The sequence below is a fragment of the Lactuca sativa genome, chromosome 5 (genome assembly GCF_002870075.4).
Source record: "Lactuca sativa cultivar Salinas chromosome 5, Lsat_Salinas_v11, whole genome shotgun sequence".
In the NCBI taxonomy this organism is placed as follows: domain Eukaryota; kingdom Viridiplantae; phylum Streptophyta; class Magnoliopsida; order Asterales; family Asteraceae; genus Lactuca; species Lactuca sativa.
Window position 1 is genome coordinate 316,575,077 of NC_056627.2, and position 72,089 is coordinate 316,647,165.

Below are 72,089 nucleotides of genomic sequence, written 5' to 3' on the forward strand. Positions count from 1 at the left end.
TTGGAAAATTGGGCCATAGATGGGCCTAGATGGTTGTATGATATTGGGCCCTTAGAATGAGACATGTTGGACTGGACTGAACAATTGGGCCTTAAGGGAAGTCCATGTAAAGGTTTGGACCCAATTTGGAAAATTGGGTCATATGTTGGGCTTTGATCCTTAGTTGACTTTGGGCCTATGGATTGGGCCTTGGGTTTGGGTAAGCCAAGTTAGGGGTAATGTAGTAACTATCCAAAGTATGTATTTATAGTTATGAGTTAGAACCCAATTATTAATTGGGTGTTATTTTGGTGTTGACAGTTCGAGAATCTGTCATCCAACAACTAGGGTTGAGTCAGCGGGACTTCAACAGTGTGGGATTTTGTCTACGGGACTTCAGCAGTGTGAGGTGAGTTTCCTTCCAGTAGGAACGGGTCTACGACCATAATGCCGGCCCGTTTAGTTAGCAGTAGTTCCGGACTGACCATATTCTTATACATATATAATATTTAACTTTTAATTATAATGCATATATAAGGTGTGTTTTAAACTTTTTAAAAATTTAAGGTTTATATAAATTTCGAAAAATTAAACTATTAATTTAAATTTAAAATAAACCAAATAACTAGATTTAATAATTATCTATTAATTAACTTTTAATTGATTTATTAAATCTTATAAGGATTATCTAATCAAATTAATCAATTAATTTAATCCTAATCCATATCCCTCTAGATTTCGAAAATTAGGGTAACGGATAATTTCCGTATTTTTCTCAATTATCCAATTAGGCAATAATTATCCAATAAGGCAATAATTATCCAAAATAAGATAAAACCCTAAAGTAATAAGCAAATTTCGAAATTCAAGGGAGGAGGCTAGGGTTTTCCAAAACCCTAACCCTAATTTCGATTAGGGTTCATGGAGGCTAGGGTTTCTCGAAAACCCTTTGAACCAAAAACCCTAAAAACGAAACCATGGCCTTTTAGGGTTTAATAACTATAAACCCTAATTTGCAATTCAACTATTATAGCTATTCAATTTAAAACAAAACCAATCGCTCTGATACCACTGATGGATTTTAGGTAAAACTAATAAACTAGAAAAACAATTCCTAAGTTCACATGCAACCTACTTTGGATCTATGTTTTAACTATTGAACATATAACTTTGAATTGCAGAACAAGAACCCTAAGGAGAGAAGCTATGTTGAAAGTAACAAATTATGGTTTAGAGATACATACCTTTCAATTGTTATAGCAAACAATTGGTAATCATTTGATCTTCTTGGAAGCCTATCACCACAATTGTAATACCTCTAATGGAATCACACTCAAGAAGGAAACTTGTGAGGAGAGAGAGAGAGAGTAGGGTATGCAATTTTCGGCCCTAGGGTTTCACCAAAGTAAGAGTGGCCAATTTTGAGAGTCAGGAGGCTCCTTATATATAGCTGAGGGATCTAGGGTTTAGGGAAAACCCTAATGTTCCTTTGCTTGGGACCTAAGCTTATCCGAAGGCCTTATCCAAGCCCCTTGGACGAAATCATTAGGGTTTCCACTATAGATTTCGTCCACCCCCTTCCAAGGAGGTTCTGGAACCTTTTACTCAACTATTGGATAATTGCAAACTAGTCTCTGCACTTTATAATTAACACCGTTAACCCCAAAATCAATTCTAATTAATCTCTAGCTAACTATTAATTAAATATTATGATTTCTAATTAATATATTAATCTTTTAACATATTAATAAATCATTTATATTAATTTATTAATCTTATAATAAATCAATATCTCTCCTTTCATAATTTCCTTGTCCAGTTGTTGGGTTTGAGGGCAACCCAAAAGGACTGTGCTGTTATCAATTCAAGTATATACCGTGACATCCCCATTTTCACGGCCAGAAAAGACCGATGTTGTTTATGCTTTATAAAAATCAGAGTACTTCATTTTATAAAAATGTTGCGGAATTTGTTCCCAGAAAAACATGGTTAATACGTTATTAAAACATTTTCGAAGAAACGTATTTATTTCATTTTAAAACGTTTGGGATGTCATCGTTAATACAGAAACATAAGCATAAACAGAACTTACAATTATTTACACTAGTGATCTACATCTCTTTAAATCTCTCAGTGTAATGTCACTTCATATCAACACCTGTGATATAAATAAACTGAGTGGGTCAGGTTGGGAAACCTAGTGAGTACATAGGGTTTTCAACCCACAATAATATAATTATTATGTTTAAACAATCAAACAATCAACCCAATTACCCATCCCTATTATCTTCTTTATTCTTAAGGATCTACCCTAAGAATCAGCTATTTCTCATTCATTCATTCCTAAGGATCATCCTAAGGAAACAACATGAAGTCCATTGTTGCCAATGACACATTGGTCAAGTGCGGCTGCTAATATTGTCACTTAGGCTCAGCTGCCAGAATTAGGACATTTTCTATGAGGCGCTTCTGCCGGTATTGACCTTTAAACACTACTGTCATGGTCATAAGGCTCCCTATTAGGCGCAGCTGCCGATACTATCCTTAGAGCGCAGCTGCTAGGACGTTTACCGTAGATCTAAATCATCTACGGGTTGTGGCGCAGCTGCCAGTGCTCATCTATAGGGTACTAGGTCCACTGCTGCCAATGTATACCTATAGGGCACTAGGTCCGTACTACTAATGTTCCTCTATTTCAGCTTTTATCCATCATCATTCATCTACCCATGTTTTACCCAACATATTTTGTAGATATAAAATACTTTATACAGTTTACATCATTTAAAACATGTATAAAAATCTTTCACCAGCATAGACAACAAGTATTCAGACAATATGCACACATAACACGTAATTTATATTAAAATACTTCATATCTATGTGTAAGATGAAAGAGACCATGCACTCACCTGATTAGGTGGTGATTCCGAACTCAGACAACACTTCGTTATCTCAAAACAATTTTCCTCGACAAAACCTAGTATCAATACCACTAGGGTTTAGTTTTTAACGTTAACCACGACTAATTAATAGTCTAGCTATTATTACTATTATATAAGCGTTAAATAACACTCAATATAACTCATAATAATAGCCCAAATAATTATTTTAAGGTCCTAATAATGTTACTATAATTAAATAAAATCTATATTAAATATAGTATAGGCGTAGCTCACTTACAACGAGTTTTTATTAAAAACCGGGCTTCGCTGGAGCAGCGTTTCCAAGCCGAAAGTTTTTCTTCTCGGAGCCGTCGGGCGCTCCGGGGCTTTCTTCTCGTGCTAGGGAGGTTTCGTAGACTTGGGAGGGGTTTAGGGAGGCTATAGAGAAGTTAGAGAGAGAAATAGAGGCTTATGGTGTGAAGAAAGTATGAGGAGTTTACCCTTGTATTTATAGGAGTTTTATAGTAAAGTAGTCTCTAAGCTTCGTCCGTAACTTTTGCATACGAGCTCCGTTTTTGTCTGTATTTTTACCGTTGAGTTCCTATTAATGAGATCTTCAACTCTCATTTAGACCTCGTTGGCTAATTCTCATTCTATCTCGTATTTACAAAACTGTATCGAATTCGCCGCGCTCGAAAAGTAGGGACTAAGCTTCATCCATAACTTTCGCATACGAGCTCTATTTGTAACAGCCCGGAATTTCAGGTATTTCTTTAAATTATTTTTGGGGCACATTTAGGAGGGGACTCGGCGAGTTGGTGCACGACTCGCCGAGTAGGGCCATGGTCTTGGTCGCAGACGCGCGATTGGACTCGACGAGTCCAATAAGGGACTCGGCGAGTCGACGCCGTTCAGCTGAACCCTAGCCGTTTCATTTCTGATCGTATATAACGATCTTATGGCCGTCATGTCGCGTCTTTTGGCCGGTTGAAGATCCCCTGGGAGTGTGTGAGCATCTGAAGCAAGAGAGAGGACTTGAGAAGGCTTGAAGAGATTGTTAGACAAGGAGGAGCAAGGTGGTGATCAAAGGAATCGAGTACTGGAGGTTTGGAGACACAGGGAACACGTTTCCAGGTAATCTTCGGGTTGAAATCTGTAACTTTTACGTTGTATGCGAGTTTAGGGTTTAGGAAACCCAATTAAGGGTTAGTTAGATTATATTGTTGTTACAAGTGTTAAAAACCCCTGTAATAGTATATGTGAAAGTCCAGGAAGCCCTATAACTATATACTTCGAAATCATGCGAAATACAAGAGGCAGCGGATTGACTGCATGGCGAGGACTCGCCGAGTTCAATGATCAGACTCGGCGAGTAGCTTGAAGATTCACTAGAACTCGCCGAGTTGTTCTTCAGACTCGGCGAGTAGCTTGAAGGTTCACTAGGACTCGTCGAGTTGTTCTTCAGACTCGGCGAGTAGCTTGAAGATCTACTGGAACTCGTCGAGTCGTTCTTCAGACTCGGCGAGTGGTGTCAGGATGTCTATACTCGTCGAGTTACCCTTTGCACTCGACGAGTCCGGTCAAGATTGACCGTTGACCTGTATATATCTTAGAGGGGTCAGTTGTCTTGTTTGATAAGATCATTAACTAGGGCTGTGGTGTTATAGGGAACCTGCGGACTAGCGGATTGTGTGCGAGTAGCTCGAAGAGGTTATAGCCTGCGTACTACGAGGTGAGTCTTCTCACTATACTTCACCCGGAATGGTTGACTGTTAGACCGGAAGGTCGTGTGTGTTATATTCATGCTATGTCTAGAGAGGTAGATGCTTTATATGTGATGTGTGCTTATATGCGATATATATTATGTGGACCGAAAGATCCGGGCCGGAAGGCAATGTTATGTGGATCGAAAGATCCGGGCCGGAAGGCAATGTTATGTGGACCGAAAGGTCCGGGCCGGAAGGCAATGTTATGTGGATCGAAAGGTCCGGGCCGGAAGGCGTATGTGGGTAAGTCGTATACTGGGGAACTCACTAAGCATTTATGCTTACTAGTTGTGTTTATGTTTTTCAGGTACTAGTGATGACCGTGGAAAGGCGCCGGCGTGACACGTACACACTGCCACTGTTGAAGATCCTGGAGATTTATTATTTATATTTTGAAACAAACTTGGAATAAACCCTTTTGTCGAATATTGATGTTTTGTTTTTAACGAAAATTTTATTTGAAAATTTGAGTTGTTACAATTGGTATCAGAGCCTTGGTTTGAGGGATTCGGGGGTACTTTTGGGTGCAACTGAACTCAGACCGGGGATTTGAGGAAAAAACTTTTTCTTAAAAATGATAAGGACGTAAAAACAAGGGTGGAACAGTGTGTACGAGCAGCCAGCGTCCGAACGGTAAAGATCCCCAGAATACCTTACAATGTTATGTTATGCACTGAATTATGAATTGTTATGCATGCTAGAAGACTAGGTATACATGATAGGAATAGAATTGCCTGTTTTGTGATGCCTTAGTCTAGGGAGATTGCTTATATGAGATATTTGGTAGCGTGCAAGTAAATAGTGCATACTAGAAGTAGAGTACTCGTTATTCGGGATTTGGGGGAGAAAGATTTGGGACGAATACTGATACGGTGTGGTCGGTAGTATTGGGCCCGTACTATCGAAGGCACCGGATCAGTGGAAGACTCAAATAAGAATCCCTGGAAATCGGAGACGGGGTAGGGCGCGTATCGAGTACAATTGTACTTGGTGGAGTCTCTGATGATTTTATGTTGTATTTCAGAGACATCATGGTTATCACACGCAATGGGGCGAGTTCGAGCGGTACGAGTGACGAGGAGATTCGTCAGATTATTCAGGAAGAGGTAGCTGCGGCGGTCCGGGCTGAGATCCCGGAGATGTTTGGGTCTATTAAGACCACGTTGATGGAGGAGTTTGAGGAGCGGTGCGCCGCACTTACTGAAGCTGCAGTTGCTGCCGCTACCGCAGCGGTGGCTGCTGCCAGGCCGCAAGGGGGTGATTCATTACTATTCAGGGAATTCAGCAACACGAAACCCCCTGAATTTGATGGGACGCAGGATCCGATTGCAGCTATGAGGTGGATCGCCGACATCGAGGGGTGTTTCTATACTTGCTCATGCCCGGAGCACTTGAGGGTACGGTTCGCCTTGAACCAGCTCCGTCTGGGAGCGAAGGATTGGTGGAAGTTCGTGACAGCGAACTTCACTCAGGCAGAGATTTCGGCGGTGACATGGGAGAGGTTTACAGAGATGTTCAGGGATGAGTACGTTCCCCCGGTAGAGAGGGAGCGATTGATTCAGGAGTTCTTGACCCTTAAGCAGGGTACTGATTCCGTGGCAGTGATCACACGGAAGTTTCATGAGAGGGCAATGTTCTGCCCCGAGCTGGTATCTACGGAGCAGTCGCGAATGAGCCGCTATTTGGGTGTTTTGAAGAGGGAGATTCGGGAGTTTGTGTCAAACTCCACCTATCGTACTTTCACTGAGCTTCAGGCGAACGCCAGGAAGCGCGAGATTGAGTTGGAGACTCAAGCGAGGGAGGAGGCTGAGTCTCGGCAGGTGGATCGACGGCCGGCCCAGTCTCAGCCGGCAGCCAAGCGGACTAAGTTCGCTGATTCGAGGATGGGAGGTTCGAAGGGTCGCACTTGCGCGAAGTGCGGCAAGAGTCACGAGGGGGCGTGTCGAGCTAGTGGTTGCTACAAGTGTGGCAAGGACGGACATATTGCCAGGGATTGCCCTAAGGGGTTTATGGTTTGCTTTCACTGCAACCAGACAGGCCATCGAAAGGCCGAGTGCCCGCAACTTCGTCAGGGAGCTACACCTACTACCCGGACTACTGAGACCCGACCGGCGAAGGTCGAGGCCCCGAGGGCTCGCGGGAGAGCCTTTCAGCTGACTGCGGAGGAGGTCCGCGCTGCGCCCGATGTTGTGGCAGGTATGTTATCTTTCATGTATTTAATTAAAGGTCGAAATGTTATGCTTATGTTAATATATGTGTAGGTACTTTCCTTGTGAACTCTATGCCTGCTCTAGTATTATTTGATTCGGGTGCGAGTAGATCGTTTGTATCGTTAGCTTTTAGTCAGCACATCGGCATTAGTCGTGAGCCGTTAAGTCGGCCTTTGAGCGTTTCCATTGCGGCTGAGAGGGTGATTTGTGCTACGGAGGTTTTTCGGGGATGTGTGCTAGAGATCTTCGGGGTCGCATTTCCGATTGACCTAATTCCTATTGCGATGGGTGATGTCTGTGTCATTGTAGGCATGGACTGGTTGAGCCGATTCAGCGCTGTCATCGACTGCGAGCGTCAGTTGGTGACTATACGAGACCCTAGTGGGGGAGTTCTTACGGTGTACGGCGAGGGTACCCGTTCGAGATCAGCTTTTTGTTCGGCTGCTAGGGCGAGGCAATGCCTACAGCGGGGATGTAACGGTTTTGTGGCGTATGTAATGGATACGCGGGAGAGTTCCGAGAAACCGAAGACATTGAAGGAGGTTCCAGTGGTGCGCGAGTTTCCAGATGTTTTCCTCGAGGATTTGCCGGGAATACCTCCTGCGAGGCAAGTGGAGTTTGGTATCGACCTAGTTCCAGGGGCGGCGCCTATTGCGAAGGTGCCTTATCGTCTTGCACCTCCAGAGATGCAAGAATTGTCCTCGCAACTTCAAGAGTTGTTGGGGAAGGGATTTATTCGGCCAAGTAGCTCGCCGTGGGGAGCACCGATTCTGTTCGTCAAGAAGAAGGATGGTTCACACCGGATGTGTATCGATTACCGGGAACTGAACAAGGTGACAGTTAAGAACCGCTATCCGTTACCAAGAATCGATGATCTATTCGATCAGTTGCAAGGGGCATCTTGGTTTTCCAAGATTGATTTGAGATCAGGGTACCATCAGGTAAGGGTGCGGGATGAGGACGTCCAGAAGACAGCCTTTAGGACGCGGTATGGGCATTACGAGTTCGTGGTGATGCCTTTTGGGCTCACCAATGCCCCAGCAGTGTTCATGGATCTCATGAACTGGGTATGCAGGCCGATGCTGGATCGGTCTGTGATTGTATTCATCGACGACATTCTGGTGTATTCGCGGTCTAGGGAGCAGCATGAGGGACATTTGAGGGAGGTCCTTGAGGTACTGAGGTCGGAGAAGCTATATGCAAAATTCTCCAAATGTGACTTCTGGTTACGGGAGGTTCAATTTCTGGGGCACGTTGTAAATCAGGCAGGGATATTGGTCGATCCGGCCAAGGTGGAAGCGGTGATGAGATGGGAGGCACCAACGTCACCTTCGGAGATCAGGAGTTTCCTTGGGTTGGCAGGGTACTATCGAAGGTTCATTAGGGACTTCTCCAAGATCGCAGTGCCACTTACCAAATTGACCCGAAAGGGTGTTACATTCTCATGGGGACCCGAGCAGCAGACTTCCTTCGAGACACTTCGTCAGAGACTGTGCGAAGCACCAGTATTAGCCCTTCCTGAAGGGATGGAGGACTTCGTCGTATATTGCGACGCATCGATTTCAGGACTGGGTGCAGTGTTGATGCAGAGGGGCCATGTGATAGCCTATGCATCGAGGCAGCTGAAGCCTCACGAAGCGAGATATCCCACGCATGACTTAGAGTTGGGGGCAGTAGTGTTCGCCCTCAAAATTTGGCGTCACTACCTGTACGGGGTTCGTTGTACCATATACACGGACCATAAGAGTTTGAAGTATTTGATGGATCAACCCAACCTAAACATGCGCCAGAGGAGATGGTTAGACGTGGTTAAGGATTATGACTGTGAGATCCTATACCACCCAGGCAAGGCTAATGTGGTAGCCGATGCATTGAGTCGTAGGGCGGAGGGTACTCCATTGCGGGACGTATGTTTGAGATTGACGGTGGTGACTCCGGTATTAGATACTATTCGTGGGGCACAGGCCGAGGTTGTGAAGTCTGGGATGCAGAAACAGGAGCGGGTCGTCGGGTTAATTTCAGAGTTCGTTACGGATGGGCGGGGACTTCTGACATTTCAGGGTCGGATCTGGGTGCCATTCGTGGGCGGTACGCGTGTCATTTTGATGGGGGAGGCACATAGATCGAAATTCTCGATCCATCCCGGTGCTACGAAAATGTATCTGGATTTGAAAAAGGAGTACTGGTGGCCTTGCATGAAGAGAGACGTTGCTTGGTTCGTGGAGAGGTGTTTGACCTGCCGTAAAGTTAAGGCCGAGCACCAGAGACCGCACGGTAAGTTGCAACCCTTGGAGATCCCTGAGTGGAAGTGGGATCAGATCACGATGGATTTCATCACCAAATTGCCGAAAACTGCCAGGGGAGTCGATGCGATTTGGGTGATTGTGGATAGACTAACAAAGAGTGCACATTTCCTTGCCATTAGTGAAAGTTCATCAGCAGAGAAGTTGGCAGAGTTGTACGTGAGAGAGATAGTATCTCGGCATGGAGTGCCGACCTCGATTGTTTCGGACCGCGATGTACGTTTCACTTCCAGGTTCTGGAAGAAATTCCATGAGGAGTTGGGTACTAAACTGCATTTTAGTACCGCATACCATCCCCAGACCGACGGTCAAAGCGAGCGGACGATCCAGACATTGGAAGATATGCTTAGAGCGTGTGTGTTAGACTTCGGGGGTAGCTGGGATGCGCATCTGCCGCTGGCTGAGTTTTCCTACAACAACAGCCATCATTCGAGCATTGGTATGCCACCTTTTGAGTTGTTGTATGGTAGGAGATGTCGGACTCCCATTTGCTGGGGAGAAGTGGGACAGAGAGTGATGGGCAGTACAGAGATCGTACTTCAAACGACTGAACAGATCCAACGGGTGAGGCAGAGGTTATTGACCGCCCAGAGCCGACAGAAGAGTTATGCGGACAGACGCCGGTCCGAGCTCGAATTCCAGGTCGGCGACTTCGTTCTCCTAAAGGTTTCTCCTTGGAAAGGGGTGATTCGGTTCAGGAAGAGGGGCAAATTGGGGCCCCGGTTCATAGGTCCATTTCGGGTAATTGCAAGGGTAGGTCGGGTAGCTTATCGGTTGGAGTTGCCAGCGGAGCTGAATCAGATTCACAATACCTTCCACGTATCACAGCTGAGGAAGTGTATAGCCGATGAGGCAGCAGTGGTTCCGCTAGAAGATATCCAGGTAGATGCGAGTCTGAATTACGCCGAGAGACCAGTAGCTATCAGGGATCGGAAGATCAAGGTTCTACGGAACAAGGAAATACCTCTGGTGTTGGTTCAGTGGCAACATCGGAAGGGATCGGAGATGACTTGGGAGCCGGAAAGAGAAATGCGGGAGCAACATCCGGAGTTATTCGCAGAATGAGAGACTTCGAGGGCGAAGTCTAGTTCTAGTGGGGGAGAGTTGTAACAGCCCGGAATTTCAGGTATTTCTTTAAATTATTTTTGGGGCACATTTAGGAGGGGACTCGGCGAGTTGGTGCACGACTCGCCGAGTAGGGCCATGGTCTTGGTCGCAGACGCGCGATTGGACTCGACGAGTCCAATAAGGGACTCGGCGAGTCGACGCCGTTCAGCTGAACCCTAGCCGTTTCATTTCTGATCGTATATAACGATCTTATGGCCGTCATGTCGCGTCTTTTGGCCGGTTGAAGATCCCCTGGGAGTGTGTGAGCATCTGAAGCAAGAGAGAGGACTTGAGAAGGCTTGAAGAGATTGTTAGACAAGGAGGAGCAAGGTGGTGATCAAAGGAATCGAGTACTGGAGGTTTGGAGACACAGGGAACACGTTTCCAGGTAATCTTCGGGTTGAAATCTGTAACTTTTACGTTGTATGCGAGTTTAGGGTTTAGGAAACCCAATTAAGGGTTAGTTAGATTATATTGTTGTTACAAGTGTTAAAAACCCCTGTAATAGTATATGTGAAAGTCCAGGAAGCCCTATAACTATATACTTCGAAATCATGCGAAATACAGGAGGCAGCGGATTGACTGCATGGCGAGGACTCGCCGAGTTCAATGATCAGACTCGGCGAGTAGCTTGAAGATTCACTAGAACTCGCCGAGTTGTTCTTCAGACTCGGCGAGTAGCTTGAAGGTTCACTAGGACTCGTCGAGTTGTTCTTCAGACTCGGCGAGTAGCTTGAAGATCTACTGGAACTCGTCGAGTCGTTCTTCAGACTCGGCGAGTGGTGTCAGGATGTCTATACTCGTCGAGTTACCCTTTGCACTCGACAAGTCCGGTCAAGATTGACCGTTGACCTGTATATATCTTAGAGGGGTCAGTTGTCTTGTTTGATAAGATCATTAACTAGGGCTGTGGTGTTATAGGGAACCTGCGGACTAGCGGATTGTGTGCGAGTAGCTCGAAGAGGTTATAGCCTGCGTACTACGAGGTGAGTCTTCTCACTATACTTCACCCGGAATGGTTGACTGTTAGACCGGAAGGTCGTGTGTGTTATATTCATGCTATGTCTAGAGAGGTAGATGCTTTATATGTGATGTGTGCTTATATGTGATATATATTATGTGGACCGAAAGGTCCGGGCCGGAAGGCAATGTTATGTGGATCGAAAGATCCGGGCCGGAAGGCAATGTTATGTGGATCGAAAGATCCGGGCCGGAAGGCAATGTTATGTGGATCGAAAGATCCGGGCCGGAAGGCAATGTTATGTGGACCGAAAGGTCCGGGCCGGAAGGCAATGTTATGTGGATCGAAAGGTCCGGGCCGGAAGGCGTATGTGGGTAAGTCGTATACTGGGGAACTCACTAAGCATTTATGCTTACTAGTTGTGTTTATGTTTTTCAGGTACTAGTGATGACCGTGGAAAGGCGCCGGCGTGACACGTACACACTGCCACTGTTGAAGATCCTGGAGATTTATTATTTATATTTTGAAACAAACTTGGAATAAACCCTTTTGTCGAATATCGATGTTTTGTTTTTAACGAAAAATTTATTTGAAAATTTGAGTTGTTACACTATTATCGACGTTCTTTATATCCACGCGTTGGTATTTACGAGTACTACAACTTTCATTTAGATCCCGTCGGCTAAAAATCGACCGATCTAAAATTCAGATTTCGGGCTGTGCACTGCTATGCTAAATCTTAGAAAAATCATAACTTCCTCATACGAAGTTAGATTTGGGCGTTCTTTTTATCGATGTTCTTAGTTTAACATATTCTACGACTTTCGTTTAGATCGCTAAGGCTAAATCTCGCTCTATCGTAAATTCACTATTTACGCTTCCCGGTATCGTGCCGGTTCCGTCGCGAAACTTCAACGGGTCATAACTTCTTCGTTATAACTCGGTTTTCGGCGTTCTTTATATGTACGAAAACCTTGTAACATACTCTACAACTTGATTAATATTATTTATTCTAAATAATCTTTTGTCGAAAAGTCGTTTTTGACCCCTATTGCCTCTAATTTGACTAGCCCAGATTTGCGGGCGTTACATATACCAATTATAGTTATGGGCTTAGACACCTAATCCAACATACTTGTAGGTCGAAGGCACCAATGCCGACCCACTAGGTTATGTATCTTGGTTTATAGGATGTTGTTATGCTAGTTATATGATTGATTAGTAGATCTGTATGATTATTTGTATTTGTTGGATATGTGTTTCTTTTTGTCTGTTACATATGTCGACATATTGTGGTTGGGCTCAGTCGGTCATGCTTTGTGCTGAAGGCCAAGATACTTGGGGCAGTCTGGATAGGCTGTAGGCCCTGCGAGGCGGTCCAGTCATGTCGAAGTCCCAAAGAATCATCCAAATAGGCTGTAGGCCCTACGAGGCGGTCCAGTCAGGCTGAAGGCTCATATTTGCATGTTCTTGTTTGTTATGTTTTATGATGGTATGGATTACATTTTTAGTTTATTGTTCAAGTACTTCGGAGGATCATGGGAAAACGAAGACGTGATTTTGCACAACTTCCTGTTTTTTTTATGATATTGGATGTTGAGATACTCTGATTATGATTATACTTATGAAATAATGGTTTTGTAAACATTTTATGGTTAATGGGTTGTTTTGAAAGATTTAAATTTCTATGATTTTCGGAATGTTACATTTGAGCTTAATGAATGTTTAATTTTTAATTCATATTAGTCTGATCACCTAACTAGGGTTTTATCATTCCAGTTAATTAGTTAATAGAATCCATAATTGTTCTTGTCAACTAATAATAAGTAACAAGTATCAGATTGGTTCAGTATTTGAAATTTAACTCTGATATAAACTGTAAAAATCATATCTTTACGTTTTCGATCTTGTGAGAAGTATTGGGTATTGTTGGGAATTTTACACAGATTATAAAACTGTTTTTTTGATTTAATTAAGAGCTTGTTTAATTGAAAAATAAAAAGTTAGGGTTAATTCAAAGAGCTTGTTTTGGTTAACTAATTAGGTAAAATAGATTATACTAGAGTTTGTTAGTTTTTCTCGGTACCAGCTTAGATAGAACACATTCTGAATAACCTGATCTGAACTGATTGCATAATTAGGAAAGTCGCAACATAGCTGAAACCGTTTTTATTATTGATTTTCTTTTAGTTTATTTTCACTGCAATTTTTAGTTTTTAGTTTAATTCAAAAAACCATTTTTTATATTTTCTGTTTCTTGACTAGGATATGCCTGATGCAAAAAGGCATTGACAGTTAGGTTGTATCCCTGAGGATCTGACCTTGCTTTACTGTGCTATATTATTAGTATAACCAACAATGAAATTTTATTTGCTTAATATGTTTATGACGGCGCGTTAACAGGGGTACCAATTTTTAGGGACATTTCTAGGACCCAATACCGAACCACTATAGGGTTGGTGCCGGTTCGACTTGAAAAAGTAAGTTTAGTTTGAACTTAGGGATGACATTGGTTCCAAATCGGCACCGAATAGAAAGGTCTGGTTTTGTAGGAGTATTTGTAAAACTGAACCAGTGTATATAATATGATACCGATTCGATTCAAGAAATTAGGTCAAGATGCTCAAACCTACCAAAAAGAATATTCAATCAAGATGTCAAATACTAATATACTATTTTGTGGGGTTTTACATTTGGCAATAACCAAAACGAATGATTTTTCAAAAGAAACCCAGATTTTTGTTGTTTGGCATCGATACACATTGATATAGATTTTTTTTTATAGAAAATAAAAAAATTATAATTTTGATATATTAATTTTTTCGATAAAAATAAGTTCAAAAAACATAAAAGCATAATGGACATAATAATTTTAAAAAATATATATATATAATTGATTTTTAGAATAAAGATGGGACATTATGTGCAATTTAGATGGTTAAACAGATAAAATAAAAACATCTAATGTTTTCTTAAAAAAAAATCTTACTAACCTTTTAAAATCTAAAAGGAGTGACGTATTATTATTTTTCTTATGTTTTTTTGTTCTAATTAAAAAAAAAAAACAACAATATCTATATAAAATCTTTTTACTCGGGAAAGGAAAAGGAAAGGGGGGTGTAGATGTAATTTGACGATGATAACGAAGGAAAGAGGTGGAAGCGAGTGAGTTTGGAGTCAGAGAGGCGACTGAGACTGACCGACAGCGTGTTGCATTTCGGGAATCACACCAGCAAATTAACATCTGCTGAAACCCAAGCACAAGGACGGAGGTTGGGCGGCGGCGGTGGCGGCGAGGAGGAGGAGGAGGAGGAGGGGGAGGTCCGGGCGAAGAATGAGATACTGCACGATACGATCAGCCATATATTCATCCACGTCTACTGCTGTTGCTACATTCGCACAATATGGGTAATTGCGGTACTCGCGAAGAAGCTGCTGTCGTTTCAGATGCTCATCATCAAGGTTTCTTTTACTTTTTGACGACTTGTGTTACTTTTCAGTATTACTTCCAGATCTAGGTCGCCTTTTCATTGTTGGCGTAAAATTGAAATTATTGTGCATTTTGTTGCTTCGTTTTCAAGTCAATGTGCATTTTTCTATAATTACAACTAACATATGTTGGAATTAAAAATGGAACAGTTAAGCAGCTACAGGTGATATCTGGTAAACATCAGGGTTTGGATAAGAAGCATAGTCGGTCAATTTCGGATCTGAGCGATCCTTCCACACCTCGTAACAATCTGAACGTTATTGAGGATTTAAGAAATAACTCGCTCTTATATACTCATGTCATTGCCTTCACGCTGTTTGAGCTTGAAACCATCACCAAGAGCTTTAGGTCCGATTACATTCTTGGCGAAGGAGGTTTTGGGACTGTTTACAAGGGCTATATTGACGAGAATGTTAGGGTTGGTCTCAAATCTCTTCCTGTTGCTGTTAAGGTTCTCAACAAGGAAGGTCTTCAAGGCCACAGAGAATGGCTTGTAAGCTCCTCTAGTTCTCTGTCCTTGCAACAATAAGCTCTTTGTTTTGCTTTATCTTCCTTATGCCATTCTAATCAATATGTGTAATGGTGTTTTCGTGTTGCAGACTGAAGTTAATTTCCTTGGTCAGCTCAGACATCCCAATTTGGTGAAATTGATTGGGTATTGCTGTGAAGATGACCACAGATTGCTTGTTTATGAGTTCATGTTTCGAGGAAGCCTTGAGAATCACCTCTTTCGAAGTATGTAACTCCCTTCATTATATATATCTTTTTTTTATGTCAAAACCCCCTTTTTCTTAACTTCATTACTGCATAACAAATACATGGCATCTGCATCCCTGCTAGCTGTAATACCAACAATGATCATAACATGTCTTTCTTGGTTACTGTATTAGAACTCTTAAGAGTGATAGGGAGGGGGATGTATGGGTTGCATCCCTTCATTATGTTTTAGCACCTAGGGCAAAATTGTTGATTACATCTGATTTGTTCCGTCTTTCTTGCCCTTTTAACAGTTTAATTGTGCTTTATCATTTTGTCATGTCTGTACTCCGATCACAAACATGTAAAGCTAATACTGATCTATCTAGTTGCATTATTGTAAATATCTTTAAGGAAATAGGGTTCTTGATAGCTCTTAGTGAGTGGGCTAAAGAACAAACGACTATACATAAACTAAATTATAAATGACTATTTTACCCTTCCCGATTGAAATCCTCAGAAACAAGTGCGCCATTATCATGGCCAACAAGAATGATGATTGCTCTTGGGGCAGCAAAAGGTTTAGCCTTCCTTCACAATGCTGAACGACCTGTAATCTATCGAGACTTCAAGACTTCCAACATTTTATTAGATTCAGTAACTCCTCTTCTCTTCTCTTCTCTTCTCTTTCTTAAATATTTTTATCAATATGTGTAAATGTAAATTAATAAACAAATAAACAGGATTACACAGCTAAACTATCCGATTTTGGGCTTGCAAAAGCGGGTCCACAAGGAGACGAAACCCATGTATCAACCAGAGTCATGGGTACCTATGGCTACGCTGCTCCTGAATATGTCATGACTGGTATTTTAACTTATAATTTCATTATTATTATTATATATTTTTGAAATCTTAAAAATTTGTGATGATTATATGATAGGACATCTGACAGCTAGGAGTGATGTGTACAGCTTTGGAGTTGTGCTTCTAGAACTTTTAACAGGAAAAAAGTCGGTTGACAAAACAAGACCAAGTAAAGAACAAAGCTTGGTTGACTGGGCAAGACCAAAGCTAAACGACAAAAGAAAACTCCTTCAAATCATTGACCCAAGGCTGGAAAGTCAATATTCAGTCAGAGGAGCACAAAAAGCATGCAGTTTAGCCTACTACTGTTTAAGCCAAAACCCAAAAGCAAGACCATTAATGAGCGATGTGGTGGAAACCTTAGAGCCTTTACAAACCAGTAGTAGTAGCAGCTGTTCAAATGAAGTAGTCTCTTCTTCCATATCTCCTATAATTGGGCGTCATCATCTTGTTACTGGAAACTACCAGATGCATCATAAGTTTGTTCAAACTGTTGGAGCGGGTGCTGGGTGTCGATCCGCTAACCCGAATTGTTCCCCGGGTCAACCCCCTGCTTGTCGGGTCAGATGAATATGAAAGACGTATTATTTATATTATTATAAATATGTGTTGTGTTGTGTTGTGTTGTTACTGGAAGAGTAGTTTGTAAATTTTATTTGCTGTGGTGTTTGTTTGTTTTCAAGTCGTTGGTACTTGAGACGATGATGGTTGTACATGGTGTCATGGTGATGGTATGATGTAGGTTTTGTTTTTGAGATTTTTGTTATGTTTGTGTGTGTGTGTGTGTGAAAATGATTGTGTGAAAAATGGTGAAATCGTGTACTTGCGGTTTTATTTATTTTTTAAAAATTTTCTTGTTAAGACATGTTGTTATGTGCTTGGTTCACAGAAAAGAGTCTTTGGAAAGTATTGATGTTTGACATGTCGATGAGGATGAATACAAAATGAATAGAGATGAAAGTTGGAGTAATTGTTTCTAGTGACAACGTGATCGACAATGGAGGACTTAGTGGGGGGTTATTTATCCGGTGAAATGGTTTTTAACTTCTAACGAAGAGGGTAGTTTATTTGGTCAATTTTATACTAAACAGTTTTTGTTTGGGTATTATGTTTTGTACAATTAAAGCATTTGTTAAGTGATATTTCATTTATTCATCTAATTATATTTAACTTTTTTTGTTTGGGATACTTACAAAGTGACTAATATTATTATTATGGAAGAGATAGGGAAATGAGGATCAAATCCGAAACGGGCATTTTCGATTTGGCCGGATAATATTCAATTTTCTCATTTGCATGAAACAATTTTAAAAAATTTCATTACCTTGGAACCTAAAATGTTTAGTTTCACAAAATGACATTTCCCTGTGCATTTGTATGGTAAGATACTTTGTTTTAGTTGTTTCTTTAACTTTTGGTTAAAATTTCGGACATGGCCTTGAAATTTCTGAAAAAGTTTTTTTTTTTAATATTCTTTTTGAAATTCCCAAAATGCGTAGTCTGAAATCTAAAACATGAATATGAAAAATGAAAAATACAGTTTTTTTCCCAAAATGCGTAGTCTAAAATCTAAAACATGAATGTGAAAAATACAGTTTTTTTTTTGTTATAAAGAATAATTTTAATGTAACATAAAGTTAGTTTAAAATGAAATTTCGGATACGATGGTCATTATTGCAAATGACTCCAAAGTTGGTTATAAAAAAATAAATTCACAAGTTTAATGGTCATTTTTGTATGAACATTAATACTTTTGCCCTTTTTATATTTTGATAATTATATACATAATAATTTCAATATTTTCTAAACTTTTGAAATTTCGACATGGTTATCTTTTTAATACCCGTATCACAACATTTTTTTTCATTAAATTTTATTATCAACTAACATTTCTATTTATGATTATGTCAGGCGTTTAAATGAGAAAATTTTATAATTAAAACATTTCACAATGATGAAAGACATTCAAAAATAAAAAGGTAAATGAGAGCTTTATAAAATATTTCAAAAAGATGAAAAGTTTAAAAATAAAAAATTAAATGAGAAAATTTTATAAAATATTTCTCAAAAATGAAGATAAATTAGTTACTTAAAAAACTTTTGAAAATGATGACCGATTGTTGATGGTTTATAATAATAGGTTTAATTATTTAAAGTTGGTGAGAATTTGATGGGGGTAAAACAATTAAACTTTAGAAGAGGCCAATAACCATGGGCGATCTAATAAAATATTTCAAATAAACGAATTCAAATGTTTAATAAGTATTAAAAAAAACATATAAAAAGGTTTTTAAGTACCAGTAGAGTTATGTAAGTTAATTTTTGTTGCAAAAAAGTTTTCGGAAAATGTGAAAGTAAAATAAAAAAGGTTATGCATTATGAATTATGATGCTCTAATTAACATGCATGATGCGATACAAAACAAACATTGCATCATCTAGGCCAGGCAAACTACATCTTGGGTTACAGTGAGACTGCTATTGCCATCAAGATTCCCTCATCACCCTCTTTCCTCGACCTTTCTAAACCACATATAATTATTTATTTATTTTTTTTAAAAACTCATTCATACTCTATTTCTCTCTTTCTCACTCTCTCTAAGTTTCAAGTGTGAATTAACGGAAATCGGAGCCATGGCCAGATACAGCATCCTCTTCTTGCTGCTTCTTCCGATCATCTGCAAAACCCATGGCCATTCATCGGAGATTGAACATCATGTAGTAGTGCCAGTGCCAGTGCCAGTGCCGGTGGATGACTACAGTTACAGGGTGTTGGAGGGTGGCCGGAGGATGCTTGGGCCGTTTCAGGTATGTTTGATGTGCAGGTGTTGTGTGATGGCCTCCGATCCAACCACCTGCACAAACATGCCGTGCTGTTTTGGCATAGACTGTCAGCTTCCTAACAAGCCCTTCGGTGTGTGTGCTTTCGTCCCCAAAACCTGCAACTGCACCACTTGCGCTTCTCCCTGACATTCAGATTCAAAACTTGTACATGTGACACAGAACATTTGCTCATGTTTTCTAGATTAATTCTCATATATTTATTCAAAGTATAAGTATAGATAATAATGAGACTGTACTTGTTTTTGCAGAGAATGAGCATTTTTTATTGGGAAACTCCCTATCTAGCTTATATTTTATTGTTATTTTTGCAACTGTGTTACTACTTCTTAAATACTTCAATGGTATTGATTTGTGTTCTTGAATGAAGTATTAAGTTCATCATTATTTGATATATGTTTGATGTTTGGTAAGTATGTTATCGTTAAATCATGCCACAATCACTTAGAACTCAGTCAATTCAAACAATTTTGATAAAACTAGCTGAAAATAATTAGAATATTTATAAAAATAATTGGAAACTTTTCAAATATAACCGTAAAACATAATAAATAAAAAAAATGGTTGTCTAAACTATAATTTTCAATAGTCATATTGCAACGTAAAAATTATTGATAAAAGTATCAACATCGAGCATTCCATGTTAAAGTAGCAATATATGTCATTATTGCAAACATCATGGGGTTCATCATGTGGTATGCAATCTAGATATAGTTCAATGAAATAAAAAACTGTTGCTTGCTGAGAGTTACGATGAGTGTAGTTATGCAGGACACACATATCTATAATAACGTCAATTTGAGTTTGCACACTAAATTTAGGCATTCGATGGAGTATTTTCCATCGACTCTCAGGATTCCAAATGACCATTCAATAATAAGAACAATTGAAAGCTTCTGGCATATTATTTGGAGGGTCGTTTTTAAATTAATATTGATGGTATCTTGTCTTGAAATATGGAACAATATATCCATTTCTATGTGGATAACCTTTATCTACCAAATAATATTTACTTGTTAAATTGGTGAACAAAAAAATAATAATAAAGTTATTTATATCATATTAGGCAAATAATAAAGATAATAATGATAATTTACCTTCAGGTGGTTTTAGGAAATTCATTGATGGTGTGTTAATCGCATGAAGGAAAACACGTGTGTTATGTGTAGACCCCTCCCATCTAATAGATGCAAAGGTAAAACACACGTCAAAATCACAAGTTGCAATTACATTAAATGTTGGTATCTCTTTTCTATCGATATACCGTAACTGTTGAGTTTCAGAGATGCATACGGCTATGTGTGTACCATTGATACATCCATTGCAATCCTAAAATTCAATTTAAAAAATATAATAATAACAAGTAATAAGAATGACTTATGCTATTAAACAAATTAAAAGAAACATAGAAATATAATACCTTAAAATATGACATATATCTTTTATCATTTTTGATTTGCAATGCTATAAATTAAAAGGTTGGATTTTTAGTCATATAATATCACGTGCTATATCGTTGAAAATTTTGTCTCGATAAGTTATTGCCTCTAAAACATCGTTGAAATTGCTCCCCAACATCTCTATTAGACAAACCTATTGCAAGTGTGTATATGAATTAATATCCCTAACTTTTCAACAGTTAACATCTTATCACTTGACTTTAATCCATTTAATTCAGGTTCTTGAGTGAGCTTCATGAACACACTTGGATGCATTCTAAATGCATTAACACTTTCAATTGGATTTTCATTTAAAATTTCCTTCATCCGAACCACTCCTATTTGAGTTGATGTCTTACAAGGTACCTTGTATATATACTTATAAAAGTATTCAAAAGCAATGCCAATTGTAGAGCATGAATTCAATATTAACTGTAAAAAATAAAGTTTTATTTTCCTCTTCTTTCTTTCAATATACATTTAAGTGTTTGTACCTATTAAAGTTGGTTGTTATAAGCATAAAATATGTAGGAATATTATTAAATTTATAATTCATTAAAACACAAGGCATAATAAATCATAGATGTAGCATTAAAAATTGAAATAAATCAACTAAACAAGTATCCAGATGAAAATAAACAAACAAAACTAATTTAATCTGATCGTAATGAAATGTTAAACAAGTAAATTTATTTGCCAACGTCTTTCTTATACTTCAGCCATGCCAATCTGCCATCATCATCTGGAAGACTTATAAATAATTCCCTCTTCACTGCATCTTCAAATAAACACATTGCAAAGCACCACAACTCGCTCCCTTGTGTCATTATTTCATCATCCACCATTCGGTTAATCAGATTTACAGCTGCATTTATACCAAAATCATGGCTTTGGCTGATAGAAGAGAAATCTGACTCTAATATTTCTAAAACACGTTTTTGAGTAGCAATTTATTGAGTTAGAAACTCCAGAAGCTTTATAATAGCTCCAGACGACTCTCTTTTCTTACGTTTCATTTGTACAGGTTTAAGTTGAGAGCTTTCTTTGGAACTCTTTTCTGCTTGATTAAGACCCACTGGTATTGTTCGGTGAGATCAGGTACATTGATGTTGGCTGATAATAATTAAACAAAGGAATAATAATAAGAGACAAACTAATACAAATTGAATAATAGTTATTCATAAGAATCATATATTACAACTCCTAAAGTGCGCTTATATATCAAACCTACAGTGGGACAAAAGAAACTCCAATGTCAAAATGGTCATTATGTGGCCTGTGTTTATCAATTTATATTGAGATGGGGAGAGCCCGGTTACAGTTGTGTAGAAACCCAGGGGCAAAATGGTCCAGACCGGAATGCTTAATGGGTAATTAAATAAAGCAATAATGCTTAATGGGTCATCGTATGGATGATCACAATAGAGGACGAGAACCAAAATCACACATACAGAGTCAAGAGCAAAATCAAACATACGATTCATGGATATATGAAAAATTGTCGAAGAGAAAACATACGTAAGTTACCGGTGGGAATAGAAGCAGGAGGGGAAGATTGATCAGGAATGGCGGCAAGAGGCTTCTCTTTTCGTTAGTCGTTAGGTTACTTGAGACTTGAGAGCTGTAGAAAGTCTGAAAATTGAATATAAAAGCCCAATATAAACGCTTTTATCACTTATTGAATTTGAATTTGAAAGTTTTGTTTTAATATTCTATACGGGATATATGCCCTTCTTAAACATCAAAATATCATATTTACCAAATTTAATTTCTAAATATCATATTTATCCTTCATAAATTTTCTAAATATCATATTTACCATTCATAAAATTTCAAAATATCATATATGTCCTTTTTAAACATCAAAATATCATATATGCTCTTCTTAAATATCAAAATATCGTATATGCACTTTTTAAACATCAAAATATCAATGGTAGTATCTAAAATATCCTTCATCTACAACATAATCAAAAAAAAAAAAAAAAAACTAAACAATCAAAATATACATTCCATAGAGAGGGTTGAAGATGAATATTTTTGTTTGTCAAGAGGACGACATTCCAACAATTTAGAAGTTCACATTCCATTATCATAGACGTAAGGATAATATCGTTAAATTTTTTAATTATTATAGTAATTTTAAATTATAAAAATGATTATAAAATATTAAAAACATTATAAAAAAGGATTTGGATAAATATGATATTTTGAAGATTTATGAAGAGTAAATATAATATTAAAAAATTAAGTTGGACAAATATGATATTTTGAACTTTAAAAGAGACATATATAAAATATAATTGGATTGCTTCAATTATCTATTCGATTTTCAAGCCTATCCAATAACCAATCTAATCAAGTTGATTTTGAAATTTTGAAAACGATCCAATCCAATTGTAATTAGATATCCAATCCAATTGATCATTTTGAATTGAATCGATTAATGTAAGTTTCACTATGATATGTGTAAATATTAACTGTTGGATATACTTTTTTATTTAAACTTATTTTAAAATTGTGCTCAATTTAATTCACTAATTATAGATATAACTTATACAACGCCCATATAAAAACGAATTGAAAAAACTTTACTATAACAAGTTTTTCTTTTACATTGATTTAATGAAAAAACTTCAACAAACCCCTACTAGGCGATGCTTCAAATCATATACCTTACAAATTTTCTTGTTTTTAAAAAATACATAAGTCATTATTATCCAGTTTATTTATTGATTTTGTATTTTTTTTTCTTTTTTTTTTCCGCTTCAAATGCCATGTAATAATCCCAACAATATTAAATTTACCATAAGATGATTTCAATTTATCATGAGGATAGTGTTTTAAAAAAAAATAAAAACAAATAGTTGCTTTCGTACGCTTACACTTTTTCTCTACATACAATGGTTTATGTTTTAGAAAATTAAATTATAGAAAAAATATTACTAGAAATATAATGCTTGTATGATTGATCGTTAACAAACAATAAATTTTGAAGGAACATTATTTTGTATTTTGGACGTTTAGTTTGTAGTTTGTACTAATAATATTTAATAAAACGGAAAAAGTGAAATTTTGAAAATAAATGGTGATTGAGTTAACCAACTTCGAAAGAAACATAAATGAATGGAAACACCGAATCGTAACGGTAAAGTTGGTGGTTCCTTTTCTTCCTTCGTCACCCACCGCCACCAAGCAAGGATCTTCTTCTAAACTCAGGATATTCTCTTTTCTCTATCCTCAAATTTCATTACTTTATAGTCCCCAACAAATAATTATACCTTTCCGGATGAAGAAGAAGATCGATGAATTTTGCATACTACAAAGTGAATCAATGCAGCAGCACTAGTTAGTTATATACAGAGCAGAGCCTGATCTGAGTGATCAATCGATTATCAATTAGAATGCCTTCCAAAGGTGGTATGCTTCCCATAACCAGAGCTTTTCTTTCTTCTTACTATGATAAACACCAATTTCCTCCCATTTCCGACGACGTTTCCCGCCTTTCCCAACAGCTTCACACCTGTTCCGATCATCTGCGGAAGATTTCCCTTCCGCTTCCAGAAGGTTCGATTATTTATTTCCCTCGCTTTTTTTCGTTTTCTGTCATGTAATTTCACAATTCCTTACTCGTAATACTGTAAAATGGCTTTTGATAGAAGATCAACAAGGGTATGTCTCTTGTTAGAAGATCAATTAGGATTTTTTTTTTCTTGAGATGCTATAAGTACTATTTAGGCTTTGTGCCCCTTTTGCTTGTGCATAAAACCCTAATGTCCATTGACTTCAGGAGAAAGATTGTTGCTAAAAGAAGTGGAGATGCAGCCACCACATAAAATTGATGAGAATATGTGGAAAAATCGAGAGCAGATTGAAGAAATCATTTTCTTGCTAGAACGCTCTCATTGGCCAAAATCTGTGAGAATCAAAGTTTTTTAAATTCTTGTTAACTACATCTTAAATTTAGTTCCATTTAGCAAAAGAGTTTTCCTGTTTGTTTAAAAATCAGCTTCAAGATCAGTCCACACCCGAAGATGTTGAGCTTGGTCATCTTCTTAAAAAGCTTAAAGATAAATGTGAAGGTATATTGAAGGTTTTGGAATCCTTTCAATCCAAGAGTTCTGAAAATGTGTTCAACACAGGTTAGTATTCTCAGAGCCTTTTTTGTTTTCCAATTATGGGGTGATATTCAAATCTTGATGTGTCTCTCTTTTTTTTTTTTATAAAAATAAATGGCAACAGTTATGACATATATGCCCCAAGACTTTCGAGGTGCACTAATTAGACAACAAAGAGAGCGCTCTGAGAGGAATAAAAAAGCTCAAGTAGATGCAATTGTAACATCTGGTGGATCCATACGCGATAAATATGCTCTCCTATGGCATCAACAAATGGAAAGGTAATTATTATTATTATTATTATTATTATTATTATTATTATTATTATTATTATTATTATATAATAAAAATATTTGTGTCCAGGAGAAGACAATTAGCTCAACTGGGTTCAGCTGCAGGTGTGTATAAGACGGTTGTGAAATACTTAGTAGGTGTGCCACAGGTTCTACTGGATTTTGTAAAGCAGATAAATGATGATCAAGGGTATATATGTATTTCTTAATCTTTTCTATAAAAATATTTTTTTTAAAAAAAAAATTATAAAAATCTGGTCTTGAGTTGCTAAATTGTTACATATTTAGGCCAATGGAGGAACAGAGGTATCGGTATGGGCCCCCTATGTATGCCCTTACAAATTTGGTGCTTAATATTCGCCTTTTCATTTCTTTGTCATGGTTACGCTTTCAAGATATTAAATTGTGAGCTTCATCATTCTTTTTATTTATTAGTTTTTAAGTTATACAACAAGTGATTTGATTTTCATTTACAAATTATAATAATAACCAGGGAGAAGCATCAAATATCTATGTTAGAAGAAGCGATTAATGTCTATACGTCTGAGTTGGAAAGATTCTTGAGTTTCATTGGGTAATGAATAATAATTCTCTATTCTTACTTATTTGTTTGTGTTGATTGAAGGACACATGGCATATTGGTATTGGTTTGTACATGATGAAAAGTGTCTTGTATATGTTTTTATAGGGAAGTTTTTGCAAATTCTCCTTTCTTTGTTACGGCTGAGGAAGCTGGTGCAATAGAAGCAACGTAAGTGTTAAAACTTAAATCGTCCTTTATATACCTTGTATTTTGAATTATTGAAATGATTTATTATCTTTATATTATGATTTTTTTTTTGTAGTAAAAATGATGACTATAGAGAAACAAGTGTCCTCGCAGGGACAACTTTTGAGGTATTTCTTTACCCAATATCAAATGTTTCCTTTTTTTTTCTATTTGACATTATATTATCATTGTATTTAAAACTTTATCGCTTAAATTACATTCTTTTTCCGTTTAGGTTTCATTGGATGTGGAATCAGTAAATTCATACATTGCTTGGGATTTCTCCATAGCACAAGGGAGAATTAGCATGGTACATATCTACTATATATTTTCAACTTTTTTTTAGTTGAAAATAACTAAATAATTTTTATAAGTCCTTTTTCCATTGTAAGTAAGCAATGAAATTACTCAGATGTTGATATGTGAAATGTTGCACAGAATATTGGATTCAGCATAGAATACACAAATTCTTCGGGACAAAAAACAGTAAGTTAAGCCATGCACATATTAACACTTATAAATTTGTTTTTTTATTATATGTTCTCACGTGTATTTTTTTTATTAATTGGTTTTTTAATGTGTTTCATTTTATATAGCTAATCTTGCCTTATAGGCGGTATGAGTCTGACCAAGTAAGTAACTTTTTTTTTTTTTTGAAAAGATAAATAGCATTTTAATAAATAGCATTGGAAATGAAATGGAAGGGTTTGATGAATTATGTTGCAGGGTAACTTTTGTACAATCATGGGTGGCAAGTATACACTGATTTGGGATAATTCTTTTTCAACGTTCTTCAAAAAGGTTGGTGTTTCATAATTTACGATTGATTGAAATTTTACTTAAATAAATAGTAAGAATAAAATAGGTGACTTTAATTCTTTAAACAAACAGGCCCTTCGATACAAGGTGGACTGTATAGCACCAGTTGTGGAATCAACAGATGAAATGTGCAATTAATGCAAGGTGTATATATGTAATTATGTATCTTGCAATTTAACAAGTTGTATCTGTAAAAACCATAAAGGGATTGTGCACATGTTTTAAACAACATATTTGGTACTAATTCACCTTAATACTTCTTAAAGTACTTTTAACTAATTTTATTTTCATAAATATATCCAAATAGACGTGAATATGGTTAGATAAGGTCTTATATAACATTTTAGACAGGTTAAAAAGAATTAGTTTGTTTAAAAAAATTATATTAAAAAGTTTAACCGTGGGAAATTTTTTTGATAACTGGACACAAATGTACTTTAAAGGTTTTAGATAATACATAAATAGGCCTTAATAATTTTTAAATAAATATAAGTAGGCCTATAATAAATCTAAGTACACCTAAAATGACTTAAATAGTATATTTAAATACACTTAGTAGGACCTAAGTAGATCTTCGTAGGTCCTAACTTGTCTTAATTGAGTCCTAAATTGTGCCAATTTGGGCTGTATATCTTAGTAGGCCATGTGTTGTAGATTAAGACTTTAATTGATTCTGTCCCCTAAATATTCTTAAATAATTTTATATAAAACTTAATTTCCCAAATTGACCTTATTATGTTCTGAAATAACATAAAATACTTAAAACAAATCTTAACAGAGCTAAAAACACTTTTGGTTTCAATAGAGTACCTAAATAGATATAGGTAGACGTCAAAAAAATATCTTCGATTGACCTAAAGTTATTTCAGTTGGTCCTAAATAGATATAAAGTAAAGGCAAGATATAAGTAAGTGGTCCTAAATAGATATAAGTGGCATCAAAAGGTAATACATATTAGAGAGACCAAAAAATTGCCTTGATTGATGGAAAATGTAAGACTTTTTGACTTGTATGCGTTTTAAATAAGCATATATAAAAACTTTACAGGTCTTGAACTGAATAGACATCAAAAAGTCCAAAACAAATTCTAATCTTCCCTAATTTAAACCAAAACCATTATGGAATATACATTTTGCAATGATTAAACAACATACATAAAACTTTGTTATCTTATGCCCCCTAAAATGTGAACCCAAACACCAACTGGTCAAACAAAGTTGTATTTACGTGCAGCTGACTGAAGGGTATTGCAAAGCAACATGGCAACAGTCATGGGGCCCACTCCACCTGGCACAGGAGTAATTGACGAAGCTACCCTTGATGCTTCCTCAAAGCACACATCTCCCATCAACCGATAACCTCCTTCCTCACAACCCCCCTCCTCCTACACATCCAATTTAACCATTATAAGGTTGTCCGGAGTGGAAAGGTCTCCACGCGTGAACACCGCCCCCAGCCTTGGTGGGTTGGGCGTGACATGGCTACGAAGACAGAAGAAGATGCAGCATTTGATTGGTGGGTCAATTTTTTGACTGTTGATAGCATTTAATAAAAAAATTTATTTTTAATTTAATTTCTCTCTATATATACATTCATTTTACATATATTTTTCAAAACAACACAAACAAACTCTTTCAAATCAAACACACATATTCAACAAAAAAATGGATAATTTTTGCCCTTGATAGTTCACATAGCGAGAAGAAACATAGAAAATGGATCAACCAGAATCGAGAGGCGGCAAATGAACTTTTGGTACGTAATTATTTTGCCCCTGATAGTTTATATAATCTATCGAAATTTGAAGAACGTTTTCGTATTAGTAGAAATTTATTCTTACGTATAGCTAAAGATTTGGAACGTAATTATGACTTTTTCCAATTAAAATGGGATGCTAGGGGTAAACGTGGTTTTACTACGATACAAAAATATACGGTCGTTCTTAGACGGTTGGGATATAACATAGCCGCAGACGCATCAAATGAGTATTTGAAAATGTCTAAGAGGACGTGTCGAAAATGTACATATCTATTCTGTGAGTATGTTATAGAGTTTTACCATAGCATATACTTGCGACATCCGACTAAAAGTGATGTCGAACAGTTGTATGTCGTGCATCAAGCTAAACATGGATTTCCAGTACACATTGGGAGTGGGCAAATTGTCCCAAGGCGTGGCGTGGTCAATTCACGCGAGGTGATCATGGGGTCCCGACTATTATATTAGAGGCGGTTATTTCACATGACTTATAGTTTTGGCATGCATTCTTTGGTATGGCGGGGTCCAACAATAATCTGCATGTGCTTCAAGCGTCTCCGTTATTTAACAATATTTTGCAAGGTAAAACATCAGACATGTCATACATTGTGAATAGAAATGAATATAAGTATGGGTATTACCTAGATGATGAGATATATCCGGAGTATGCTACAATTGTCAAGTCATATTCATTTTCGGCCAATGAAAAACGAAAATTGTTCAAGTTAGCATAAGAATCTGTACGGAAAGATGTGGAACAAGTGTTTGGAGTCCTAAAACAAAAGTGACACATAATCAAACATCCGACACCAACATGGAATAGGACAAAACTAACAACGCTGTTGACTGCTTGTGTTATTTTACATAACATGACAATAAAATAAGAGGGTAAAGCTATTTGTACATATACCGGGAACGACATAATCCACCTACAGTAATACAAGTTGGCAGTTTAGCATACTTCTCTAAGGTTTTAGAAAATACAAAACCATGAAACACATCACAATCTACGTCACAATTTAGCTGAGCACATATGGGAAAATAACACAAACAGTCAACATCGTCGCTAGTTTTGCCTTATCCTATGTTCATGCCAGATGTTTGATTATGTGTCACTTTTGTTTTATGACTCCAAACGCTCGTTCCACATCATTCCTTGCGGATTCCTATGCTAACTTGAACAATTTTCGTTTTTCATCGGCTAAAAATGAATATGACTTGATATTTGTAGCATACTCTGGATATATCCTATCACCTAGGTAATACACATACTTATATTTTCAAATACTCATTTGATACGTCTACGGCTATGCCATATCCCAATTGTCTACGAGCGGCCATACATTTTTGTATTGTAATAAAACCATGTTTACCTCTAGCATCCCATCTTAATTGTAAAATTTCATAATTACGTTCCAAATCTCTATCTATACGTAAGAATAAATTTCTACTAACACGAAAACGTTTTTTAAATTTCGATAGATCATAAACTATCAGGGGCAAAATAATCAAGTACCAAAAGTTCATTTGTCGCCTCTCGATCCCGGTTGATCCATTTTCTACGATTCTTCTCGTCGTGTGAACTTTTGCCTCTCTCACAAACCATGTCTTGTGTGGCAGACAATAGTGTGTGCAATACCAACTCGTCATCAGATGAAGAAGAAACTGAACCTTAAAAATTATCCATTTTTTTTGTTGAATGTGTGTTTGTTTTGAAAGAGTTTGTGTGTTTTGTTTTGAAAAATATATGTAAAATGAATGTATATATAAAGAGAAATTAAATTAAAAATAAAAAACATAAATTTTTTATTAAATGCTATCAACAGTCGAAAAATTGACCCACCAATCAAATACTACGTCTTCTTCCGTCTTTGTAGCCATGTCACGCGCAACCCACCAAGGTTGGGAGTTGTGTTCATGCATGGAGATGGCCTCCATGTAAGCAGCTCCACTCCGAACAACCTTAAGGCTTTGTTTTGCACACTATTCTTTTCAAACTAAGTTTTTAAATTTTTTTTACAAATATACCCTTTATTATAATAATAATAATAATAATAATAATAAATAAATAAATAAATAAAACTCATTCTTCTACATGCCATTTTATGTCAATTTACGTTTCCCAACTAGTTTTTAACTAGCGTCATTTTTTATGAGTTAGCAGCTAGTTTTTCAATTGTTTTCAGCTAGTCTGTCAAATATAGCCTAAATGTTTTCAATCGGTATTTATATAATTAAGGAATTATAATTTATAAGTACCTCAACAGGATGAGTTCCAACATCAACAACAACAGCACCAGGTTTGATCCAGTCTCCACGCACCAAATTAGGTATTCCAACCGCACTCACCACAATGTCAGCTTCTCGTGTTATTTCTTCAGGGTTTGATGTTGATTCATTAACAACACTAACAGTTGCATTATGCCTCTGACCCCACAAATAATTAAAATTTCCAAATTAATAATATCTGTATATACCATGAGAGAGAGAAAGAGAGAGAATCACCTGTAACAGCAAGGACACGGGTAAACCTACAATGTTGCTTCTACCAATGACAACAGCATTCTTTCCCATTATCTCCACACCTGATCTGATCAATAGCTCAACACAGCCCTTCGGAGTGCATGGGATAAATAACGGTTCCCTTCCCCTCATCGCCAGGTGTCCCATGTTCATTGGATGAAAACCATCCACATCCTTTTCCAGTCTCAACACACCCAAAATCTTCTCTTCGTTTAGATGCTGTTTCAAGTTTCAAGTTTCAAGTCTCAACAAAATCAAATCAAAGTAAATTTGCTATTTCTTTCCGAATTACCTGAGGAAGAGGAAGCTGCACGAGGATACCATGAAAAGATGGATCTGTGTTAAACCTCATTATAGCATCAATAACTTCATCTTCATTACACTTATCTGAAAATTGAGTCAAGTCAAACTTGAATCCAGCCTCCTCACATGCTTTCATCTTGTTACGAACATATGTTAGGGAATCCCTCCTCTCCCCTACCAAAATCACACCCAATCCAGGAACCTCACCAATTGTCTTCTTCATTCTTCTCACCTCAACACCCACTGCTGATATAATTTCCTCTGCAATTTGTTTTCCATCGATCACTCTAGCAATCTCCTTCTCATCACTGCCTGTTTTCAAATATCAGTCACACGAAGCTTGTAAGATGTAATAAACACAAAAAATATGAATGAAATTTGAATTTGACAAGTGGATAAGTTAATCAAATAATCTGTTTACCGAGTTTGTGGGTCGATGGAGGATTATAATTGGTAGAACTAGAAGTCCATACATCGGGGAAATCTAGGGAAACAAGAGGAGGAGACTTGAGGATTTGGTTATCATAACCAGTTGCAGAGGTATTTAGAGTCCTTGAGGTGGATAACAATAGGGGATTCTTTCTCCACCAGGAAACTACAATACTTTGCACTTTATTTTTCAATGCCATTGTTTTGTTTCTTTTTTGATACTACTGTAGATGACTAGCCATCATCATCATCATCATCTTCTTCTTCTATGAAGTCTTGAGTTATCTCCACGAGGCTAATCAAGAGCAGCATAACAATGAATCAATGTTGCAGCTTATGCATTCAAGAGAAAAGCTTGCGAGGAAACAAAACCACATGGAAACCGATATAAACACCCAACGTTGCCTATTTCATATCAATTGCGCAGAAAGCAGTTTATAAGGATCTACACGAATTACAAAATCTCATTTTCGGGTAATAATAGAATTTGGCAATTTGCATAAGCATAAGCATGTTTCCAAGGGATGACTCCATGGTGGCATTTCCACACAAGATATTCTCGAATTCATACAGCGTAAGATGGGCATAAAGTGAGACTCAGAGTCCATTATAGAGTAAATAAACTCCTTCGAAGAAGGTCACTCTGGTTCGATATCAATCTTGGAGTTGACAAAAGGTTCAAGGTTTTGATAAAAATCATCGGTAACTAGAAATTCAAACTCGAGCCTGAAATTAAAACAATAAACGGAACTTACCGAATTTGAAGGAGCCAAAATATCTCTTACAGAAAAATCGCTGGATTTTGTTATAATCGGCGGCGGCGGCCGGGCCGAAGGTGGGGGGGAAAGGGAAGTGTTTTGCGGTTCAAACGGGAATGGTTGAATTACAAAAAGGTTTATTGGGGTGTTTGCCAAATACTTGCCTTTAAGTTTTTGCAAGAAAATAAGTCAACTTGTCAAACTACTTATTGGAGCATATTGCAACTCAAAAATTAATTTACTTTTATTTATTTAAAATATTTTATAAAACATTCAGTTACTTTTTAATCACATATCATATTTTAAATAATTAAAAATAATAAAATACATTATTTTAAAATAAATATATTTACATCGGAAAAATTAATACGAAAAAGTTAATGTCATGGTTATAAAAAGCTTGAAAATATTATATAACGAGTGGTTCTGAATTAAAAAAAAAAAAAAAAAAAAAAAAAGTATATACGTTATATATTACAAGAAAACAAAGCAAATATGTTATATGCTTCAAGAGTAGTAATCAATAAAAAGGTAAATAGGTTATATGTTCTAATAAGAAAATAAGCTATATGTTTTAATGGTGTTAAGCTGTCAATAAAAAAATATAAATGAAATTAGTAAATAAAGTATAAGAAAAATAGTATTGGGATGCTCTTATGAATTCAAAATTTTTAGAACAAAAACTCTTAATATAAAGTGCTTTTAAATAGATTTTTAGAGCGATTAATTTTTAATTATTTTTAAATATCATATAATTATATATTTTTTCAATAGTTTATAATTATTTTTGCCAAATATTTCTATACAAATAAAAATTATATTTTCCAATTTCTATTATTTTTGTAAAACATATCTTATACCTATGCCTCATCTTGCAATTAGCTTATGCTGATTTACTTATTTTATCATAAAAATTGTAAACTAGGCAATCAAAAGAGTTTCATTTTTATCACACTATTCGAAGCCACAAGTGTTTGTTTTGTGATTTACAGCATGCATCATATAGTTGATTTAATTTTAAAATTACATTTGAAGGCATGCTTGGTTTTACCCATAATAATCGTTAGACAAGGTCGGCTCAATTAGTTTGAGATTCTAAACAAACTAAAAATTTGGGACCCTTTAATATTTACTATACTTAATGTTATAAACATCTCTTTTTTATTCGGGTTTGAGACCAGCAATAATAAAATAAAAAGTTAACAAATGGCGGAGTTAATTTTTTTTTTTTTATGTATATGTTTTTTGTGAATATATTTTATGACATAAATTTAATTTTTCTAACATTTTTAGATGCAAATTCTTTAATGAAATTTTCATAATCAAAATTTTTTACAAACTGTTTTTCAATTGACAAAATAGTTAATCCATTTAATATTTCTTGTGACATTGTAGATCTTAAATAATTTTTTAACAGTTTTAATTTAGAAAAACTTCTTTCAGGCAACAATTACATGAATAGTTAACATAATCCTATAGGAAACATATGCATTTGGAAAAGAACAAAACTTTTTAATGTAATTAAGTATATTAGTAATTGTATCATGTTCTAAATGTATAATATGTCTTAAAAGTTTTAGTTCATGAAATAAATCTAAACCATCAATATATAAGCTATCATCATGCTTTAAAGATTTTTCAAGATTTAAACAATGTTCTTTTAAAGTATTTTCATCAAATGATTTTAATTTTTCTATACTAAATAGAGAACCAAAAATATTTTTGAACTCGTTAAATTGTTCAAATCTACTTTTAACTGAAGTAATGGCTTTATCTATTATATATAAAAAGTAATCAATTTTAAATAATTAAAGAGGAGTTTTAATAGTTTCATTAGCAACATTTTCATCATATCGTCTATTTCTTTGAATGATACGTTTTCACGAAATTCAGGTTTTACATTAATTTCTAAAGCCAATTCTTTTGCATAATCTAAAGTCTTTTCAAATCCGTCTTCTCTAAATTCTTCAAAGAAACACAAGAGTCCATTTAGTTGATTTATGGCATCATCAATACACATATCACTTGATTGCAAGCTTTTACTAACAATGTTAATAGCAAACAAAACATCATACCAAATAATCATTTCTAATAAAAAACTCATAGTTTTCAAGTTCATATGTAGCTAAACATTTAGCCTCACTTTTAATTTTTGAATCTCCATAATTTTTGGATAATTGCGAAAGTGATTTTCTTAATCGTGGTGCTTGAAATCTATTTGCTTTTACACTTTCTACCCTACTTTCCCAACGAGTTTGTGACGATGATTTAAGTGTTAGGTTTAATATATTATCTTCTAATAATTTCCACCTTTGAGTTGATGAAGCAAATATCGAATATATACGTTGTATAACTCCAAAAAATTCACTAGCTTTATCACACGAATTAGTCATATCAAAATTACTAAATTTAAACTATGACAACCACAATGAGTGTAGAATGCTCTAGGGTTAATATCTAACAATCGTTTCTGTACATCTTGATGTTTTCCTTTCATATTTGAACCATTGTCGTAACCTTGACCCCTAACATCATTTATATCTAGTCATATATTTCTTAATTTCATCAATTATAGCATCATATAAACATTTATCGGTTGTATTATTAACAGTTAAAAATCCTAGAAAGTATTCCTTAACTTTTATTAGAGTTGTTGAAAGATCTAAACATCGTAAGATAATTGACATTTGTTCCTTATGACTTGTATCATGAGTACGATCAAGTATTATTGAAAAATATTTAACATTTTTTGCTTTTTTAATATTTTAGTTTTAACTTCTTCTCTTAATAAGCTAATAAGTTCATTTTGCCTATTATTTCAAAGATAATGATTATGAATTTCTTTGTCATTAATTCTCCTAATATGTTCTTGCATAATAAGATCAAATTCCGCAATCAGTTCAATTATAATCAAAAAATTACCATTATTTTCTTCATAAATTTTTTCAATTGTTCCACAAAATGCTAAATTATTTTTTTATAAAGTTTTTACTACAACAATGATTCTTATTAACACATTTTCCAATGTTCTTTTTCTTTATTTATTTGTTCTTGGATTTGCTTGTCAATTGTTTTATTATTTGCTAATCTAGTTTGTAAGTCAATCCATGAACTCATATTAAGAATGTGTTCGTTACTTGCTTCATGTCTTTTTAGTATACTAGAAGTATTATTCCAATCATTGTTACCTTTATGTGCTAAGGAACATGTAGATGTATTCACATTAAATAATTTATAACAAAAACAAAAAACTCTATCTACATCTATAAAATAAACCAACCATGCTCGTTCGAATTTTTCTTAGTAATTTTTGCATTTAAAGAGATGTACTAAAGTTTCTTAAATGTTGATCTTTTGGAAATTTAAAATCATAAATCTTAACAACCCTTTTTCTACGATTAAATCCCTTAAATTAGTATTAATATTATTCCATCTACTTGGATCATATATGTTTAAAGAAATGTTATCCTTTTTAATATTAGTTTGTTCGTTATCAATATCAATATTAATTTGTTCGTTATGATTTTCAATATTAGTTTGTTCGTTATTATTTTCACTATTAGTTTGTTTGTTATCAATATCAATATTAGTTTGTTCGTTATCATTATCAATATTAGTTTGTTTGTTATCATTTTCACTATTAGTTTGTTCGTTATCAATATCAATATTAGTTTGTTCGTTATTATTTTCACTATTAGTTTGTTCGTTATCGACTTCAATATTAGTTTGTTTATTATCATTTTCAATATTAGTTTGTTCATGATCATTATTATCAATATTAGTTTGTTCTTGTTCGTTATCAACATTTTGTTTGTAGTTAAAAATTTTAAAAATGATCCTTTGTGATTCTATAAAAGCTTCTTGTTGCATTTTCCTTTTCCTTTTTAAAGCCCCCAATTTGTATTTTCTCTTTGACATGATTATTAAGTATTTTATTATTATAACAATGAACAATCACCAAGACAACTACTATAAGACTATAAGTATAGAAAATATGGATTAGGATTATACCGCCCCTGAGATAATGGAAAGCTCAAATCTAGAAAACTAAAAACTCAAATTGGTTCCAACCTGATATTCTGTAATCTGTTGTATCAATGAACAATAGAATAAAAAATCATATAACATAACAAATAAGCAACCTGATTCCAAATTCTAAAATCCAACTTGACACAGTCAATATTAAAAAAAATAATAAGCCCTATTAACCCTAATAAAAAAACAAATTTATTCCTTTCTTTTGTGAAGAAAATAAAAAATATTTCTAGCACTACTACAAAATCAAAAATAAATTGTTGCATATATAATACGGGTGTATCAAACAAATTTAACTTCATCAAAATAACTGTACTCTATTTGTTGTAGTGCATCAAACAAATTTAATTTCATCAAAATAACAAAATTTAACATAGATAATAGATTATCAGCTTTTCACAAATTCACAAATCACAATCATTGATAATAAGAGGAAGAATCGAAGAAGAACAAGAATGAAAGAAGAACCTACTTTTCAAAATTCAGGAATCACCAAATCAATTGAGTTATTGAGTCTTGACACTTGATAGGCTTTCAGAAAGAAGATTCAACAATGGAATCACCACTTTTTCTGATTTTTGAACAATCAGAAAATAGAATCAATCAGAAGTTCGGACGACAGAGAAAGAAGAAGAATTGAAGAATAAGATCAATTAATCAGATTCAAACGACAGAGAAAGAAGAAGAATTGAAGAACAGTCATTGAGTTGTGAGTCGTACTCGATAGATAGCGGTTTCTCCGTTTCTCGTTTATGCCGATCGAATGGTTGTGCGAATGGAAATTGGAGAATTCTAATCGACACTTCATTATTCCCTAATTGAGGTTTGGGTTAAGTGGGGCCCCTTAGAAGTGGGTGCCCTAAGCAAGGGCTTAATTTGATACACATTAAGGTCGACCCTGTCGTTAGACGTTTTGGTGCCATAAGAATTTGTTTTAGTTTTCTATTAAGTTAGCAAAATATCAACGACGACAACGGTCAAAAAAATTGTCTTACGTAGGAAATAATTGAAATAATGTTATGTATATGTCGTGTATGAAAGTCAATGATTTCCCCATGAATCCTATATTCATTAATCAATTGAATATATACAAATACAACATGAGAATTGAGTTAAACATAATACATGGGCTACAATACAAATGGGCTATACAATAACTATCAACTAATATACCCCTGTAATTTGAGTGGGAGGACTCGGAACCCGGTATTTCAGATGACTGGTGAACGAATTGAGACCAGGGAGGTCTCACTAGATGTTGGGAAGCAACTATGTGGCAACATGTTGTTTCAGACAGTTCAGTGTTTCAGGCAGTTCAGTGCTTCAGACAGTTTCAGTGTTTTGGCAGTATTAATACTAATGATTTAGAATTTTAGGTATGGATGGATAACAGATTGCTTGGGTTATGCTAAATCACTCACAGCGGGATTATTTGAGCCTTGGCCAAGTATAAGTGATATGCAGGGATAATTAGGTCCATTACTATGTTTTCTAGTGGGAACCCTGAGTTATCAGAAGTTAAGTAGTCAGTAGAGAGATAAGTGGACTGGGTTCAACAATAATGATTCAGTATGAGCGGTCTATCAGGGAATCAGACCATCTCAAGAATCCAGACTTCAGATTGAGTAAAAGTGGTCATGTGCAAAGAATTAATTCACCCTCTAGCTTAGAACCCTGCGAGGGTTGGTTGTGGTTGCCCTGGGAAGGCTAGGGTGTGCTCGGGATTGTGGCCATGTCACTTGAGTGGTTTGGCGTGTAAGGGATGGTAAGGAATGATTTCGAGGACGAAATCTAACTTAAGGGGGGGAGAGTTGTAACGTCCCGTTTATTAAATAAATAAATAGACAATTAACGAAAAGAATAGTAGCCCTAAAATCAGTAATAATATAGCAAGGTGTTGGTCTCGAGGAGTTAATTGGTACAATTTTAGAAGTTGGGGGTTAAAAGTGTAAGTTATGGAGTGGTTTGTAAATATTTATGAAGGCAAGAACTGCTTGGTAATTTATTGGGACTTAATTTGAAGAGATTGTGGAGGCTAAGGGGCTGTTTAGTAAGTTTTGGACCTAAAATGAAATGAAATTATAGTTTCAAGGGCTAAAGGGTAAATAGTGAATTAAAGTTGAAAAAGATTTGGTGAGGAGGGACTAGTCTTATAAAAACGTTCAAATATTTGAAGAAAGGCGCGGGTTATACCCGGTGTTCCCTCCTGTCGTTTAACCCTAAGCCTAGGACACCATTTCACAGTCGCCACCTTCCTTTGGAAGCCTTCTCAGCGCCGCCACGAGAAAAGCCCGATCGCCGCTGCTGCAAAATCGTTGAAGGTCACCATTGCGACTACTGCTGTCGAGAACATCGTTGGAAGCAGGAGAAACGCCGAGGACCGAGCGAAAACCCGTTGTGCGTCATTGTGCAGGTCGTGAGCCACTGGAAATGCATGGGAAGCCCATCTGCAATCCATTCTTTTTCTTTCTCTTGTTGTTTTCTGTGAGTACGACGCCAGAAGCGTCGTTGCCAACGTCGGTGGCCGTGGGAGCCGCTGTGTGTGTTTTCCGACGACTTCTGCTGCCTAGGCGGCGGCTGTATGGTTGTATAGTCCAGTCTACTTCTTGATTGTTGCGTTCATGGGGATTATACGTGTGATTTTGGCGAGAAAAACCCACCATGGCTGCCAACCATGGTGGCTGCCGCCCACTGCCACCGCTTTCTACTGCCACCAACCACCGTAAAGGGTGGTTGTGTGTGTGAGTGTATTTCATGAAGTGAAAAGTGTATGTATTTCTTTTGATGGATTAATCAAGGAAAAGGACCACCACCACCGTGAGGTGGTGGCTGCCACCATGTGTCGCCGTCGTCCACCACCGCCCGAGGTGGCGATGGGTGGTGTTCGACCTAATAAAACCCTAATTGGCCCAATAGCTTAATCTTGGACTTAGATGGTTTGTGTTTGGGTTAGAAACCTTAATTAGAGTTTAGAAAACCCTAATTTGAGAAAATGTTAGTTTTGGATTACTGGGACCCGCGTTTGGACCAGTAGATTGAAGTTATGACTTATGTCGATTCCATGGTTTGTTGTCTTAGTGTAATAATAGACTTAATGGGTTAAGTGAGAACACTTAACCCTAATCGTCATTTCATGTGGAAACCCTAATTGTGTTGGGTTTAGAGTTAGGCCTTTCTGTTGGACCTAGATGTCTAGACTCTTGATGGGCCAACTACTAACAAGTAAATGGACTAGAACACTTAGATTGGGCTTAAGGATAAGGCCCAGTGGATAGGTTTGGGCCCAATTTGGAAAATTGGGCCATAGATGGGCCATATCCGAGCCTTGATGATTATGAGATATTAGACCATCAGAATGTCAAGTGTTGGACCAAGAATAAATGGTTGGGCCTTAAGGTAAGCGCATGTAGAGGTTTGGGCCCAATTTGGAAAATTGGGCTATAGTTGGGCCTTGGTTGACTATTTGACTTTTAGGCCATCAGAGTATGAGTTGGGTGTTGGTCTTGGACCAAGCTATGTTAGGGGTAAATGGTCCTTTTACCCCAAGTGTGTATTTTAGAGTTATGCATTGGAAACCCAAATGGTAAATTGGGTTTTATTTTGATGTTGACGGTCTAGGGACCTGTTAGCTAGCATCCAGAGATTTATTTGCGGGACTCCAGTAGTGCTAGGTGAGTCCTCTTCAAGTAGGGACGGGTCTAAGGCACCAATGACGACCCTTGTAGTTTATATGTTCTTGATAGGAACACGGAGTGTGGGCGGGGCCCGTATCTCATTATTACCAAAGAATAGATATCAGTCAGATTGTTGGATTACTATACTTGTTTTCTGCGTGATACTTGTATGTGTTTGTTTATATATGTAAGTGTGGGCGGGGCCCGTGTCTCATCATTATTCGAGTGTGGGCGAGGCTTGTATCTCATTATTACTCGAGTGTGAGCGAGGCTCGTATCTCATTATTAGCTAAGTGTGGGCGGGGCCCGTATCTCATTATTACCAGAGTATAGATATCAGTCAGATTGTTGGATTGCTATACTTGTTGTTTGTGTAATACTTGTATGCAGTGTTCTAAAAGGCGCGCCATGGCGTGAGGCGTGGCTTTGCCGTTACGAAAAGCTTCATAACGTTGCTGTTAGGCGTGACGCGTGGCAAGGCGTGATATGGCGCGCCATGGCGTGTTATGGCGCGTGTTTTTTCGTTTGAGACACAATTTTTTGCTCTTTGTTATGTCTTTTCAAATCGGAGATATAAGTATTGTGGCTTTTGTTAACTTTTTGTTATTAGTTATTGATCTAACACTTCTAAAAAGTAGTTATATTTAATATAAATGTATATTTATGTGTTAATATAATTTTAAATTAATACAAAATCGCTGCCTTACATCACGCCTTGAAAAACGCCATGGCTCGCCATGGCTCGTTAAGCTTGAGGCTTGGCCTTATCGCCACGCCACGCCTCACGCCATTTAGAACCTTGCTTGTATGTGTTTGTTTATATATGTGAGTGTGGGCGGGGCCCATATTTCATTATTAACTGAGTGTGGGCGGGGCATGTATCTCATTATTATTTGAGTATGGTTATTGGTATCATGGTAGGTTATGTATTTGTTATCTGTGTCATACTTGTATGTGTTTGTTTATGTATGTGAGTGTAGGCAGGGCCCGTATCTGATTATTATTCGAGTGTGGGCGGGGCTCGTATCTCATGATTGGTTGAGTGTGGACGGGGCCCGTATCCCATAGTTAGCGGAGTGTGGGTGGGGCCCATATCTCCTAGTTAGCGGAGTGTAGGCGGGGCCCGTATCTCTTAGTTAGCGGAGTGTGGGTGGGGCCCGTATCTCCTTAAGTGTGGGCGAGGCCCGTATCTTTCAATAGCATGATTATGTCCATGATATGTGGTAGTTTGGGGAGACTCACTAAGCTTCGTGCTTGCATTTTCAGTTTTGATTTCAGGTACTTTGATTTTCAAAACAGGAGCTTGGGATGATTGGAGTGCATACACTATATGTTCAGCCTGGGATGTTTATACTCTGATATATTTTATAGATGTTATGATATTCTTGAGATACAGTATTTATGATTTTTATATGTTGAAAGATAATTATGGTTTTATTAATGATTTAAAATGAAATTTTTAGATTGTATATTTTGGGATGTCTCACACCATTTCACTCTGACATGACAATGAAAAAATTGTAATTTACCTATTTAATTTATGCTACATACAGTAGTAATTTGTTACTCTAAATAACTTAGTTTCTCTATGTATATATAGTTTATTTGGTTGTAACGATGTAGTTAGTAAACAAATCAAGTTTGAATTTTCTTCTCTAATCTCTCTTTTTCTCTCCTTTGTGCTTACATTACAACATGGTATCAGATTTGGAATCGATTCTTCCTTTCAATCGATTTCGTTCCTTTTATCATCATGTCTGTATCGCCATATCTGAATCTGTTGATTCTATCACCATTAACATCTTTGGTTGGTATAACTAATCATATCGAACTATATATAGCTAATCACATCTCCATCCAACTCCTTCATAAATCACCAACATTCTTATATATAACTAATCACTTCCATCTATGGTGTTGCACTTCATCGATTGTTGTCAGTAGAGATCTAGCATGATAGAAGCAATATATTTATTGTACTAATTATACAGGAACTTATAATGTTATACACAAAGACCATTAAAACGATATAAAACAAATAGTATATTTGTAATGATAAATCTATTATTGCCAATTAAAATAAATAAGTAAGCAATTGAGTATTTATTATTTATAAAGTAAAAAAATAGATCAAAGATTTATTAAACATGTTTGTAGTGTAAGAAATCAGTTAGGACTTATACAAGTCCAAAAGGGAAAACGATTAAGGTTAACATTAAGTAAATGATGAAGTAACATGAGAAAATCGATTATAAAGAACCAGGAAAAATTGGCTAAGAAAAAAAAAAGCAAAACCCCTAAGTTTTATAGTAGTTGATTTCTTGATGTAGATCGAGATCTTAAACACGCTCTGAAAGCGATTCTTATAAATATGATGTACGGAAGAAGCAAAATAAGGATACCATGAATAGTAAATATAGGTGGAAACCCTTGCATGAAAAAACACAAGATACAACTTGGTATAGTAATGAAACTTTACTATAAAATAGAATATTAGATGGATGAAAATTATCAAGGGGGAAGGAAAAAAGAGTTGGCAAAAAGAATAATAATACGACATCTAGATAGTTTTATATAATATTGAGCTAGGTTCAAATAATGATGACATCTATTGTGTGGATGTGTGACAAGTGTTAATTTGTGAGAACTTAATAACAAAATAAACTTGTTTGGTAATATATATACAGAAATTAATTAGTTTAGAAAATTAAATCCTCTATAAGGGTAGTATGAACTTTTTATGATTCTCATTATGTGAGAATGTGTTATTGATAATTGTATTTTGTAAGAATGATAACGAGTGAATTAGGATGCATGAGAGCAATAATGGATGAGAATTAGATAGAATGTGTGATAATGACAATATTTATGTGAGATTGAAAGTATTTATATTATCAAATAATTTATTTTCTTAGTTATTTTCATATAATAGCATTTGCCACACACAATAGGTGTCATCCTTATTTGAACCTAACTCAAATACTATTTGTAGATTTCTTGATGTGGATTAAGATCTTAAACACGTTTTGAAAGCAGTTGTTATAAATATGACGCGATAGAATGACCCGGTAACGTTGCACTCCATCGGCTGATTTAGCAGCAGTAGCATCAGTGGCTTGGCTTTTCGGGCTGAAGACAATAACCAAAATAAGAACACCGTAAACACAAAATATAGGTGGAAACCAATATGGGGAAATCACAATGCACAAACTTGGTATAGTAATGAAAGTCAACTATAAAGGAAAATGTTACATGACTAAAACCTACCAAGGGGAAAGGATGAAGAATGAATTTATTGAATAGAAATATAACATCTAGATGACTTTATATAGTCCTTACAAAGTATATTAATAATACTAAAAACTTTTATAAATATGAAACATTTTTAAATAAATAGGAGTCTAAAATCACCATAGAATAACTCCCTAATATGTGATATTTTTTTAATTCACATAAAAAAATAGATTTGAAACATCAATCAAAAAATTACATCAAAGGAAAGTATCATATTGATGCTAACAAATTTTAATGCAACACTTCCAGAGAGGTTTCATAATTCTACAACAACATATTACCATAAGAGTTGCACAAAACCAGAATTCAATCTAGATCCAAATCCGATGATGACGACATCAAAAATCCAATCCAGTTTGGGATGGATTTAGGCAGATTTTGGTCCACCGGATTCCAACCGGTTGCATAAAACTTAAGATTTGTGTGGTTATAAGTTTGTATGATGTTTATTAATTGCTTGGTTGAAATCACCCATACAAAATCGAATGAAAACCTAATTAATTTGATAGAGTTCTGTAATTCAAATGTGATGAAATCCCATAATTTGTTAAATAAAAGAAATTTGTTGTTGCTAATTATGGTTAGGAATAATAATAATAATAATAATAATAATAATAATAATAATAATAATAATAATAATACGAGATGGCGTATTTGTAAACTTTTTTTAACAAATTTACTTAGTTTATAAATCAGAAATATGGCAGCTATAATTTCATGTATAGAAGGAAGAAATGGGATCTATTAATTGAAAAGAAAATAATTGAATGGCTTAAATAAAATAGTAGGTACTATTTGAATTAGTATAAAGTATTGACTGAAATAGTTCAGACTTGAGAGCCAAGTCGCCAACTGCCAATAGGCAAAAGCAGGCCAAATCCCAGTAATAGTACAGCCCACTGCTGGGCGCATCTGCAACATTGTATGATTTGTATCCATCTTCTTGTAAAATCAAAAGAATCATGTGTCTTTATTTACTTGATTTCTGAATTGAATTTACAAAGGTTATTAACTTATTATTTTATATCAAATCCAAATGGATGAAATACAGCCACGTGATCACTATTATTATGATTTATTTTAAGGATACTCCCAATCTACCATACCAAAAAAGAAGATGCAATTGCAATGTCAAAAATGATACTTTTATTTTGAAAATTTATTTATTTTATTATTATTCTAACAAATTCATTTTGTCAAATATTTATCAAATTACTCGTATTTGATGAAAATACATAATATTTGCGACATGAACAGCAAATGGAATGCAATGGTAATGTGAGATATTAATCTATTTACAATGGTAATCGTGCATCTCCCTTCTTCCTTCGGGTTTTATTAGCCATAAGCAAGCGTTTTGTGACTTTTGTCATACATGGAGAACTGATTAATCTTTTTATTACGTTGAGTATTTCAGTTACCTTAATATGAGTATCAAGTTTGATAAAAAGGCACATATATAGTCGAATATATGTTTATTGCAATATTTTATGATGTTAGGCATCCACATGCACAAAACCATTATCTCTCCACCGTCTACACTCTAAGATTATTAGACTTAAATTTTAAAATATACAACCCTATATATTGTTGCAATTAAATCATACAAACAAACGAGAAAATAACTTAAAAAGGTAATTATATATTTATTTGGTTGACATGCATTTAAACAACTTTTTTTTGGTATATGATAGAATTAATTAATTAACTTGTTAAAAGTTTTCAAATATTATTTTTGGTATATGATTGATAAATGAACTTTTTAAAAGTTTTCAAATACTATTATTATAATTGGCTTTCTTAGATCACAGCTTACCTATTGTATATGTGGCAAATTAAAATGAGAAAATGACTTAGGAGTGTAGTTATCTGTTTGTTTTGTTTAAATTTAAGCAATTTTTTTATACACAATTGACCGAGAACTTATTAGAAGTGTTCAATGACATTTATGATGACTCGTGATTTTTTTTTTTTTTTTTTTTTTGATAAACCAATTATAATCGATTATGGATTATCTAATAATAGCAAATATATATATATATATATATATATATATATATATATATATATATATATATATATATATATATATATATATATATATATATATATATATATATATATATATATATATATATTCATTTGTTTATTTTGATACTCATTTTACTTTCATACTAAATGCTTATGTCGATGAATACATTCAATAACTACAATGTGATTTGTAGTGGTGTATATCATCAATTATTTGTCACAATATGTAGTATTAATGTATTTTATATATAACAATTTTGAGATAAAAAGAGTTTGAAGACATATATAGTGTTGTATAAAACATGATCATCTTGCATTCATTCATACTCGTATATATATAGTTTTTTTTTTCTCCATGAAGACGTATGAATATAAATGTTTTCCTCTAGATGGTTTACAACGGAAAATATTTATATCTAATATATATTTTTGATGTCCTTTTAAATATTATTTTATGATGTCTAACCTTTGTATGACTTACTAAGTTTTCCGCACGGACGTTTTCTTTTGACATATAAACATACGAGAAAAATACATAACGGTGCAGATTGAGAAGAAAAGACTCATACGAAGTAACAATTAACAAACATAAAGAGTAAGTCATTAATATCAGGGTTGAAATAGCTTATAGACTTGTTGGATGAATAAATATTGTGGTATCGATTGGGATTATCCACGTATAACTTTTAAGCAATGTTTTATTTTATTTGAGGGTTTTGATAGCTTTCGAACTTCCTCTTTTAATTAAAAATGTTTTTAATCTTTATAGGATTTATTAAATGTTATTTTATGTGGCCATCTTTCTATAGCAAATCTCAGTCATAATTTCATAACAAATTCTGTAGCCATTTTTCGGTAACAAATTATGTAACAATATTTCTATCGGAAATCCCATAGCTATAGTTTTGTAACAAATCGCATAAGTATTTTTTTCGTAATGAATTTTGTAGCTATTTGTTCCTTGGCAAATTCATAGTTATAGAAAGATTCAAAAAAATCAAATTTATTCGTAACAATACATAAAAAAAATGCAGTAAAAATAAATTTGGAAGTAACATAAAATTTTAGAAGATATATTACAAATTTACTTAATCATAAAAAATAAGCATTAATTGTAAATAATAACATTTGAACACTTTCAAAAAGTTGGATTCAATTGTATAAAAAAATTGATTAAATATGAACAAAAACAAATAAATAGTTACTCTTCTAATAATAATTCCCTTGCCTAGTAACCTTGTCTAGTAAAAGATGCACGAATTACTCTTTGGCAATTACCCCTTTGCTTTCATTTAAAATTTGGACCTCAGGGATCACCTCTAGATTTGAGTTATTTTTCCATTTTAATTTGCCATTTGGATGCAATTATATGCAAAATAAGTTGTGGTTTAATGTAGCTGTCGTAATGGAAACATTTGAACACTTTTAACAAATTCGTTATTTAATTATATATAAATAAAATTACCTAAATATAAACAAAATAGAATAGATATTTACTTTGTTTTTTGCAAACAAAATGTATCAACAAAATACAACATAGGGGACGATGAAGTGAAATGAAGAGACATAAGAGTCTTGGTCGAACTATCAATTTATTTAGTTTAATTTTTAATTTTTTATGGTATCTTTTCTTTTCCGTTATTACATTAGGATTCTTTTTCTTAGATAATTTATGTATTTTTATCTCATCGCCAATGTGTCATAGTGGTACTCATTTGCAATAAAACATTTTAAAGTTTAGTTAGACTCGAATTCGAATCTCACTTAAACCTTGTATTTGTCTACCATTAAAAAAAATATGTATTTATATTGGAAGATTATTTTTTTCATCATAGAAATTATTATAAAATTATTTGGAGTGTTACAATGGCTCCATTAACAATATTGAGATCGAAACTCATGTATGCAATCGTACAAGAGTTAGAAAGCCGGTCATCCGATGTACATCAGATATTGGTAACCAAAACATTGGTCTCTACGAAACAGCTAAATAAAGGTTTGAACGAGTTCCTGAGATCATGCATGCATTGCTGTATTAATTCCAAAACATTGTTCTCGGCGAAACAACCAAATCTAAGACATATCATCTAATATAGTTGTTCATTCCAAGACAAAATACTGCCATTATATGAGAAAAGGTCTTCATAGAAGACAAATCTTTAATAGTTTATAGTAATAGACGTAAGTAACATACCTTTAGGCAATACGTATATAAAGATACGCAATAGCTGCATGTAAATGACGTTTCTTTGTGTATATGACCTTTGAAGAAATTCCTAGAGATACATGTCTCAGATTCAGACATCGTCTTCCATAATGCTCATATTGATTTTATCGCTTCCATATTACCCTTTTTCAGACACACTAATGGCATTAAACATGAAGAGCATGGAAGAATATAGCAAGTAATAAGAATGACGTATTATTGTAGGAACCAAAAATTTATAACAATGGATTATGAACATAACTCGATTAACAACAGTGTTCATAAGGCTGCCATCCTTCAAAAATTGTTGTACTTGTTTGATTCTCTTTTTTTTTCCCTATAATACCCCAAATAGATTGATCCATCTCCTTTTTTCACCCATCACATTGAATCAAATCAAGCGTGGTTGGGGTTTCGATCCATTTAAAGGTGGCCCTATTAATTAAGGTCTCCAAGCAGAAGCAGTAAGCAAACATAGGTCTTTCCAGCCAAGCTTGAGCGTACCCTTGTCCTCCACCAAAGTGTAACCATTCGACGGGAACATCCCAAGGAGGAGAGTCGCCTGAGCAGCTGCATTTCCGGCGAGAGATATACCCTTGAACCCACATTGCTCTAGCTTCTCCCTCCAGTTATTGAACTTCTGTTCACCACTCCTTGAAGGACCTCCAATGGCCAAAACATTCCTGATCTCCTTCGATAGCAGCTGTTGCTCCACCACGTGTCTCTCCTCGCTTTCTTCCCCGTAGCTTGATCCCAGTGAGTCAAACAAAGCCGAGTAATAATGAATCGCCTCCACGAACCTCCCCAAGAACGACCCAGCATGGCTCAGGTCCTGTTCTACCACTGTCACCACTTTCGGAGCCAATCTGAGACACAAATTAATCATTTAGATTTTATACCCACCAACGTATCAACTTTCTCCTTGAGTTTAGATAGAGAAAATGAGTGGGATCAGAGTATTTTTACCTTTGCAGGAACCATAAAGTGTTGGTGTCGGAGCCGGTGACATCATAAAGAGAATGCTGCAACCAGTGAACGGCGACGGCTTCCCTCTTGCTCACCTTCAACCTTTCTGGGTTTAAATTCCCGACCTTGTCAGCCACCGCCGAGAACTCAAACGGGAGGCCAAGTTTGTCTGCAAAGTCCGACAAACGTTTTCCGGTGGCTTCCAGCGCGTCGAGCGAGTTGCCCAATCCGGTGAGTCGGACGAACGGTGGACCGCCGGGTCTGGATGCCAATATGTGAAAAAGACCAGGCCATTGCAGACCTTGCATGATGTCGAGGTCGATGATGTGAACCCTATCTTCTCTCTCGAATGCTTCTTGTATTGCTTGGTTGGCTGTGAAATGTGAGAACTTGACGAAAGGGCTGATGCCGTTGAACACTTGGAAGGCGGATGTCATCTTCTTCAGCCCTTGATGAACTGCTATACTGGGCGGAAGGGTGGTGTAGATCCCAAGGCAAGAGCTCATTAGTCTAGCAGACATGGCTTCTGAGAAGTAAGCGGCAACACGCTGAGCGGAAGTCCCGTAGGGTGTTGATAGCTCCGAGATCTCCAATAGCATCTTGTTGGCATCTTCGAATTTGTCGGCTGAAACTGCCTCCGCACATTGCAGGAGTAAGGTAAGCAGATGTAGGCCTTGTTCGTCTCTCTTCTGCTGCCGCATCTCCTCCCTTTTCTTCTCTCTCAATACCATTGCCGCCGCTTGTGCCGATGCAGCTACTGCGTTTTGATCGGCTTGTGGTGATGGTTGTGACGGCGGAGAGTCCTGCTGCTGTTGTTCCTGGTTGCCGGAGGAAGACATAAGTGCAGGACCAGGAGGAGGAGGAGGAGCCCCACCGGCGTTGTAGTCGTCATTGCCGCTGTTGTTTACTCCACCCCAATCCAGATGGGATTGATTATTCAACTGTTGCTGTGAATCTGGAAGAGGAAGTGGGAACATACTTTCAAGTCCCGAGGCCGAAATAGTAGACTGAATCGTACTACGCGGCTGCTGCTGCTGCTGCTGTCTCAACGTCGACGACGAGGCTTGTGCCTCTTTGCCTCTCATCATCATCACTCTCGCGTTAAAATTATCAGCCGGTTCATGAGCCGATTGCTGATCTACTAGATTCGGAGGAGGATCTGTCAAAGACCGAAGCCTATACTCGAGGAGGGTGGCAAGATTAGGGTTGCAAGGATGGATGATTTCTCTTACGTTGTGAATCAGATGGGGTATGGAGACGTCTGTCGAACTGTGAATAAGGTCTTTTATGATGCTATCAATCCACGCCGTCGCCGATATGCTGTCATCCGCCGGCATGATATTGTTGTTGTTAGCACCGCCTCCGCCTGTCAAGAAGGACATCCCGGCGGTGTTGGTATTATTACTTGATGGTGGAGGAGCAAGAGAACCCGCAGCTACAACTCCGGTGGGCGTCGGACAAGTAGTACTAGCTATATTTGACAAATGGTAGTAATTTCTGTCGGGGGGAAACAAAGGAAGACCCGAGAAGACGCATAACGGAGGAGGAGGAGGAGGGTTTTTGTTTGCTGACGGACTAGTATCCATGTAATTAGTTGAGCAGGTGGCGGTAGAGCGATTTGTTGGAAGTGACATCACATGAGCCGTATTTGTGGAAGATGATGATGGTAGCGTCATAGTGGAGTAGTTGGGGAGATGACTACCAATGTTGTTTATATTACCGGCAGCTGGAGTTACAGGTACGCCCGAAAGAAGATGATGATGTGCAGGTGCATCACTATGACTGTTGTTCTCATTGTTAAGATTTTGCCTTTCCTGGTGCTGGTGGCCAACGGAGGTGGCGGTGGACGACGGCGATAATCCTCCAAAACCGACAACGTCGAGGGGATTTGTTGAGGGTGGTCGACGTAACATCCTGTGGTGTTCATGTCCTCCGGTGGGAGTTTGGAGTTCCATATCGGAAGCGGCCCTCTTTCTCACCATTGTTAGTAGTTCCGGAGAGATGGAAACGATGGTGATGTCTGGTGTGGTTAACGCTTAAAAGCAGGAGGAGGAAGCATGTGGGGAGGAATAGGATTAGGAATAGGATACAAGTCTCGAAGAAATGAGATGAATTCAATTAACATGAATCCGAGAAAAAGGTCCAAGGAGATAACGGCCATAAGCACTAGAACAGAAGAGAGGGAGAGGGAGCATCGGGATTCTGCGCGACACCCCACCACACAACCCCATCCCACTTGTGTTGTTTGTTTCTTCTTCGCTTCGCATTTTTTATCTTTTAATTTATACAAAAAAAGGATATGATAAAAATTGACTTTGTTTAAAGGATTAAATAGAGTCGTGGCGTTGCTTAGCTGTGGCTGGGGCGGAGCCGGAGAAGGAGGAGGAGGAGGAGGTGGTGGTGGTGGGAGTGGTTGGAGAAGGGCGATGGTAATGTTGGGGAGTTGGGGGGGAAATTGTCGAGTCGTGTGTTGGAGGTATGCGGAGGGTTTTGGTGAGATGCATTTGTTCATTCATCGTCTCGTCTTCCAGTGTTTGACTTTCTTGCACCGTATTCGTATGTTTTAAGCGTTGTTTACTATGAATCCTCGATTCTTACACCTATCAACCCTTTCCCTACGACTCTTCTCTTCATATACTTTACATTTTTTCTTCTTCCTTTTAATTTATATATCTTCGTATTATTAACATTCTTTTTTTTTCTTCATATATATATATATATATATATATATATATATATATAACATTAATGTTTTAATAAAATTTAGAAGGGAATGCTTTATCGGCAAAGACATAAGGAATAGGGGACACGTCAAGCAACATAGTTTCTCTCCGCTTAACCATCATCTTCTTCCACACCATCGTTGGTGTACCTACAACATGAGGCCACAATCATGGTAATGGAGAAAAAGACCAAATTGATTGGTGGTATAAACAACATGTGGCCACAGTGGTAGCTCCAAGTCAACACTATGAGATCGGATGAAATGTCAAGTTCACCAAACAAATTACACAATTTTATTTGCAAATAAAACATAATATGGTAGTAAAAAGAAGATCGATCCATGTGGAAATTGTTGTATTCAATCACTAATGCAATTTATTTGAACAAATGAAATAAAACTAACTAACTACAATTAAGCTAATGAGAATTGAGAGGGGGTAGCATTGTCTGAAAACTAAAATACTTAAAGAATTAAAGTTTTTGCAATTAAGCAAGATGGTGAGATGCTCAAATATTGGAGAAAGTTGGTCAACTAAGGCAGTTCAACACAATGAACATTTGTATATTTATCATTAGGATTCAATATATAAGCTTATCATTTAACCAAAATTGGTTATAACAATCATGAAACATGATATGACAAAATTCCTCAAAGATAGTATAAAGGTTGGGAAGCCCATAACACACTTTCTTAATTATAATCAAGAACTCAATTGAAGCAATTGAACTCGATACAATTAATTAGCCATAAAAATGAAGGAATTCCTAATTACAAGAGGATGTCAATGCTTACACATCCATAAAAGAGTCATAACCCATAAGCTAAAGATAAATTTTACCACCATAAAGTCATTGTTCTAAGCAAATTCAATGATTCGTTGCTAAATTTAATAAGTAAACCAACAATTGCTCATTCAAGTACCAAGCTCATTATCAAGATATTAAACAAACATAAGAATTATGAACTAAGAAGCAATAACATGAGACAAATGACAATCAAACATGAATCCTTCAAAAACCCACAAATATCCAAGGGTTTTAGGCCAATTCAACCAAAATAAAGAGATTAGCTATTCATGGCAACAAGACAATAATCATACAAGTGTTTTAACATCAAGAAATCGACAATTACTAGAAGAATGAGAAGATGATAACTCTAGCTCTCCAAAAACGTCTCAATGATGCTCAAGCGGTGTAAAATTCATAGTGATGGCGGCAAAACCTAACCCCCAAGGTAAATGATAAGCGAAATAACCAAAATGCCCTCAGAAAGGTAGTTGTGTGGGAGGTCGCACAAATTTACGCGAATGAGCTCCCCACCCTCCCATATGATGCTGAAATACTATTGGCTCTTTTTTCCACTACTCCATCCCACTATCTTAGATTCTCTTGGCCCCCTTCATACCTCACATGACTCAAAATAGGACTAATCATCTTCAAGCTTCAATATGGATAGTCCAAACCCATTTTCAAGAGTTAATGACCTATCTTCAAGAGTCATTCTCATCCAAGTTTTTAACAAGTCAAGTCCAATTCTTCCAAAAAAGTTCCACAAAGCCCAAAAACTTTTTGAAAGCCCACCAAGCCCAACAATAAGCTAATCCGCAATCGCAACGAGACTTCGAAAACCTACAAAACATCTTATGCAAAATAGAAAGTACCTGATACGATCCAAGATAAAGGAAATATAGAATGTGCAATGGAAAAACAACAAAAAGGCTAAATGTAGCACCTACTTCCTGGTACGTAAAATTTATCTTAGTGTTTTTCATTTTTTAGCCTTCGACTCGGCGAGTTGTAGGTCCGACTCGCCGAGTAGAGACGGGATCCGGAGCATGTTTAAGTTGGCGACTCGGCGAGTCCATATTCCGGACTCGGCGAGTCCCCGCTGTCTGATGAAACCCTAATTCCAAGGGTTTGCCCCCTATTTAAGCTAGCTTGTGCGGCCCAAGCTCGCCCCCTTTCACCCTCAGAGCACCCTACATCAAATCCTAACTCGTTTCTTGTGAGATTGAAGTGATTAGAGTGATTCCTTGAAGATTTTGGGAGAAGAAGGAGAGTGGATCAAGAAGAGAAGAAGGAGACCAGATATCTTGGTGCTAAGTTAGAGTTCTCTGAGGTATATCCCTATTCCATTCTGTTTGTATGCTTAAAACCCCTTTAGAGCACCTTTTGAGCTCTTCTTGAACCTTTTCCAAGCTTGTGCATGAAGTAGAATTCGTGATAGGTTGATTATCCACTAGATCTAGTCATGTTTGAGCTCCAGAAGCTCAGATCTATAACTTTTATGGGAGTAAATTGCTAGAATAACCTAGATCTACCTTCTTAGCCCTTATTTCGCCTTTAATCCCCATTCTATGCATTTCTACACGTAAAGTTGGAAACTTTACGTGAAAATCCTGCCCTAAGAACCCAGATCTGTAAATGACATGATCTGGATTCGAGCAAGATCGAGTGTATAGTATTTGCATGTGACAGACTCGACGAGTCGAGCCGCGAGTCCCCGAGTTTTTCCCCCTTTTCGTTTATGCCGAGTAGAGTAGTGAGTCCTGGGTGGACTCGGTGAGTTGGAAGCCGAACTCATCCATGAGGGAACTCGGCGAGTCAATTCCCTGACTCGGCGAGTTCAAGGCAACCTTCTTAGATCAAGAACAGACTTGACGAGTTGTTCATACAACTCGGCGAGTCACAACAAAAAATGTTCATCGGATGAAGATGAACTCGACGAGTTGTTCATACAACTCGGCGAGTAGGTCGAAGGACTTGGACATCAGTTTAGAAGGCGAACTCGTCGAGTCAATGCCTAACTCGACGAGTAAGGACGGGATTAAGGACAATCGAATGGACGGGACTCGACGAGTTGGCGAACCAACTCGGTGAATCGGGTCAACTGGAAGTTGACTCTCACTTTGACCTTGGACTTGATCAGGGGTAAAATGGTCATTTTACCCATGGGATAATTAGCGGTGTTTGACTGAGTATTTTGTGGAATTTATAGCCGGAGGATTTACGGAGCGGCAGCAGTAGCAGACAGTCAATTCCCACACCAATAAGCAGCTATTTCGAGGTGAGTTACCTTCCAGTAGCAATGGGTCTAAGGCCACAATGTCGGCCCACCAGTAGGAGACGTATGATAGATGATTGTCTTTGTGATGTCATATAGGTTTGCTGCTACCTGATATGTTATATGCTAGCATGAAATGTAAAAATGATAGTAGTAGAGTTCAGTTGTTAGGACCGAAGGGTAGTCAGACACCCCAGAAACGTTTGACAGTGTGTGATGATATGTTTATATGTTGGCACGATGTGTTATATGTGATAGTAGCAGTAGGGGGTGAAATAGTCCCCGAGGATCGGTTGTTAGGACCGATGGGTAGTCAGCACCCCAGAATGGCTTGACATGGGTAGTCAGCACCGCAGAACGGCTTGACACGGGTAGGTCGGCACCCCAGAATGGCCGTACCGGGTAGGTTGGGCACCCCAGAATTGCCCGGCAGTATGTATGATATGTGATTGTATGGTATGTGGTATATTGGGGGAACTCACTAAGCTTCGTGCTTACAGTTTTCAGTTTTGGTTTCAGGTACCTCTTCTTCGAAGGGGAAGGAGCTGACGCGGTAGCGGTACATCACACACACACTTTGCTTTCCGCATCATGAGATCCTCCTGGGAAATTGTACTATGACACTTTAATGTTTTATAAAAATGTTTTCTAGACATGCAATATCTTTTGTGAAATGATATGATCTTTGAACGCTTTATTCCTAATGTTTTGCCAAGTGCATGTTTTAAAAATGAAATTTTTAGCTCGTAATTTTGGGACGTTACACTAAAAGTGGTAAAACAAACTATATAAAAGAAGTAAATAAAACAAACTATCAAGGGCTCCATGGTGGTGTGCATGGTCATTGCCGTCCTCCAACCTATCACCACAAGACCTTCGTTCCATGTATACCCCATGCCTTACTAAAAAAAAATTGTTGAACATCTAATTGTGATTTATTAGTTGGACCATCATATATTCATATTTGCGTCACGTATATTTTTAACATGATAATACAAAAGCTTTATTGATATTTGTATAAACTGATTTCTGAGATGTTTTAAATATGATACATGTCCTAATGTGATTAAGTTTATAAAGAAGTAACCAAATTGCAATGATATACATGTTTAGATTTTAAACTAGTTCAAATAATAAACATTTTAATGTTGAAAATCTTGAAGGTGAGAAAGAAAGGGAGGAAAGGGGAGGAAGGTGTATATATTATATTTAATATCCAATATATTTACATTAGTTTTATGGTTAGCATGCTAGATAAACTAAATGCAAATAAAAAATGCTACTTGAATTAGTCAATTTATGATAAATAAATGTAAAGAAAGTATGCTGAATGTTATTTTTTGGACAACAAGAGAAATATAAAGTATGCTATATTAAGCTTGGAGATGTTATTTATAATGATTCAATATTTCAAACAAACAAGTACGTAATTTTATATAATTAATTTGTGAAATACAATTGTTAATATTCAGGTCAATAGTTTCCTTATTATATTTATGTGTGAATAGATGGTATATTCACTTGTGAATATAATGTTAGTTTATATTAATCAAAAAGCTTATTGTAAAATAGGTATTGAATGTTTTTTATGCCATTGATAACCAAAAATGTTTTGTTACTATTGGAGCAAGATTCCTAAGCAATAAGACTATAGATTCATATCCGAGGTTTCTTTGAAGCTTTTCTTAAGACTCATATAAAACAAACAAGATTAGTTTTAACTAAGATCCATTAGTTAGCAAGATGTGAATACGTCTTTTAAAATGCAAGAGTAAACAAATCATGTGAGCATGTCTTTTAAAAAATATATCTTATATAATTAAATCTAATGTTACTTTTAAGTTATGTATTGTTCATCATGCATACATGAACTCTTCGTAGCATCTGGCACGACACTTCCTCTAGTTTCTATATAACAATATATAAATATGTTCCCGTACATGTAAAATTTTGTTTCACATATACCAATAATCGGTTGTTTTCTAAGAACAAAAACTTTAGATTCTAACCCTAAAAAATGAAAGATAACTAAAAAACGCGTAAAAAAATACGCATGTTTTAATCAAGCAATACACGTCATCTTGTATCAACCTATTAATCACCCGTATACACGTTTCAATATAACCCATCATTTTGGAATTCAGTTAAAGTTTAAAATAGCGTTTTAATTTGGTAAAACAAAAGGCAAAAAGTTCAAAGATTATGATGATGATCAAAGGTACCACTTCGAAGGAAAAAGATATAACGGATCATATAAACGAGAAAATAAGGGATAGGTTTATTAAAGGACATTAACCTTAATTAACTTTTATAATGTTCTTAAATAAAAGGTAAACAATTATTAAAAAAATAAAAGAATATGAGAAAAGGCAAGAGGTAATAGTCAAAAGATGAGATAGAAGTACATAAAATAATGAAGTGGAAAGCTGCATGGATACCCCGTTGAAAACAAAATGTCAAACACTAGCCTTTGTCATGGGGACATGCACCTCTACCAAACATCACTCACCTCAGTCCCAATTCCCAATTAATTATTAATCCAAATCACTTATTGGAATTTTTTTGATAAATAACAACACCTTTACAATTCGATCATGTCATGTCTCATTTTTCACTTCACCTCCTCGATCTAGTCCATGTATCTTTTCCATTTGGATATGTACCCAATGTTGTTGAAGAGTTATTCACTAAAATAATCAAAAATAAAAATCATATATCACGAACATGTTTTCAGGTGATATAATAAAACGATCACTTATGTATTCTAAAAACTTATGGAGATTAGCTAAAAAGAAGTAAACATTCCTTAGCTTTCACATGTGGTTATAGACTTTTTCACTCCAAGCTCCCATATAATGATGTACAATTGTAATCTGAATTCTTAATTCATATAATAAAATTAATTAATTTGAAAATATACTTACGTGATCAACATTTGCCTAATCTATGGAGAGGGGCTCATTTGCAATTGGCACCATTGCCATCACATGGTGAATTTGTAGAAAATTGATGAGCATAATCGTGTTAAACATGAAATAACATAATACCTATAAAATCATTAAATTTATCAATTCATGGATCACATCATCAACTCCATTTTTATGTTTTAAAACTTGAAGATAATCACTAGATAGAGTTTCCATGCATGCTTTTGCATAAATGATGTTAAATATCAACTCATAAAACATCTTAAGACTTTCTTTACATGATAAATTACTAAATTCAATGTATCCATGAGTTTTGTCAAATTTGACCTTAAAACTCCATTAAAATTTAAAACACCCAAAACTCTCATCCGATTTAAAGTAACAATAAGAGGAAACGGTACACAACCATCAACCTACCAAGAATGAAATGCTTTAAAGAAAATGACATTACGAACCATCAAAGATATCATGTGAACCTCGACCCCATTTAAGGATTTTTTTTTTCTTTTTTCTTTGTAAAAATCAAAATCCTTTAAATAGCAACAAGACAAAATAGTCTCTAGTCCAATAAAAGGCATACACCAGGCAGAAACATTTAAAAGAAATTAGATGTTATTTAAAACCAAAACCCGTAGAAGGTAAAAATGAAAATATCGAACATAGGTTTTGTTTTAGTATGGGATATAGTAGGAAAACGAGGTGATAGGCACAGGGTTTTAGAGCAGATTACTGTTTTCCTTTATAGACTTTGTATTTACCCCAACATGGAAAAGTGTCCCACCCTCCAATATAATATTTAAATCTAAGGAAAACAAAACTTTGTCTTATTTAAATCGGTAATAAAAATGCATTTTTATCGGCGCCATATATTATTATAAAAGATTCTTAACCTTTTAATCTTTTATAATACCATGTTCTTGTATTTAAATTTATTAAGAATGATAAATTTTGCTGAAACAGCCTATTGTTAGGATTATATACTGTTAATAATAAGACTAAACATATAAGAAACTTAATGGCTGTTTAATATGTCTCTTATTTAGTTTGTTAATAAGTTGGATACTACAATTAAAAACCTTAAATATATCTGTTTGTGATTAATATGAGTTTAATATATTGAAAATAAAATAAAAAAATAAAATTAAGAAAAAAAATGCAAAAAAAAGGTTTGGAAAGATGTCAGGAATGAGTTCATACTTATTTTAGAATTTAGTGTTCAGAGAAAGAGAGGGAGGATGAGCAGGGCAGAGGCGGTGGGGCCGGGGCAGAACGTTTGCGTGCAAAAGTTACATGTCTTTTGGCTTTTAGCCTTCGTCACGTCACATTTATCACTTTCACCTATTCTTTTTATTCATACTATTCTTTTTTACATAATAATATTAAAATAATGTAAATGTTTAATAAATATACTCAATGAATATAATATTACATAGATCAATTATACGGGATATAGTATCATTTATAAAGATAGAAATGCATATCTAAATTATGCCAAGCAAAAAAATGAAACCGAGTTAGAGATTTTCAGGAGTATGAATAAAAATGTATTAGACGATTTGATTTCTGATGTGAATAATATGAAGACATTGGTAAAAGTACAAACGAAAAGATAATGATTTGATATCAAAAATTTTGATGCTCTTCAAATTAAATCACTTTTCTATTAGAATAACGAAACAATAACTAGACTTTTACTGCCTCGAAATAGCTTTATTTAGCCAAGTAACTCCATATGATTTGTGTAAATGTGTCGGCTACAATTTCATGTAAATTAACAAGATTGATTAAGAATGAGGCTTGTTGTGTTTATCATTGTGTCATGATGTCATGAACAAATTAAGTCAATATATTTGGATTTGATTCGATCAAAAGCTTAGTAAATAATAATAAAATATGATACAAACTAGAATAGCTAAAGCTATCTTTTATTAATAGAAGAGAATAAACATGATTCTAAAAATATCTACAAATGTTCAATAATACAGCTTTGACTTATAAGTATAAATAATACACACATCAGGCTCAAGAAAATTCGAGTCACATCCTTATAAAAACAACTTTATATATACTTATTTTTTTAAAACAATTTTCTATACCAACTTCAACTAAAGTGACTTCAAGGTTGTATTGTAACTCATGTTCGCATTTCGGGTGCATTGACTATTGGGCCTTGAGCAAAGACTCATAAGTTGGTCACGATTAATATACGAAAGCCCATACAAAGATTTATATAAAACTATCAAGATAAATTGGTCACGTGCCTCATAAGCACATAGAATACAAAGTATTTCTAACGTGCCCCCTAATCAATTTGGCATGAATATCCACTGATTATGTCATCGTATGATACCTACAAAACAAAATACAACTTCATCTCTAGTTGTCTTGAACATGCACATAATTTCAAAGAGCATCATTGTCATATCCAAAAGGGTTAAGCACAAAAACAGTCAAAACATCAACAAAATACTATAAAATGAAGTATATGAACAGAATAGTGATAATTGATATATTTACAAGTACCTTAAACATTTCAGATCCATTGTGGCATACTAGCGGATGAATATCCTATGATTATGTCATCTTATGATACCTACAAAACAAATACAGCTTCATCGCATAATGCCTTAACATAGCAAGACATTATTAGCATTATTGTATTTATATAGCCTATGAACTGTATTTGTCATTTTTTATTTTATTTGTATTTAAATATGTTTTTCCGTCTCCTTTTCGATGAATGTAAATACTGATTTCTCATTGATATTAAAAAAAAAAAATTTATCAAGCCCTTCAGAATCACATATCAAAATCAAAGGTTACCAGTTCAACTAGATCCGTCATTAACAGTCTGGTTTTCAAGGTTGAGAAACTATCTCCAGCCACCGTCGACCAACTCCGGTCGTCTACCGCTTTCTACCATCGCTAACAACTGCCAACACGACCTAATGCCTCGTCTCTTCCTCACATAGTCGTCGCAGCTCCTCCATACTCTCCGATGCCCATCGTCTTCATTGTTTTCACCACCGCCAGCCTTCCTCATACTCACATCCGGCCACCATGGCCATCCTCACCTCCTGCTGCCGCCGCAGCCTCCTTACAGAATCGACCAAATCGATTTAGCATCTCCTCGATCCAATAGAGGTGGTGTGAAAAAAAAAAAAAAAAAAACTTTGTCAAACTCAGAATGCGGCGGAAAAATTAAATAAGAAATACGTGTAATATTTCGGTAGAGCCCTAAGGCCCACCCACCACTTTATGTGTCGAGAATAATAAAAACTAAAATATATTATATTTCTAATAAATTATTTATTTCTATAAAGAAATTGAAATATTAGAAAGGCCTTGTAACCAATTTTATTTAACTTTTTTAAAATAGGGTAATTACTGGTGATTTTATCTTATTACGAACAAGTCAAACATATACCAAAAAAACATGGTTACCTAAATATAAACAAAAACCAAAGTTTTGTTACTTATTTTGGCAATATCGGATTGTTTATACTAAGTACAAATTGTAACAGCCCAAAATCTCAAGTATTGTTAAGTTGCATTTTGGGGGTGTTTTAAAGGGGAGACTCGGCGAGTTGGAGCCAGACTCGCCGAGTAGGGTCGCAGATTTGGTCGCGGATTCGCGACTGGACTCGACGAGTCCAGGTATAGACTCGGCGAGTCGACGCTGTTCAGCAGAAACCCTAGCCGTTTGGTTTTGGATCGTATATAATGCCTCTTAGGCCGTCATTGTCCGTCTTTTGGCCGATTGAGAAGAACCCTAATCGTTGTGGACGTCTAGAGCAGGAGAGGAAGCTTTTGGAACCTTGAAGAATTGGTTAGGCAAGAAGAAGAAGAGTTTTGGCCAAAGGAATATCAAGGGGATCGAGTTCTGAGGTTTGGAGACACAGAGAGGGTGTTATTCAGGTAATATTTCGGATCATTTCTGCTATATTGAAGTGTGCACGAATTTAGGGTTTATGAAACCCATTTGGAGATTAGACGGATTGTTGTGTCGTTACCCAATGTTTATAACCTTGTATTAGGACCCTTAGAGGTCCAGAAGGTCCCATGTTTGTTTATTCGGGAATATATGTATCCCAGGAAGCAGTTCGATCGACTGCATGGCGTGGACTCGCCGAGTCGGATGATCAGACTCGGCGAGTAGCTTGAAGATTCACTGGGACTCGCCGAGTTGTTCTTCAGACTCGGCGAGTGGAGTCGGGGTGGCCCCGCGATTCTTCCAGGAGTGACTCGTCGAGTCAAAGAGGATACTCGACGAGTAGAAGGGGAATCTTAGAGGATTGAAGGACGACCAGACTCGCCGAGTCGCCAGGGAACTCGCCGAGTCCAGTCGAGCTGACAATGGACTGTTGACCAGAGTTGACTGGTGTGATTTCTTAGGGTCAGTTAACGTGGAAGATAGAAGTATTAAAAAGAGATATATGATGAGACAGGGAGCTTGTAGCTCGGAGGATCAAGTGCAAGAGATTTCAGGAGTTGCTATCTTCCAGTGTCCGCGAGGTGAGTCTCCTCACTATACTGTACCCGGAAGGTCGGATATGATATGTGATATGTATGCTATATGTGGTAAGCTATCTGTTGTATGTGCTATGTATGTTATGGGCCGGAAGGCGATTATATTATGGGCCGGAAGGCATTATGTTATGGGCCGGAAGGCGATATGATGTGTGATGGACCGGAAGGTCGGCGTGGGTAAGGCCGGAAGGTTTACCCAGCAGGGACGGAAGTCCCCTGAGACACATGGACCGGAAGGTCGGGCCGGAAGGCGTATGTGCGTAAGGTATATTGGGGAACTCACTAAGCTTCGTGCTTACGTTGTTTATGTTATGTTGTTTCAGGTTCTTACAGTAACGCGGGATGGCAACGGTTCGATTGTACACACCGAAGAAAGAGTTGTGCTTTGGAGGATCCTGGTTGTCTATTCAAATGAAAATGAAACTATATTTTGTAATTCGAATGTGAATAAGATTTTAAAGAAGTGTTTTAATATTAAATTGATTATTTAAATGAAAAATTTTGTTTTTGGAAATTACGGTGTTACACAAATAGTCATAAAACCCTCTATTTTGAAATGAAATCGGGTCATCGGATCTGGATCATAGAGTATGTGTTGTTAGTGAGTTCCCTACTTGATTCATAGTTGTCATTAAAGAACAAAACTGATAAAACTACCCATTAAATGTGCATTGGGAGTAGGCTACGTCGATTAAGTTAGATCGATGTATGAGGGGATGGTTTCTCTAGGATGGAGAGAATTGTCTTGGTGGCTAGACTGTATGTATATTGGAGGCTTATTTTTTAGAATGACTGATCATCATCATAGGAGGATGGTTCTATTTATAGAGTTAGTTCAAGAGACATTTAGGTCAAACATTGGGTCAACCGAGTTCTTGGGGCTAGGTTTTGCTACCACATAATGTTATCGGGCGGTGTTGTCATGTAGTGTTGTCGCGTCGTACTCCATATCTACGATCCAAATCCGACACCAAGACCCATTGACCCTGATTCTATGTCACATCAATGAGTTTTATGACTACTTGCACTTAACATACAGAACCCAATATTATCAAAATTGATAGCAAACTTTGGTTTTTATCGACATTTAGAAAACCATGTTTTTTCTGTGCATGTTTGACCAATAATAGGGTAATTTAATCGGTAATTATCAATAATATTACTCTTTCAAAAAATATTACTCTATTTTAAACCGGTCAAACAAATTTACTGGTTAAACGTGTACAGAAAAACATGGTTACTTAAATATGGACAAAAACTACAGTAGGTTACCTCTTAGGTCATTAACCCTAATAGAAAATATGGAGTTTGACTTTTCAAACGGTCCTTGTGATTAACGAGCAGTGGATTCATCCATATTATGACTAAGAGAATATTGCAGCTTATTTATAAAAAAAAATGCCAATGTTTATACAGGTATTTGAAAAAGGAATGGAACAAGAGTTGTGTTTTATAGAGTAAACGGAATTTTATAACAAGGTCTTTGTGGGACAAGTTACGTTTTATGTTATTATTATTATTATTATTATTATTATACGTGTGTTCTCACTCACATGTAGTTTCATATTCCTAACTACAAACCTTTATAATGAAAAAAAATATGTACATACAAAGGTATTAAGTAACCTACTAGATCACAAGATCACTATTTGTACTATTTTGACAATTTTAATAATAAAATCTTGTTTGCTAATAATGCATAAAGCTTAACAAGCTCCTCCTTAATCATGAAAAGCACAGAGGCTGCAAATACACTCTGTACAATCTTTGTGCTCATTCCTTTATAGAAGCTTGAAAATCCTTCATAATGAATCATCTTCACAATTGCATCCATCGTACCTATGATACAAATACAATATACCATCATTCCACTTATAATTTTCTTTTTCTTATTTTCTACTTTTAACTTTAAACCAACAACTTAATAAGAACATACCCGAATATCTCAATGAATTGTTTGTACTGATTTCTTGCTTTGCTTGAAGTCTCGACTGAAATTATTCAAGAAATAGCAAATGTACTTTCATTCATATATTTAAAATTAAATCACAATTTAAATACAAAAAATATGGGATTACCTTGACAACTAGCAAGGGGTATGTTGTCACAGTTGCTCCAAGTTTTGCAATTGCACCTACTAAGAACACCTTTTCACACACACACAAAAAAGAGAAATTTGAAACAACATAAATTGGAATAATCAATTAATTAAATAAGATTATTGTTTTACCTCAAGAGCTGAAACTTTAATTGAACTCTGTTTTTTATCAGCTCGTTTCTTTTTCAAGTGTTTTATAGAGCTTTCATAGATCATGAACTGAATTGAGGGATTGCACACCTGGCATGTAAATTACTAAATTTCATCCTTTTTCTTAGCAAAAATACAAGTTTATTCCAATACTAATATTCTTTGAGGATTAAATATTAATCTAACCATGATTAGAGTCGGGATGATGCCTTTCCAAAATCCTCTTATTCCAGCTTCATTATAAACCTCATACGCCTACAAATGGCAGAAAGTCAAACCTTTGACTTAAGGAGACATGATGTTAATTAAAAACAATAAAACATGGAAAAGTTAAGATTTAAGATTTAAGAATAACAACCGCTTGAAATGTCCCATAGGGATTAGGCTTCACAGAATCAAGTTCACGCAACTTATCATGCAATGAAGAACCTATGAATCCACTTTCTCTAATCAGAGCTTCCTTCTTTGCTTCTAGAATCTTCTGTTCTGCTTGAGTATGTGTCTAAAAGACACGTTGAAAGGTTAACTATAACATTTGAGTAAGTTGTTATTTTGTAAAAGTACCTGCATACGTGTCACAAGAACCCATATTGGGTTTGTAAACAATACATTCAACGCCCTGAAATAAAAGGAATTTGTTACTATAGAAACTATAACTTGTAGATTTAAATAACATACCAAAGATTTGATACATAGCATTTGTATAAAATGATATTAAAGAAAATGTTACCCTGCTAAAGCTGCCACAACAAGCCATGACAACATGCCAACTGTCCCATCCCCATGACCCTTTCTTTTATTGGCAGCTGCAATAGATTCGGCTTTGTTTTTGAAAACCTGGTAAAAATAGTAATAAATCCCCTGAAAAGAAACAAAAGAAGATTTTCATGTTCATGTAAGATGTAACAAATGACATTGGAGAGAAATAACAAGCATTACGCAGTTGAAGTGTTTTTGAATCCATGCCAAATGAATTGAAGTGTAACTAACCTGTGATGTAGCAGTTCCAAGAAGAGAAGGCTTAAGGCCACTGTATAGTCCTCCAAGACCTTCACTTCTGATAACCTGTTGTCACACATGACACAACCATTGTTATTGTTGAAGAATAAGTCACGTTAGCAATTCAAAGTTAGGTGCAGAGGTTTCATGTGAAAAGCAAGAGGTTTGAATGTAGAGGACACGATCTCACTCATACAAGACCTGAATTGGCATATGCAGTTTGTCTTCTAACAAAGTTCATGCAATTGTTTAACTAAACAACAGGATCCTTTCATATATCGCACGAAGAGCATCTTATGGAATTTGGTATTCAATGGAAGAAAAAATTGAATTGATAGGCTACTCTGATAGAAATTGGGCGGGTGCATAACGAGACGTGAAGAGTATAAACGAAAATTACTTCATTATTGGATTGTGACCATAGAAGGAAGAACAGGTTATGATGAAAAGCAAAAGATAAACCTGAAGCATTTGAACAAGTGTGCCACCAGACGATCCTTGAGACTGAGATTTCTTTGCGACTCTCTCTGTCTGTTGGCGCGTGTTGACCTTGAAATTACAAACTGTGGTTGTTGGTTACTGGTGTCTATCGAATAGGAAGTAGATAGAGAGAGTAAAAGGGAAGGAATAAGTACCGATTGAAGAGGATAGGTGATGATTTGAGCAATGATACCTCCGCCGGCTCCGGCAAGGCCATTCAAGACGGCGTTCGACATTCCTTTCCGTCGATGATTTCTGTGAGAGAAGAAAACTAAAAATTGCTTCTTTCCAGTTCCAGGTGCTGTAGTATTTAGCAATCACAGAAGAAAGGGTTTGTGAGAAATTATCATGTTATCATCATTCTTCAACGATCAGCATATACACAATGAGTGGTGTGTAACAGAAAATAAACTTTGTTCAGTGATGGTTGGATTTCTGTATTATTTTAGTAATTAAAAAAAAAAGAATAAAACAATTAACGAGTCGACAAAGTTAATAATGAGCTTTAACGGAAAGATTTTCGAAAACTTCCCTTCAAATAGTTGAAAATAAGCAACCATTAGCCATATAAAACCATGTATGTTTTATATAATTGTTCAATCATTTTACATAATTATATATTCCAATCGTCTAATAAAAGTTTAAAACAATGTATCTTTTATATAACTAGGTTATCCGTGCAATGCAATGGACGGCAAATACATTGTTTTAATATTTAGTTTCATTTGAAAATATGTTATATTTCAAGGATCACTAGACATAAATATTGTTATTGATTGGTTTTTACAACAACAAATAACTATAGCCCTCACAATACACAGGGAAATGAATGCTTAGTGGGCACAAATTATGTTTATTTATGTAGTTACTAGGTGTAAGACCCGTGTATTACACGAGTTTGTTAAAAAAATTATATAAAATTTTGAACATCAAACAATTATTAAAGTAATACAATACATATAATTAAAGACTTTATTGCATAAGTATGTGATTGAATCCAAATTACAAAAAATCATTAATGAAATATTCTAAATAACTTTTAAAAATCATAAATTTTCAAATACTTCTTTGAATACAACATTAGATGTTTTATTGGTAAGGTTTCCTTCATTATCTAAAATTAATATTTTCAATTCGTCTCTACTTTTAACTTTAGACAATGCAACATACAAATGTCCATGAGTAAACACTGGTTGTCTAAAAAACGAACCAACCTTTGATAGTGATTGTCATTGACTTTTGTTTATTGTCATTGCAAAACATACAATAAGTGGAAAGTGTCTACACTGAAAGGTGAAAGGAATCATTTTATCCGAAGGGGTCAGTTACATTCTTGGAATAAACGTACATTTTCCTATATTACTTTAGAAATTATCTCTGCTTCTATAACACGCTTACCCAATGCTATAACTCACAGCCTTGTTCCATTACACAAACATATCTCTGGTAAATATTCATCAATAACATAACCGGAACACCAAATTTTAATACCAATTTATGAATTGGCAAACCTAAAGGTCTAAGGCCATTTAGAGCATCAGGAGAGTATAAAGATTCGTCAAAGTCATCGTGTACCAAATTCAAATGACAAAGATTGTCTGAACTTTAGTGTTCTTTTTCATCTCCAAGAAATAATGATAACAAACGATTGTTTATTTCTTGAACGAATTCATTTTTCGGTGCAAAGATTGATCTTTCTTGAAAAAACATTGGATTATCGGCATTTCAAAAATAGAAGGATAGACAAATGTAATTAATGAACCAAGAGGATCCGATGAATCGGTAATGAGAATATCATCTGGTATATAAATAATTGTCTCGCCATCGTTTAAAATGACAAATCTACCCGATTAAACAACATATGAATAAAAAAAACATTAAAAGACAATAAAAAAATAGCAATCAATTAACACACAAATAAATGAAATCAAGTTAAAAAACAGAAAAAGTCAAAGTTTTTGTTTAATTACATCCCAAATTGATTCCTATATTGGCTATTGTTGTTCATTTGTTCCAATTATTGTTATATCATTCAAATATAAAGTTGTTTATATTCAGGGTAAACTATAAAATAACATCCGACTTTGAAATATTTGACCTTTTTTTTTTTACCATGGTAATGTTTTGGGGTGTATGTGAATGCTGCCACTTTTTGACCTTTTTGACTATGATACTGTTTTGGGTTGTATGTGAATGATGCCACTTCTGGTGCCTTGGCTGGCTTTTTATTTCCATATTTTTGAATTCCCCTATGCTGATACATCTACATTCAGTTAGTCAAATGCTCACAAACAACCCCTCTCACACACATAACCCCACACATACACAACCTCTCAGGCCATATACAATAATACAAGCACATACACTTATTTGTTGTTCATTACAACAACCTACATTCATTGCTGTTATTTTTGGCAGTCAAGCTAATGGTAACTTCAAGTACAATGGAATTAGAGAGATAAATGCAAGAAATACTAATGCACTTGCATTACTAATTCTTGTACTCAACACAAATATGAACTAAATGCATGAAAAAGCAATGTACTTTCATTTTGTTTTGACTAAAATAACAAAAAGAAGCATATTTCTTGTATCTACCATTGATTTGGCTAAATGCAAACAATACTAATATACTTTCCGACTTCCAACTATTTTTGAGCAATCAAAATGACCAAAATGATAAATTTGACCAAAATGAAAAAAATAACCTTAAATGGTTAATTTGACAAAAGACCAACTATGCTCTTTTGTACTTGCAATCCAAAATTAAAATAACCAAAATACTAATTTCTTTAGGTTTACCTCATTAAAATGAGAAAAGTGATTAAAATGAAAAAAAAAATGAGTATAATGGTAAAAATGACAAAATATGTCAAGATATATTATTTAGTATGATGAATGTGAGTTTAAAATGAGCAAAATAGAATCTGGATATGTTTTACATCATTAAAATGAAGAAAATGATTAAAATGGTCATTTGGACAAAAATAGACTTGGCTAAAATATAAAAAAAAAATGGTCCAAAATGCATTCTTTTGTGCACTTTGTACATGTACTAGAAGTGTGAAATGACCAAAACACGAATTGTCGACTTTCTTGTGTTTAACCCGACTGAAATGACCGAAATGACTAAATTAGTAAATTTGACCAAAATGACAAAAATAAACTTAAGAAGTCAAAATGAGTATAACAATTTGAATGTGTTGTTTTGTTCATATAATGTAAACTTTAAAATCACCAAAATAATAATTTTAAACTTTTTGACCGATTAAAATTAAAAAAAATGATAATTTGACGAAAATGACAACAATAGCCATATTATAAAAAAAGTATATTTTGTATGTCAATCAAGCTCTATTCTATACATAATCAGTTGTCGGCCGGTTACAATGGGATGATAGTGGGTGGTTCATTTGGAGAAGTAGGGGAAATTAGAGAAAGTGGTAAGAAGATGAATGTAGAGATGGGCGGAGCCATCGACTGGAAGGAAAGGGAACCACTATTATAACCGCAAATAGGCAATTAGTCAATAAATAAATTTTGTTTAGTGTTTACTCTAATAAACATGTAAAAAGATAAGCTTTTATGGCTAAATCGAATTTTGATATTTGAATAATTTCATTTTGAGCATAAAGAAGAAAATATAACGATGAAAGCCATACCACTAAATATAGAGCCACAAGGAATGAATTATAAAAAAAAGAAAGCCATTTTAACACATTTGCATTAGTACACAGTTAACATTTTTTGGAAAATATAATTAGAGTTCCTGGACTTAGTAGAAGTGTACAAATTAAAACAAAGATGTCAATTAATGTTACAGTAAACAACAAATCACAACCCTTTTTGAAAAATATATATGAATATAACATAATAGCATTATTATCAAAGTAAATTTTTGTAATGTTAAGAGAGCATAAATTACTTAGCATTTTGGGATTTTCTTGGTGTCGAGGGGTTCTAATAGTTCATAGGTCTAAGCTTGTGTCAAGTTATTCCAATAATTCAAAGACCTACTAATTTAATTATCAATATCAAAAGCCATACTAATAGTTCACATGTCTAATATATCTATATTTAAATACGTATTTGGTAAAAAAAACATTTTGGATACGTTAATTGTTTAAAAAACATTATATATCTTGGGCCATCGGCTCATCCCATGCACTAAAAACATTATCAGAAGTAAACTACTAACTACAAGCTTCTATTAATAATACCATAGCTATATGTATAAAATAAACCTTAACTAATAACGAACACCTATAATGCAACAAACTTGAATATGACAAGCTTATCAATCATCATACCATCTCTCCTTTTGATGGAGAATTATCACATCTCTGAATTGCCCCACACTGCATCCTGTAACATGTAAGCATATGGTGTTTCTACTAAAACATGTGGATTTTTTCAAGGCACCTTTTACCCATTGTGGCATTAAATCCCATTTGAGGAGCATTTACAAGTTTAATAACAACATAACAATGAATTATTTGACAAAAATATAGGATAAAAGCTTGCTGAAAAAACCACATCAACTATCAATGAAAGTAGGCAATTATGATGAAGCATAAACACAAACATTTGGTAGGCAATGTTTTTGTCAACGTTAATGGTTGGCGGGTTCTCCATTAGCATTATTATTCTAATATATTATGAAAATAATATAAAAAATGAGAAGCATTCACTAAGAAATTGAAACGATAAATGTGAAATTTAAAATCAAAAGAGAGGCTTACATGCGAACTATCAAGCAATCAAATTCCAATGTATTTAAGCAATCTAAAAAAAGGCTTAGCATACTGTAACACCAAAATCTTTCTTCTTTCTAGAAAACCCAACAATTAAAATGATTAAAAACTTCAAATATGTCGAGAAAGAGAATAAAATAAAAAGAAAACGATTCATGATTTTCAGAGTGAAGAAAACGACTCATTCTAATCATATGAATGTATTATATATAGATGAAGTTGAAAGACAAATTTGGAAATTATTAGCTGTATCAGTAAAAGATAGAACGAATATACATGATTGATGTCATCCTAAATATATATCCATATAACATTCTATATATATATATATATATATATATATATATATATATATATATATATATATATATATATATATATATATATATATATATATATATATATATATATATATATATATATATATATATATATATATATATATATATATATATATATATATATATATATGAAATTGAAAGACAATAAATGGAATAAATGTGAATTTGAAATCCATATAACATTATATTTGCTGTCTATACGAACTTAAATTAAGGAAGCCAAGTTTGGAAGGAAACGTGTAAACAAAATTACATATTTGGTAGTATTATTATATAGGTGGCAATTTAATAAATTGACAAGTGGAATGTTAGATAAATCAAAAATTCATGAAAATGCCGTGTGTTTAAGTATATAAGAAATTGACAAGTGGCAAAAAGTTTTTTATTTATTAGGGAGGATTTATATTAAATAAATGAGTAAACTATATGAATGGTCCCTATGGTTTGGGGTAATTTGTGCGTTTGGTCCCTAACTTATTTTTTTAACTCGGAAAGTCCATACTATTTGTTTTTGTTACGCGCTTGGTCCCTACTGTTTGTTTTTGTTATGCGATTGGTTCCTGTCTTACCTAAAAAGACTATTATTTAAATAGAAAAAAAATTATGGGATAGGTAAGGTAAGGTGAGGGGGGTTGGGGTTGGGGTGTGTTTATTTAAATATTTTAAAAAATCAAGTGAAAAATAGTTTTTTTAGATAAGAAATGGACCAAACGTGTAACAAAAACAAACAGTAGGGACCTTCCGAGTTAAAAAATAAGTTAGGGACCAAACACACAAATTACCCTAAACCATAGGGACCATTCGTGTAATTTACTCTAAAAAAATTTATATTTAAGTATTTTGAAATGTTAGACTATTTTTTTTTTCATTTTAATACTACATAAAAACATTTATCAATAAGAGTAATGTGGTGAGAGAACTGCGAGAGGGTGGGGGAGGGGGGAGGGGTTGAGTAGTTTTTTTTTCGAAGAACAAATTCATTTTGGGAAAGGGTGAATGGTTTTCGTTTTAAATGAATAGTTTTCTTCATAGAATTATTTCATATGTTCTACAACTTTCCTTTGGAATATTAGTTTCGTTTTAACGGACAACATATAGTTTTAGGTTAACTATACTCAACAAAAAACAATGAATCATACTGATTCTTAGGTTAAACAAAACAAAAATTCTCTTTAAATTTGGTTTTTTTGAACGTTACGGTAATTTTCTTGTAGGGGACGATGGGAAAATTTTCCTTTTAATGATTACTTTTGTATCAACTGTTAGGGTTTATGTTGAGAGTTTAGGTTTCGAATTTGAGTATAATGTTTTATGGTTAAGATTTAGGGTTACAAGTTCTAATTTGGGTAAATGACACAAAAACACTCTTTTTACACAGAAATTCGACTTTGACACCGTGTTTTTTTTTGTGTCAATTTTGACACTGTGTTTTCCAATTTGTTGCAATTCTGACCACTTGACCGGTTAACCAGGTTACATGCTGACGTGGCATGATGACATGTCAGT

General features: G+C 35.3%; 5 protein-coding genes and 2 long non-coding RNA genes across 8 annotated transcripts; 2 read left to right on the top strand and 5 right to left on the bottom strand.

The window, feature by feature from the left end:
• The first annotated feature begins 14,315 nt into the window (after positions 1-14,315).
• LOC111891698 (probable serine/threonine-protein kinase PBL8) lies at positions 14,316-17,122 on the top strand. Its single transcript, XM_023887765.3, has 6 exons — positions 14,316-14,670; positions 14,848-15,191; positions 15,298-15,433; positions 15,915-16,051; positions 16,138-16,261; positions 16,338-17,122. Exons 1-6 carry the CDS (start codon positions 14,613-14,615, stop codon positions 16,829-16,831), a joined length of 1,293 nt encoding a protein of 430 aa, XP_023743533.1. The 5' UTR covers positions 14,316-14,612; the 3' UTR covers positions 16,832-17,122.
• Positions 17,123-21,110: 3,988 nt separating this feature from the next.
• On the bottom strand, positions 21,111-22,418 carry LOC111891745 (uncharacterized). Its single transcript, XR_002850295.3, has 2 exons — positions 22,059-22,418; positions 21,111-21,653 (listed from the first exon to the last, which is right to left on the bottom strand). It is a non-coding gene; the product is annotated as an uncharacterized LOC111891745 (long non-coding RNA).
• A 1,246-nt stretch (positions 22,419-23,664) lies between these two features.
• On the top strand, positions 23,665-26,804 carry LOC111891741 (uncharacterized). Its single transcript, XM_023887810.3, has 14 exons — positions 23,665-24,107; positions 24,331-24,458; positions 24,550-24,682; positions 24,783-24,939; positions 25,022-25,141; positions 25,240-25,356; positions 25,445-25,525; positions 25,640-25,702; positions 25,797-25,848; positions 25,956-26,030; positions 26,159-26,206; positions 26,317-26,352; positions 26,447-26,521; positions 26,612-26,804. Exons 1-14 carry the CDS (start codon positions 23,945-23,947, stop codon positions 26,675-26,677), a joined length of 1,314 nt encoding a protein of 437 aa, XP_023743578.2. The 5' UTR covers positions 23,665-23,944; the 3' UTR covers positions 26,678-26,804.
• Positions 26,805-27,493: 689 nt separating this feature from the next.
• On the bottom strand, positions 27,494-32,466 carry LOC111891742 (bifunctional protein FolD 1, mitochondrial). 2 transcript variants are annotated; one of them, XM_042895436.2, is made up of 6 exons: positions 32,308-32,466; positions 31,545-31,957; positions 31,113-31,435; positions 30,803-31,039; positions 30,557-30,724; positions 27,494-27,923 (listed from the first exon to the last, which is right to left on the bottom strand). In XM_042895436.2, the coding sequence occupies exons 2-6, from the start codon at positions 31,750-31,752 to the stop codon at positions 27,747-27,749; spliced, it is 1,113 nt and encodes a 370-aa protein (XP_042751370.1). In that variant the 5' UTR covers positions 31,753-31,957; positions 32,308-32,466; the 3' UTR covers positions 27,494-27,746. The 2 variants fall into 2 exon arrangements, with proteins under 2 accessions (XP_042751370.1, XP_023743579.1); XM_023887811.2 differs by having other exon boundaries at positions 31,545-31,847; positions 32,308-32,465.
• A 15,277-nt stretch (positions 32,467-47,743) lies between these two features.
• On the bottom strand, positions 47,744-51,224 carry LOC111891717 (protein SCARECROW). The gene is made up of 2 exons (XM_023887787.3): positions 48,517-51,224; positions 47,744-48,416 (listed from the first exon to the last, which is right to left on the bottom strand). The coding sequence occupies exons 1-2, from the start codon at positions 50,496-50,498 to the stop codon at positions 47,993-47,995; spliced, it is 2,406 nt and encodes an 801-aa protein (XP_023743555.1). The 5' UTR covers positions 50,499-51,224; the 3' UTR covers positions 47,744-47,992.
• Positions 51,225-59,434: 8,210 nt separating this feature from the next.
• On the bottom strand, positions 59,435-60,422 carry LOC122198146 (uncharacterized). The gene is made up of 3 exons (XR_006192023.2): positions 60,055-60,422; positions 59,755-59,824; positions 59,435-59,581 (listed from the first exon to the last, which is right to left on the bottom strand). It is a non-coding gene; the product is annotated as an uncharacterized LOC122198146 (long non-coding RNA).
• A 2,895-nt stretch (positions 60,423-63,317) lies between these two features.
• Positions 63,318-65,912, bottom strand: LOC111891729 (peroxisomal nicotinamide adenine dinucleotide carrier). The gene is made up of 11 exons (XM_023887799.3): positions 65,644-65,912; positions 65,471-65,557; positions 65,000-65,074; positions 64,740-64,870; positions 64,574-64,628; positions 64,368-64,511; positions 64,196-64,264; positions 63,992-64,099; positions 63,840-63,908; positions 63,698-63,752; positions 63,318-63,600 (listed from the first exon to the last, which is right to left on the bottom strand). Exons 1-11 carry the CDS (start codon positions 65,722-65,724, stop codon positions 63,416-63,418), a joined length of 1,059 nt encoding a protein of 352 aa, XP_023743567.1. The 5' UTR covers positions 65,725-65,912; the 3' UTR covers positions 63,318-63,415.
• Positions 65,913-72,089: the final 6,177 nt, after the last annotated feature.

Coding starts and splice junctions, on each gene's coding strand:
- LOC111891729 (XM_023887799.3), bottom strand. CDS start 65,724: ATGTCGAACGCCGTCTTGAATGGCCTTGCCGGAGCCGGCGGAGGTATC. Junction 63,909..63,991: donor TTAAAGTTTCAGCTCTTGAG/GTAAAACAATAA, acceptor GTGTGTGAAAAG/GTGTTCTTAGTAGGTGCAAT. Junction 63,753..63,839: donor ACCCCTTGCTAGTTGTCAAG/GTAATCCCATAT, acceptor GAATAATTTCAG/TCGAGACTTCAAGCAAAGCA.
- LOC111891698 (XM_023887765.3), top strand. CDS start 14,613: ATGGGTAATTGCGGTACTCGCGAAGAAGCTGCTGTCGTTTCAGATGCT. Junction 15,434..15,914: donor TGAGAATCACCTCTTTCGAA/GTATGTAACTCC, acceptor TGAAATCCTCAG/AAACAAGTGCGCCATTATCA. Junction 16,262..16,337: donor TCCTGAATATGTCATGACTG/GTATTTTAACTT, acceptor ATTATATGATAG/GACATCTGACAGCTAGGAGT.
- LOC111891741 (XM_023887810.3), top strand. CDS start 23,945: ATGCCTTCCAAAGGTGGTATGCTTCCCATAACCAGAGCTTTTCTTTCT. Junction 24,940..25,021: donor TGGCATCAACAAATGGAAAG/GTAATTATTATT, acceptor ATTTGTGTCCAG/GAGAAGACAATTAGCTCAAC. Junction 26,522..26,611: donor TTTCAACGTTCTTCAAAAAG/GTTGGTGTTTCA, acceptor TTAAACAAACAG/GCCCTTCGATACAAGGTGGA.
- LOC111891717 (XM_023887787.3), bottom strand. CDS start 50,498: ATGGTGAGAAAGAGGGCCGCTTCCGATATGGAACTCCAAACTCCCACC. Junction 48,417..48,516: donor ACTTTATGGTTCCTGCAAAG/GTAAAAATACTC, acceptor TTTGTGTCTCAG/ATTGGCTCCGAAAGTGGTGA.
- LOC111891742 (XM_042895436.2), bottom strand. CDS start 31,752: ATGGCATTGAAAAATAAAGTGCAAAGTATTGTAGTTTCCTGGTGGAGA. Junction 31,436..31,544: donor TCCATCGACCCACAAACTCG/GTAAACAGATTA, acceptor ATTTGAAAACAG/GCAGTGATGAGAAGGAGATT. Junction 27,924..30,556: donor TTGGAACTCATCCTGTTGAG/GTACTTATAAAT, acceptor TTGGATGTGTAG/GAGGAGGGGGGTTGTGAGGA.